Source organism: Podarcis muralis, chromosome 5 (genome assembly GCF_964188315.1).
Source record: "Podarcis muralis chromosome 5, rPodMur119.hap1.1, whole genome shotgun sequence".
Classification (NCBI taxonomy): domain Eukaryota; kingdom Metazoa; phylum Chordata; class Lepidosauria; order Squamata; family Lacertidae; genus Podarcis; species Podarcis muralis.
Window position 1 is genome coordinate 65,937,842 of NC_135659.1, and position 60,948 is coordinate 65,998,789.

Consider the following 60,948-nt stretch of genomic DNA (forward strand, 5'->3'; position numbering starts at 1 on the left):
GATAGATGATAGATAGATAGATGATAGATAGATGATAGATAGATAGATGATAGATAGATAGAGATGATAGATAGATAGATAGATAGATAGATAGATAGATGATAGAGAGATATAGATAGATGATAGATAGATAGATGATAGATAGATAGATAGATAGATAGATAGATAGATAGATAGATGATAGATAGATAGATAGATAGATAGATAGATAGATAGATAGATGATAGATAGATGATAGATAGATAGATAGATAGATAGATAGATAGATAGATAGATAGATGATAGATAGATAGATAGATGATAGATAGATAGATATAGATAGATAGATGATAGATAGATAGATAGATAGATGATAGATAGATAGATAGATAGATAGATGATAGATAGATAGATGATAGATAGATAGATAGATAGATAGATAGATAGATAGATAGATAGATAGATAGATAGATAGATGATAGAGATAGACAGATAGACAGATCCTTCCTCAGGAAAAAAGGAAATAAAACTGAGCATGGGAACATAGGAAGTTGCCTGATACTAAGGCATTGATGATTCCAGCTCAGTATCATTGACACTGGCTGACAGTAGCTCTCCAGTGTTTCAGTCTCTCCTAGCCCTACCTGGAGATACCAGATATTGAACCTGGAACTGATGCAGTGCCAGTGTAAGTTCCCACTGTGCCATTATTACCTGATCTGCCACCTACTTGTCATATCTCAACATGGCACATTACAGGCTATTATGGTCACCTAATTTGTCTTTCCCTGCTATGGAGCTGGTTCATAAACCCAGCTGTCATTGCAATGTGCACAATTGAAATAATCTGATTTAGAAAAAAAGCAAACCAAAACTCCTATTTGACTGCTGAGGCTGCTAGGAAAACAAATAGTAGCCACGGCAGTGACCGCCCCCAGAATTCAACACAATCAAGTCATCGCCCTCAGTGCTGACGGAACATGGAGAAACTCTGAAGTGACTGACCTCTTAAGAAAACAGAGCATTTATCCCTTTGAAGTTAATGAATCATGAAGGCATTTGAAAGCTAGACTTGTTTATTTACACACACTGCAGCTCATGTGGAGAAAACACGCACCCATTTGGTGCAGGCCACTAATTTGAATGAAAGATCAAATGGAGGCAAGCAGAACCGTGGGAGGCGGTTCGAAGGCGAAACGTTCTCTCCAGCGACCTCTCCCCATAGAAGCCTGGCCAGATTCTGACTCATGTCAAGCATCACTGAGCGCTGTTCTTTAGTATGGAAGCCAAACAAGTGAGAGTCTGGTTTAAAACTCAGTGGAGCCAATGGGAGACTTTCCTTTAGATCCCAAGGCTGGTATAGCATGCTGCAGAGAGTAGATTTCCAGCAGAACTCATTGTGTTGTAAATACCTGCCTTCTGAGATAAGTGAAAGTGAATCAACAAATAGAGTGCTGTCAGCTTGATCCTCTCGATTTATTCTGAGTGAGGGGGACTCCACTTACACATGGAACTTGCCTTCTGGAACATCTTTTCCATTCATATCAATGGAAGGAGACAATTCATGAACGCATTCCTCTGGACCTTCTAACAGCTCCCCACATCCATAGTGAATGAATGAATGTGCACATGTGCACATGTATATATAGGTGTTTAAGGATACAGGCCCAGAGAGAGAGAGAGAGACGGAGGGAGAGAGAGAGAGAGATATGTTCCTGCATGAAAGAGAAAATCATGTTCTCTGAATCATTCTATCAATCTCCCTAAATGGTGTGTGTGTGTTGGCTTTTGTATAAGAAAAGATGCTAATTTTCTTCATATTATTGGCATATTACTGACTCAATTTGAAGACATCAAATTTTACTGAGTTGGTCACTTTTCTGAAAAGTCCAGATAGCCTGTTTCCCAAACTACTTGTACATACACTTCGTTTTTCCAAATGGGAAAAACCATTGAACTAACCCACAGCACAGGCTGCTGTTTAAATAACAAATCTACTCAATACATGGCTGCTGTTTAAATAACACAGCGTAAAGGCATGCTGCTTACCATTTCATTTCCTGTTTTCCTTTTTTTGACCAAGGCAAAGGCTGGAGCCTTTGGCTTCTATTGGCAGAGCATCACTAATGGAAGGCAGCTTCTGCCTTTGCCTTTTACCGCAATAGGCCATGAACTCCTCTCACACACAAAAACCCAACCCTGAATGTCAACAACACAATGGATCTGGTCAAGTTTCTGGCTTTCCTGCTTGATCAGATTACAAAGGACTCTTCCGAGGTTGAAGAGCAACATATCAAGGGGTAAGACTCACTATTGCAAAAGTCCCAGGAAAAAAGACATAGCATGAAATAATCCCAGGAACTCCATGGATAGTGCTTGGAAGGCTTTCTTACTGTTGATGTAATAGCAACTTTAGCAGGTTGTGGGTGGGTGTCATATTAAAGCACACTTAGCAGGCTGATAGAGAAAAGATCCTTGTTTCAAATGACTCTGAATGCCCTGTAGGACAGAACAAGCAGTGTGGGGAGTTTTGACCCTCTCTCTTGTTAATGTGTTTTTTCCTTAAGGGCAGAAAACAGCTTACACTTTAGCTTTGGTCACCTGAGATGAGCAGCCACCTCTTCTGAGCATGAGTTCCACCATGAGGGATAAGAGAGGACACTTTTTATGTTACAAGAAGCAGATCTAATGAGCAAAATGTAAAGCACTTTCAAATTTATTCAATGAAGCACGATTTTCAAAGTCCCCCCCCCTTTTTTTTTTTTTGTGGAGAAGAGAAGATGCTTAACCATTTCCCAGGCAGCTGCTCTTCTGCTCAAAATCTCTCACACACCCCAAGGGCATCTTCCCTCTTGGGCATTCCAGATGTGCTACCTTTCCATGCACACAAGTGAGGGGAGAGCAGCTGCCTTATACTGAATCACACCATTGGTCCATCTAGTTCAAGTATTGTAGCCATTGAGTGACAGAGGTTCTGACGGGTTTCAGATAGCCCTACCTGGAGATGCCAGGGATTGAAGCTTGGACCTCTTGCTTGTAATGTTTATGCTGCACCACCAGAAATGAAAGAGCTAACTTAATGACCTACAGATGTTGTGGGACTACAACTCCCATCAGCACCAGGCAGCAAGGCCAGTGATCTAGGATGATGGGAGCTGTACATAAATTGAGACTGGAAGTCTTGTCTTCTTGTCATATTGACACTACAGACTTTATCCATGGGCTCCATGAAATTGTTTTGTGAGGATGCTGAGATTTGTCTATTAATGACCACCAGCATCCCTAGCCTCCACAGAACCAAGCAAGGATGGGTGTTGTTATAATATATAAATGGGGAATGCCCACTGTGTGGAAGTTGGCTGGGGTTACTAAGGGCTGGAAATGCTCTCCTCAAATGCTCAATAGGACTCAATTATTATATTGCCTCACAGGATCCAGGAAAAAGGCCTGGGAGTCAGATGAGAAGACCTTGTGAAGACCTCTTTCTCCTCTTCTTTTCTGTATCATTTGGGCTTTAAATCAAAGGTAGCTAACCTTTATGGGGGAGGGGTTAACAGGTGCACTCACCCTTCAGGGGCTGGATTCCAGCAGTGGGTGTGGCCACTCTGTACTCTATTGCACATGTGCGCCCACCCACAAGGAGCACATGCAGATGCACTAAATCCATGCAGATCATCTGAGGAGGAGATTATTGCCCCTCTCCCTCATCATCCAATGAAAAATCCAGTGACCAGGGAGGTGGCAATTTGCATTCTCATCAAGGTATTGGACTGGGCTTTCCATTCATAATTGTGTCTACTTTTGTTTTGTTGTTTTGTTTTTTCCTTTTCCTTTCATCACTACCACCACAATCTTGGGAGGGGTGTTGCCCCAAAAAGCTGGCATTGGGCCTGATCTGGCCAATAGGTTGGGAAGGGGGGGAAGTTATCCATTGCAGCTTTCAATTTTCTCAAAGCAATGACGACGACATATTCTAGATTGTACACAGCAGTGCTCTGCACACTGGTGGCCCAATTCCGTGTTCAATAGTGTAATAGCATAAAGACATCTGGGGGATCACTGCACATTGCTGTAGGTTAAGGCTTCAAAACAAATGCCCAGGCTCTAGTCTATAAATATCAGTCTTTCTCCCACTATCCTCTCCGCCCTGGGATTGTTTTATAAATACGTTGTAACACAATCATTCAGTTGGGTCTCAGACAAAAGAGCAGAGTCCCACAGGCTTTTGCTTTCTAGCACTGTAAATTAGAGAAGCCTAATTGGATTATAAAGCAGCGTCGGTTTCTGGTCTCAGTTTCTCTCGGGCCAAACAAAGTCGTTATTTCATCTGTTACAATTGGACTAGGAAGGAGGCTGGAGATTTGGCAAAGGGAGAAAGCAGAGATGCCAGCACTCCTGCTGATATCAGGGCTTGCAACCCTGTGAAATTAATTAGACACAAAGCAGAATGTTCCTCATAGGCACCTGCTAGAATCCAAAACACATACAGAAAAGATTGCAGGAGTTTAGCAAAAGTTTTTTGATGGCCCATGAAGGGGAAAAGGGAAGCATTACTTACCCTAAGGTGGGTTTTGGACCTTGACAGTCGCTTGTGCAACTGTTTTCGCAGTGGGTGACAATGGCATGGCATTCCGAACCCAGCCCAGGGCATTCCACAACTGACAAAGCTTTGAAGTGCCATTAGCCAAAACCCAAACACAGCCATCCTTTGAAATTTGCACTTCTCTGAATTTTGCAGCACAGTTCTCCAGCCAGCAGATATGTACAAAAATGCACACGCTGGGGTAATGTATGCATGAATATGCATCTAGTCGGGAAAATAACATTAAACTTGCATTTGATATGGGAAAATTGCTTTGTAAAAATGTGTATATTAACCTGTGATCATTACCCTTTGAAATTTGGCTCCATGAAAACGATGTCCATTTGGTTTTATATCTGGAACTGTAATTTTAATTTTAAGTCACCGAGAGAGAACCTACAGGAGAGCCTAAAAAATATTTTAAACAATTAAATGCTACAAACAATTAAATGCTACATAAAATCAGATCTTTGCTCTAATCTAGCAAGCCTCTTCTTAGGTTCTTATGCTTGGATTTTTCTATTTTTTTCTTATAAGGGTCAGTGAAAGCCATCATGTGTCTATGGAGACAATATTAGATTTGGGCATGAAAATTTCTTGATAAATATTTGCATCACATATAGCATTTCCCCTATACAGCATTATGTAGAAAAAAGCAAACCATGCCTGAGAAGTACACAGTGATGGAAAAACATAGTGCAAATGGAATGTTCTCTCTCTCTCCTCCCCCTGGACTCCTACTAAATCTGTCCTGGGGTTTCCTCCAGCCCCTCCCCCTCCCCCGAGCAGATTCGGAGATATTGCAGGGCATGGAGGAGTGGAGGGGGGAAGTCTCATTGCATTAGCGCAAGTGCAAATATTTTGTCAGATACTGCCCCATGTTTTTCAATAAAGTTGTTTCAGAATCTGGCTTCTGCATAAGAACATAAGAGCCTGTTGGATGAGGCCAAAAGCCCATCTATTCCAGCATCCTCTTCTCATAGTAGCCAACCAGATGCCTACTGGAAAACTGATGGAGATCACCCTAGAACTCACACAGCAGGACCACTCAGTGTGGCTTCAGCATGAACCATCTTTGGATGGACAAAGGTAGGGACAAAAAGAAAATGGGGACCACGTTACAAATTTATGGGAAGCCACATGAGCAGATAGGAGGCAATTTATCCTGTACTGCTATGCATTACTTTATTTTATTTGAACAAGTTACATTTATATACATTTCAAATGTATATAGTTAATATCATAGTTTCTAAGCAATGTACAATGATGCTACAAAAACTAAGTTAAAATTAACAATAACATTGGGGGGGGGTACTTAAAATGCTGGCTGAAATTATAAAAAGGTCTTCACCTGGAGTCCAACAGGGAGGGGGCCAATCTGATCTAAGCCGGGAGGCAGTTCCACAGGATGAGCAGGATGGGCCCACAATACTGAGCAAGCAGCATTCTGGGCCATGGGAACCTCTAGCAGCAACTTTCCTGGAGACCTCAGTGATCAGGTATGGGTATAAAGGATTAGGCAGTCCTTAAGGTATCCTGGACCCAAGTTGTTATGTGCCTTGAACCCTGGAGAATACAGGCAGCCAATGCAAGCTTGTCAGTACTGAAGTTGTGTGCCGGTGGTAGTCTGTCCCCACCAACAGACCAGCCCTGGCATTTGGCACAAGATAGAGTATCTGGACCAGATCCACAGGTAGCCCCAAATAAAGCACGTTGCATAATGAAATACTGAAGTTACCCATGAATGAATCACCACGGCCAGGTTTCCCTGTCCAAGAATGGCAGTAGTTGGCATATTGTCTGCAGCTGGTGGAAGGCAATCTGAGCCATTGAGACTACCTCAACCTCCAGTGACAAAGATGGATCTAGCAGCACTCCAAAACTATGAACATGATGTTTCAGAGGGAGTTTATCCACATTTAGAATAGGCTACTGGCCAATCTCTCAGACACAGGAACTACCCATACACATTGCCTCTGTCTTCCCAGGGTTCAAACTCAGTTTACTGGCCTTCATTCAATCCACAACTGCACCCAGATGATGTTGATGCAGATCATGCACAGACTCTCCTGACTCAGGTGGTCTGAAGAAATAGAGATGTGTGTCATCAGAGTACCAACGACACTTTGGCCCCAAACTAAGGATTGCTCCGAAAGGCTTCATAGAGAACTTGGTACAAAATTGTGCCTTGTGATGCACCACAGTGCAGAGACCACAAGACTGAAACACAATCTCTGAGTGGTCTTGCAGGTAGGAGTAGAACCACTGAAAAATATCACCCCTTAATACTAATTTCATGGTATTGAGAGCTGCTGAGAGATGGAGATGGAGAAGCAGAAACAGAAACAGAGCCACACTCCTCCTGTCTTGTTCTTGATAGGCTGAAACAGATCCAGATAACTGGTATTCTCCAGAAACTCCTGTAAGTGCTCCACCACCACCCTTTTCACCATGAATGTATAGCAGTGGTGAGACCTGAACAGCACAGTGGTATAACTTTGCAGGCTCAATCCCCCATGTTTCCAGATACAGTTAAGACAGTGCCTGTCTGAAACCCTGAACAGTTGCTGCCAGTCAGTGTAGATCTTACTGAAATAGATGGAGGAAAGATCTAACACAGCATGCTATGCTTATGCCCCTGAACACTTGGGGTGAACACCCTCTGTATTAAACAAGCCCTGTGCTTATGTGGCAGGGATGTGGGTAGGGGAGAAAGGAGTTATGTACTGGAAGATGTTAAGATTTCTGGCTACACCCCTGTTTGCTTGGCCTGGAGGGGGGGTGCAAGAAGATTATGGGCCAAAAGTCCAGGGTGCCCCTCAGCAGCAGTCTAAGCAAAGCAAGGGGATCAAGTTGGGGCCCCGTTCAATCCCTGATCTAAAATTATCCAGCTACACCGCTGCAAAGCCCCACGTCTAATATCAAAAGCTCCAGCCTCCCAGCCTGTTTTCTCCCTCGGGGACTTGGATCAGGAGCGCAGGCTGAATGGGCAGCGACAGGAGAGGCGCTAGGACCTCCGGGGGAGGGGAGGTGGATGCTTGCCTGCGCCTGCCTATTGCCCAGTTAGGGAGAGTTCAGCAGCGCCGTCTCTGATCTCTTCTGGCTCTGGCTCTCAGCAGCAGGTGGTGCCTGGGAGGGAAAAGGTGAGCGAGCTTTCAGCGAGCGAGGGAGGGAGAAAGGAAAGGCTGGGCGTGCGGGGGTGGGGTGGGGGGGACAGAAAGTGAGAGGAAGAGAGGAAGAGGCGTCCCAACTGCGTGGCTGTGCCTGCTCTGGCCCCAGCCTTGCCTTCGTGCCGGGGCGTTTTTGCCCAATGAGAGTCCACCGGAGGTGTCCGTCTTCCCCGCCTGCCCCCGAGCCCAGCCCTCCGGCGTGTCCTCCTCATCCCCCTTCCCAGCAGATGCCCGTCCATGGGGCTGCTTGTGAAAGGCTTCTTCCAGCCCCGACCACAACCAGCAGCGCATCTTGCCAGGGAATCGGCCGGCCAGCGGACAGCCGCCCGCGGGTGCAGGGCGTTTGACGGCGCCGCCTTCCCGAGCCGTGCCCAGAGCAGCAGCAGAAGCAGCAGCAGCAGCCGTCCAGGTCTGGGCTGCGCTGAGCGGATCGATCAGGCCCCGGTCGTCGTCAGCCTCGCTTTCTCCTTCGCGCCCGGTTGTAGAGACCCGAGGACTTGTCCTTCTCGCGACTACCTTCCCTCGGCCGGGGAATTATGCTGGGCTCCAGCCGCTGGGCTCGGATTGCCTGCGCGCCCGGGGACACTCGACGGGCGGCCGTGGTCCCCCGTGCGCCTTCGCGCCTCTGCTTGCCCTTGGTCCTGATGCTGCTGACACTCACGCCGCGGGCGGACTCCTCTTGGTGGTAAGTCGGCCCGACGCCGGGGCTCGCTCGCGCTCTCCTTCGGGGTTAGACGGCGGCTGCCGGCGAGGAAACTTGTCTCTCCCCGACGTCTAACAACGAGGCACCGCGAAGCAGCGGTGGCTGCTCAAGGTTCCGATTAGCTTGGCGGTGCGCTGCTCTGGGCAGCGCGCTGCTCGAGGCTGGAACTCTCAAAGCGTGCCACGGTGACGCAGTGCTCCTGAGCATGTGCAAAGCGCACGGTGCAAGCGCCAGCACCTGTAGGAGTTGGGGGAGAGACGGGAGAGTCGGAGGGGCTTGTTCAAACTACTTACCAGTGATGTCGTTGGGTCTTTTTAAACTCTGGACTTAATATGTATTGCTTATAGTATTTATATTCCGCTTTTCAGGCGGACTTCACAAAGAGGTTTACCTAAGGTTATTACCCAGACGGTACTAATGCGTAGAATTTCACTTATTTCAAAATGAGGTTTAATCAGTCCCAGTCCTGCTGCTTTTGAGGTCTGCTAGGTGGGTCCCTGGACTTTTACCCCGAAGTGCCCGATGGCCTGGCCCCCGTCCTTTCGACATACAAGCAGGCCAGAGGGCCACACGCCACAAGCGCCGTTGGTGATGGGGGCTCCTCGCTCCGGAGAAGCCCGCGGTGCCGAGAGGGGCAGAGCTTGGAGGGGGCGATATCGGGGTCCAGTTTCTCTCTCGAAGGGTTTCGGCTTGTCCTTGGCTCCTTCTTGGCTTGGACAAGCAGAGAGGGGAGCGCTGGTTTTTCATAAAACAACCAGGCGGGCTTGTTAGAGAAGTTGGGGTTTATTTATTGGGAGTGGGGGCGGTTGCGCTGCTCGGGAAGCCGTAGTGCGAGGCGTCAGTGGACAGAACCGAGAAGGGAGGCAGACGGGATGGCGCTGTCAGATGGGAATGCTGCTCATTGATGGGGCGATTTGATGAGGACGGGGATGGGGAAATGCCCGCTCACCGCGTAATTTTATAGAGTTCTTTGTTTTCTTAATTGTTTGATTGTAAGCCACTCTGGGAAAGGCGGAGATAAGTTTTAGGATTCGAATTTTTCTCCATCTCCTCCATAGGATAGGTGGCTGCAAAGCAGTTGCTATAAACCCCTTGCACACCTACAAATGCCCTGCTTTAAACACGCGCACGAGAGCACGATCCAGCCCAAGCTAAGCCCGCGTGCAGCTCCATCCTTACTCCGGAGTAAGTCCCACCGGGGGAGCCTTCCAGGCCGTTTCTTTCAACGGACGGATTCTGCACGTCCTCCCCTTGGGAATCAATGGGCTCCGGTTTCGATGGGCTTTGGACGCATCCTGCTCCTAGTCTCAAAAGCGACGCCGTCCATTAAATCAGAGACCACGTCGTAAACATGGGAGCCTTTTCTACGGTCTGGCTGTCAGATCCTGAGTCTGTCGTTCTAGCTTGGATCTACCTGCCTGCTCCAGCAGCTAAGGCAGATCTCTGAGGTTTCGAGAACTGCCTTGTCGGGGGGGGGGGCGTGCCGGAAAAGAGGGGTAGAGACGGAGGTCCCTTCCAGCGCGTACCTGGCGATGCAGAGGGATCGAAAGCGGGACCTTCCGCACGCAAGGCAGATGCCTTGCCACTGAGCTATTTGGCCTGCAAGTGACAGCAGTTGCGCGGGCATGGCATTATGATGGGCTGCTCTCCTATGGGTTCCTTCTCTCGATCGTCTATGGGGCCTCCTCTTTTTACCCACCTGCCTGTGGACTCAGTCAAGAGTCTCGTGGCACCATAAAGGCTCGCACCTTTTATTCCGGCGTAAGCTTGCAGGTGCTAGAAAGTCCTCTTCATCAGATGTAAAATGGAATTCACCGTTGCAGGTATAAATATACCTGGTGGGGTAGGAAGCGGAAAATGTAATGCAAGAAAGCGCAGAGAGTAACTTTGCTACAGCGAGCTAGAGTGTGTGCTCAAGAAGCGCGCGGGGGGGGGGTCATTTCCCCCAAAGAATCTTGGGGACTGTGGTTTGCTAAGGGTGCTGGAAATTTTAACAACGCGAAGGGTAAGCTACAGTTCACCGGATTCTTTAGTGGAAATAATGTGCTTTAGATGTGTGGTGTGTGCAAAAGCCTCTGAAAAAGCTGAGTTAATTGGGAAAGGAAAGCCTTAGAATCGTAGAATGGCAAGAGGGGGAAAGGGTCATTTAACCCAACCCCCTTGTCTCTCTGCCCAGACCCAAATGAGCCGAACGTGGCGTCCCAGCGCAAAGCCCACCATGTCTGATTGGCAGCGCAGCACTGCTTCATCCCGTGGGGACGACCCCAAGACAATGGGTGTTTGGATTACAGCCTTATCGATTCACCATCTCGTGCTCCTTTCCATCCCCATTTCTGGGATGTTAGCTATATACTCTAGTCATCAATCGATCTGTAAAATGTCCCTAGATATTTCCTCTCCGTCAGGCATGGGGAGCCACTGCCCTTTATTTCCTCACTGCCTGAGTTGTGTGCCTGTCTGTTTTAATTCACCCTCCTATTCATCCTTAGCTCCCTTGAACTCTCTTACTCCCCCGACGTGGTCTGCCACTGCTGTCATTTCGACTTGCCCACTCACTTGCCCAGCTTTAAAGCTCGCTCCGGGCTTGGGTTGGAGGGAGCGCTTTATTGGGCCCCGGCCACCATTGTCTTCGACGAGGAGGAGTGGGGGCGATTCCTCCAGGCGGAAGGGCACATTCCCGTCGGGCCGGGCCGGTGATGGGCAACGCGGCCCCTTTCCAAGCTGCGGGTCTGACTCCCACAACGTAAGCCAAGCCTACAGCCTGTTATTGTTAGAGCCGCTGCGGCCGGCGTAAACATGACTTGAGCCTTGTTGATGACAGAGCCGCTTTAATTTAAAACTGTTTTTATTGTTCATACTTGGGAGTTAAACAAGAGCTCCTTCTTAAATGGGAACAGCTGTCAGTCTGCTCCCAGGTGCGAAGCTGCAGAAAGCGGGTTGTTTCTGCAGTTGCGGAGACGAGGGGTCGGTTCACAAGGACCGAATCGTCGCTTGAGGACCACAGCATCAAGGGATGACTTCCGCGCGTCTGATTCCTTCTTTTCACATTCGTATCTCGCCCTTCTTTCACGGTCCTGGGGAGCCCCCATTGTTCTCAACACAGATACAGGCAACCCTCTTAATTATCTTCCACAACAACCCTGCGCGCTAGGTAGGTTAGGCCTCGACGACAGAGAGACAGTGACTGGCCCAAGATCACCCACTGAGGTCCGCAGTTGAGTCGGGATTTGAACCTAGGTCTCTCCAGAACAACACTCAAAGACCACGGGATTAAAATTATTCAATTTGCTGAGGTTTGAGCGGGTTCACACGTGCATGCTCATCACTTGAGGACTGCAGCATCAAGGGATGACTTGCGTGTTCAAAACAGGTCAGGACGCTCAACCAACCACTGCCCCTCATCCCCTCTCAAACCCCAGACTTTCTCCGTGGAACTAGATATGCACCTTCCACTGCCAGAGATCAAGGTCCGGTTCACACGTGTGTGCTCCGATGAGTGCCGCTTGAGTGTCTGGTGACAGGCACAACTTGCCAAACACGCTGCTTTTCCAGGGGTCTGGTTCATACATTCATCCACAACTCCAGAGTACAGTACCGTCAGTGATGCGCGGTCCTTTCGCCTTAAGCGGTAAAGGCAAGATGGCTCTACATTTCCCAGCGATAGCGACATGCCAAATAAATACCCTATTCAGGGGGTGGGGGAGAGAGAGAGACATTTACGATGGTTAGATGATGGGAGCCAAATAAAGACATCTGTTTGCTTCCTTGGAATCATCTGCGCTTAGCACATACTTAGCAAGGAAAACAAAATGTTGAATAAATAGGAGTGCAGATTTGAAGGCAGAACGAATATAAACACCTAACTGCAGCATATATCCGAGGTTTTATTCAGCTGGAGTCATCTGGTTATTGGTCTAACAAGGCAGTCCTATACTCAGAAGTAAATCCCACTATGTCTAATGGGGTTTTCTCCCAGGTAAGCGTGCAGAGGTTGCAGCCTTACTGGAATTGAGCTAAATGGTATATATTTATTCTCGAGAAAGCATCCATAGGACCGGGTTGCATTAGGGTGTTTCTTAATTTCAGATTTATAGGCAAGATTTTTTGTTTAATTCTTTTATGATCTAGAGACATTTTGATTTTAGAAATCCGACTCCGGATTGTATCTGCTTCTATGCGCCGTTTTTGGATTCTGAAACCCAAACGGTGTTTAAGCCAGTGCTGCAAAATTTAGGAGGGAAATCCGTAGCGTCACTCACAGGAGGGGATTTGGATGAGAGGACACTGGAATGCAGGATCGGGCCACGAGACGATTCCAAAATTCATCCTAAAGTGTGAAGGCCATACGTTTAACACAAAGAAGAAAATCGCAGCTGCAGCGCCCCAAATACTCTCTTATTCTTATTCTTATTCTGGCAATTTAAAAGACGGTTCGGAATGCACCATATTAGCCGATTCCCAAGACCCTGATAAGCAAGTGTTGGGACCGAGGCTGTAAATTTACCGAGGAGTAAGTCCCATGGAACCCAGTGGGGCTTGCTTCCGAGTAAGCAGAACTAGGTTTGCTATTCATCTTAAAAGACATCTTAGCCTTAATGTGCAACCCAAAGCGCTAGCTTCTAACTTGGCAATGCCTGTTCTGATGCGATCCTCTCAGTTTTTGCGTGGTGCGAAACCCAATAGGGAGCGTCGGCCAACCATAAGTACCAGTGACTCAGCTGATCTAGTAAGTCTAGCCCCACACCCACCCCTCGAAATAGCAGCCGCAGAGATTTCCCTCCCCTGAAGTCTTTGTGGCTACGGTGGTTTCCCCATGGGGCTATAGGTTCCCCACCCCAGAACTAAAAGCACCTTGCTAGTCTGAAGGTGATGCTCTTAGCTTGTCTTCAGAAGCAGCTATTGCTGAAACATCTGCTACAACTGGGCTGCAAAGCTACCCCTGCAGGCTAGAGGAGACTTCCTTCTAAATAGGCAATTGTAGGAAATTAGGAAGCTGCCTTCAACTATTGGTCAGTCAGACCACTGATCCTTCTAGCTCAGCAGCTCTCCAGGATTTCTGTCAAGGGCTTCTCCCAACCCCATCAAGGAGATGTCAGGAAGCAGATGTTCTACTATTGAGTTATGGCTATTCTCCCCAAAATAGGATTGCACTGTAAACATCAGTGTCCAGCTTACTTTCCCACCAATGGGTAAAGCCTCTTGGAGTAAGGACTTGGAGTAAGGACTTCTCTGCAGTTGCATTCCAGTTACTGAACTGCCTCCCCCCTAGAGGCATAGTTGAGGCAACACTGATGGGATTTCATACAGAGTAAAGTTCTCTTAAAAGCTTATGTTGCTTGCTTGAATATGTTTGGATCACTTTTAGCATTTAGTCTAGCACTTTAGCATTTGTGTATGGTTGAATTGATTAGCATTATGGTCAACATCATAATTGTATTTTATAATTGGTACTGATATTGTTTGACTCTTACATGCAAACTGCTTTGAGGTCACCTGTGAAGGAAAATGGTTTACAAATCTCTACATATATTTTATTGTGTGTATTATTGCATTTATACCCCCCCCCCCATTCCTCCAAAGAGCGCAATGGTTCTCTCCTCCTCCTCCATTATCTTCACAACAATCCTGTGAGGTCGGTTGGGCTGAGAGTTGGTGACTGGCCCCAAGCCACCCAGTGAGCTTCATGGTCAAGTGGGGATTGAATCCTGGTCTCCCAGGTCTTAGTCTGACACTCTAAACCACCACACCACACTGGCTAACAAACCAGTTCCTAGATTTCTATATCTCCCATCCACAAAATAGATACAACTGCTTGGTTACAGGTCATCAGCAGAAAACCTCATCACTTACTGCCTCATTCCACACACACACCCCAACACACACCATTCAAAGATACTGAGACAAGGCTAATCAGGTCTTTAAGAATGTAAAGCTTCAAATCTCTCAGCTCAGGTGGATATCTGTATGACTTCCCTACATAGGAAAGAACAGAGGTGGGATGGAAGCCCTCTATTCATAGCTCTTTTAGGAATTCAAGCTATAGTTCATTGAAATCAGGGTACTGAGCACCTATTGTGTTTTCATAACTTTTCTTTCTCAATTAGCAGATTCATTTTACCCCAGCCTGAACTGTTATATACCTAATGCCATTAATACATACATGGTGCTTTTACAAAGAACAAATATAACATGTTCCTGCTCCAAGGATCTTACAATCTAAAACGTGACTCATTCCTGATTTTGACTCAAGGTAAACTTTTATTAAAAAGGCAGGTTCTTTATTGTTTGTTCTTAGTGAATTCTTAGAGACAACATTTTAGTTGACATACTTGAGAAAACAAACCAATGGTTGGAAGATTTGGGAGCTCTTGATTCCAGGTACCCTGGCTGTTTTCTCTTCAGCCTTCCATCCCTTTCTAAAACTGCTTCCAAACAATATTTCATCAACAAAGTATCCTCTCTTGGGGAAATAGCTATATTGCAAGCATGTATGGAGATGCTAAACTTGGATCCAAAATCTGGAGCTGCCATTTATGAAGACTTTGACTTTAAAAAAAAAGAAAAAAAGACAATGTTTCTTATTAATTAAAACAAAACGACCAAAGCTTGCATTAAAAACAAACAAACAAACAAATTCATACATAATAAATTGGAGCATCATGAATCCAATATTTGCCTTTTCTAACCCTTCCAAAACTTTCTCACAAAATTTCACTTTTCTTTCAAGCCTCCTGGAGCTTCAACTTCAACTTGGCAGCATAAGACACATTTCACTAAATCAACAAATCAATACAAAGAGTGGAGTGAAATAATGGAGGAGGATATTTTCTGAGTTTCTCCAGCAACTGCTCCAGATAATCAGAGGTTACACACACAAACACACTCCATCCTCAAAGAGGTGGAGGAAGACCTGTCAGTTGTATCTGGTTTTTGACATTTTGCCTTTTAAGCTTCCAGCACTTTCCCTGTTTAGCTGGCTGGATTCAGTGTTTCAACCCTCATTGACGAATGCTTCTGCTGAGTGGGGCAAAGATGGTCTCCTATGTGGAGAGTGTGACTTCCACAAAACTGTTTCCTTAGCCTTTCAGACCTTTAAAAAGAAAGGCAGTATCACTGATATTGCAGCACTAAGAGTGGGTAGCATATTATCTGATCTAGACTGCCAAATTCTTGGGGAGATGGATGATCTCCAAACTTGCGCCTAGAGGAAATGCTCAGCGTTTTCTCCTGCCATTTTTTCCTGAGGCAGAATCATAGAAAGTATCGAGTCAGTTCTGCTCTCTGCTGTGCTTGAAAAGGAATTCACAACCAAATGCTTCTTCTAAACAGCAAGGAGTTATGAATTTTCAGTGATGTCAGGGACAGCACAGATTGCTTCACAAACTAGCCCCCAGGAATTCTTGGAACACCAGCATGGTGGTTTGCAAATGGATGTGTATATAAAAAACTTGTAACTCTAAATAAATGTTATTTGCAATACAACAGAAGCTCAAAACTGTGGCAGATGGGCTCCATAAGGTGGTTGCAGCAGCTTTAACTTAGGGATCCTCTCTCAGTATTGTGGTTGTGGTTGGAGAACTTCACAGCCTTCTGAATACTGTGCTTACTCAACGGGAAGAGAGTGATCTATATAGAGATGACATTTATAACGCCATACAAATACTCCTTGATCAAAGACCAGATTCTCAAATGGAATTATGTTGGTATCTCTGATATCAATACTTCCTTCTAATGGAACATGATCCCTGCTGCTACACACACTTACCTAGAAGTAGTCTCATTGAACTCAGTGATACTTACTTCAGAGCAAGTATGCATAGGATTGTGTTGTTAGGCCATAATCCTACACACACTTAACTGGAAGCAAATCCTCCTGAATTTACAGCAGAGGTGATCCACTGTGACTATAGTCCCTCTGTGAGTCCAAGCTTGGATGCAAAATCCATTTATATACACATCTCTTGGGGGGGTCCTCATGTTTTATTAATTAAAATAAACCAAAACAACAAAGGCTTGCACTGCAAAAAACAATAATACATTCCTAAATAATAAAATAAATTGGGGCATAAATAAATTCAGTCTTTGCCTTCTCCAAACCATCCAAAGCGTTCTCATAAAACTTCTCTCAGACAGCAAGTATCTGTCAAGCCTCCCAGAGCTCCAACCTTACTTTGCCAGTTAACTAACTGTTGCAGCAACACAGACAGACAGCAGGACTGGCCCAAGACATTTTTATTCCCAAGTTGGAAAATCCATAGCATGATAGTCAACGAAGTTTTACTCAGAGTGAATTCACTGAGCTTAATGAACATGATTAAGTTAGGTCCATTAATTTCAATGGGTGTACACTGAGTGAAATTAAGCTGAATACCTCTCATACAGTGTATGTAATCGATCATCATCGTGGGTTGACCAGTGCCCACCAGTACTATCTCAAAACATGAAATGTTTTCTTTTTATTGATGGTTCCTGAGATCAAAGAGCGGTTTAGTCTATATTTGGATACAACTGGACACCATTTTGGATGAAGCTGGGGGAATGAATATTTTAAAACCACTGATTTTAACTACGGATTTCAAAACTGTTCTGATTTTTTGTTTATTAGAATTCCCAGGCAACACTGAGTAAGAGGCTGCCAGTAACTGACACACTTTGAACAGCACCCAAAAAGTTGTTGCAGATACCACATTTTGCCTCACGGTAGGGCCAGCACAGCCTGCATTGTCTCACCAAAGGCAGTCTCCCAGGCTTGGAAAGCAGGCCTCAGTCCAGAGGTCTGTGGAATCTTATGCCTGAGGAATCCTCTACTTTCCCTTGTAACTACCCACTGCATGTATTTTTATTTACTCATTACAATTATATCCCAGCTTTCCTCCAAGGAGCTCAAGGTTGTATATGCATAGTTCTCAGTTTCCCCCATTTTTATCCCCACAAGAAGACTTTGAGATAGGTTAGACTGAGAGATGGTGACTGGGCCACAGTCACCCAATGAAATTCATGGCTGCTACACCACACTGATCAAAGGGGCTAATATTGAGGGAGTTGGAGGGCCAGTGTTATTATTGAAACATCAGCATATGTTCAAACCAGCCAAGAGACATGTTCAGGATCTGGCCCGAAACCTTGGCCACCAGCCTTGCTTCAGAGCTATTTGGAGCGGATTAGAGGCATGTGACTTCTAAACATAATCGGTGCAATAAACAATCTTGGTGTAAATATCTAAGTAGAGTTTACTCATTGCTGAGAAGGGGGTTAGCAGTCAGAGAGCAGGATTCCATTTTAAAGCTGGAAGTTGAGTTTAAGCGAACTGTACACAAGCACATGTGTTTGCAACACACTGACACCACACGCAAAAAGCCACACAGACACATTTCCCCGCCTCTTGTAAACTCTCGTTCACATGCACCATTAGCTAATCTGTTTAACTGAAGCTGCTGTTTCTAAAGTAGTCATACACACACACACCCCATCCAGCATCAGAACAGGTCAGACGTCCAAGTTCCCATTTTGATATCGCTTCTCCATAAACGTGGAGAGGGAGATTTTTAAATCTATTTAGTAGGTCTGCTTGCAGCAAGGAGGGAAAGAGAATGAGGACAGATCCACACTATAACATACAAAGCATATTCACCACACTTTTTAAGCACATGACTTCCCCCAAAGAATCCTGGGAACTGTAGTTTTCAGTTACCTTTTCCCCACAACCTTAACAACCTACATTTCCCAGGATTCTTTGGAGGGAAGTCATGTGCACTGAATGTGCATCAAATATATTCTGTGGATCTGCCCTCACTCTCCTCAGTGTGTGCATGAGTTTGGGCAATATTTCAGCCATAGAACCCCCTTCTACTTGATACAAAGTAAGGATGGGGAATGTTTTTCAGCCTGAAGGCCCCATTCCCTCATAGGCAACCTTCTGGATGCCACCTGTCAGTGGTGGGTGGAGCCAGAGACCTTTGTACACTAAAAGTCAGAAGCTTCTACATACACCCCCCCCACCCACATCCTCCATCCAGGCAAACAAGAAGTTCAAGGACACTTTCCAGACAAGCAAAAGCACTCAAGGAGGCCACAGAGTGGGAGTATTGAGGGGAGTGGCCTGGAACAAGTCCCAAGACCTGGGGGGGGGGGGTCACAGAGGTTCCCACCCCTTGCATATGGTGTCTGTAGAAATACACAGGACCTACTTCTTCCAGGTGCAACATCTCCAGCGAGGACAACCAGATTGTGGTTTATTTATTTCCTTCTTTCAATTAGGAGAGACTCTGTGCAAGTGAGTTTTCCTTCCTTCTCACTTCAAGCTGCAGCTTCTCTCCTTCCTTTCTGAAGGTATCGTGGTTCACAATGTCAACTTGATCCCATCTGGGTCTTCATTAACACACACACACACACACACACACACACAACTCATCAGGTTGTCTCCTTCTTTTGAGTCCATTTCCCCTAGACTCCTCCCATTCTTCTAACTCCTCCCTGCTGTTTATCCCTCTCCTGCTACCTTTCTGGATAAAAGACTGAGTTACAAACCAGGAAGACCCTGCTTCAAATAACATCTCTGCCATGAACTCACTGGGTAGTCTTAGGCAACTCTCTCTCTCTTAGATTCATTTCTCTCATGCAACTTGCAATATGGAAACAACAATACAGAGTTGCCTTGAAGAGTTGTTGTAAGGCCCTCCAGATGCTGCTGGACTACATCTTCCTTCATCCCTGGCCAGGCCTGATAGGAATTAGAGTCCAGCAACATCTGGAGAGCCAAAGGTTCCTCAGCCCAGCCTGTTATAAGGATTAGAACCAGATCACTTGCTTTGAACTCTTCACCATGTAGTACAAATGTTAAGTGTTGTTATTATTCCCTCTGATGTTCCTTCTATGTTCCCATTTTCCTTCTTTTGTCTTTTTCATTTTTGGAAGCTGTTGAAAGTGTCTTGGCCTCATTGTCTAGGTTTTGGCTTCTTCTACTTCTGTCTGCATCCTACCTCAAAAATATGTTGTCTGGGTTTGCTCAGATTCCATTCCAGAAGATGATTTGGGGAGGAAGCACAAGGATATTTGCAACCAAGAGAGGATGGGGTTGGTAGAGACCATAGCTACTCTGTGTTGCAGTGCAGATTTCCACATCCCATAGCTGTGAGGGGTTTCATAGGCCTTCATTTTCAGAACTCTGGTCTATCAGATAACTGTGTCCAGAAGGGAACTCTTGGATCCAGGGTTAATGGTTTGTGTTTCTCACTAGTATCTGACATTGCGTCAGAAGCAGGAGAGGAGTGTGACTCAGTCTCAGACTCTAAGCTCCATAACTAATGCATGTGTGAACTGGCTCATCATGTGAATAATTAGTTACATGATGCGTACAAGAGTAGCAAATTAAATGCTAACACATTGTGAAACCAGTATGCAATCTGCAATATATAAACAAGGCCAGCAATCACGATTTAAGGGTGCTAATGAAGCCACATGCAATCCAAGAGATATATCTTTACAGCAGTGTGAGAATGCTAGGCTGCAGCTTTCAGCTTGCTCACTGCTTGACCCAGCAACAAACACTGGACAGTCTGCCATGGATGAGGAAGATGACTGATGCCAACATGGATCAAATGAGTATACAAATCCAAGTTCACTTTCAGCAAATTGTCATAGTTTGGTTCATATGTTAATTCATAATATGGAGAGACAAAGACACGCTAGATGGAAATAGAAGCTAATAAATATTGAAGGGCACAATGCCCCAACATTGTGAGCTTCTACCTCAGACATCCCAAATTGATAAAAGTAAATGTTCTGCAGGGCTTGAGCTGAAAGCCACCAAACTAGTGGCAGTATTAAAATCTCCAGTGAAGCTGTCACCACGTTAAATATTTTCTCATTTGTATACTCACTTAACTGAGAGTAAGTCTTATTGAATTCAATGGTTTTAGTTCTGAGTAACATGTATACGATTGTGCTGTTATGGCTCTAGAATTCCCCACACCCCACCCCATGTATGAGAGCAGATGGGTTTGTTCTGTTCACAATTATTTCATCTAATTATATTCTCTGGTTCATGTTTCATTCATTGGAGAGTTCCCCCCTCAAAACAGAGGTTGAGAACTTTAGAAGTATGTCTTTGGCTTCTAGGGCTGCATGTAATTTGCATCTCATCATTGCTCATGCAACGAATATTAGTTTCCCTGTGTTTATATAAATGCTGTGCAGATGCCATAGTCATGTTATGTCTATTCTACAATTTCCTTTTCCCTTTCCTTTTTTTTTTTTTTTTTTTTTTTTGGAAACTATTACCGTCATATTTGATGATGTCAACTAAATCTTGAGGTACAGATTCTTGTGACTGAAATCCCATGAAAGTTCTGTTTTACTGGCCTCAATGCTTCCACACCTTTAGAGTTTTTATTCCTCTATTTGCTACCCCATTGTCAAGCCGCCTTTTGATGTCACCAGAGATAGAAGTGTGTGTGTGTGTTGTTGAAATTGCTTTCCTGCTCTATCCTACCTTTTAGTAGAAGAAATAGCTTTTGATGCAGATGTATAAAAGGCAGGTGGGGAGTCTCTCACAGATGAGGGCAACCGGGGAGAAAATAGCTAATGCCAGTGATGGAGGAGCAGTCAGGCTTAAATATGGAATTAGTACAGAAACAGAATTTTGAAGAGGGCACCAGCACAGCAATGAAAGTGAATCTTCGGTTAGCAGAGGCATTCCAAGCAACTTGACCAAAGGGGGGAAAGTGATAGCAGTAAGGGCAGCTATGTGTGGGTAGTCGTTGACTAGGACACAGATAATACAAAACTGTCAGAGGCACACAACGCCATACTTGCATGTGCAGAAAGACTTCTGTGAGTGCAATGGAGCTTCCATTCCTTCTCCTCCAACCTGTACACCTCCAAATCTACACTGGAGCATTGGAGGAAAGCTCAGAGCAGAAAGGAGGAGCATGGCAGAAGGGAGCGGGGAGCGGATTTCAGTCACTATATTGAATCTGCAAGTATATACTTGGATAAGGTAAAGGGTAAAGGGACCCCTGACCATTAGGTCCAGTCGTAACCGACTCTGGGGATGGAGAGCTCATCTCGCTTTATTGGCTGAGGGAGCTGGCATACAGCTTCCGGGTCATGTGGTCAGCATGACTAAGCCACTTCTAGCGAACCAGAGAAACGCACGGAAATGCCATTTACCTTCCCGCCAGAGCGGTACCAATTTATCTTTGATGTGCTTTCAATCTGCTAGGTTGGCAGGAGCAGGGACTGAGCAACAGGAGCTCACCCTGTCGCGGGGATTCGAACCACTGACCTGCTGATCAGCAAGTCCTAGGCTCTGTGGTTTAACCCACAGCGCCACCCGCATACAACCCAGTATTTCAGGCAAAACCTAGAATTTCTTGGGATGAATTGGATCTGCAACAAAAGTGCTGCAGTGTTGCATTCTCCCTCTTCAGGATGCCAGCCACTTCCCCTCTTATCTACCAACAACAACTTTTCCCTCCTAGTCTTTTCAGCCCCAACTATCTATCAGTCAGCATCCCATGACCACTGAGCATGCTTAGTCCTCATTGGACTTCTTTTCTAAATAGTTTTGTAGGTTTCTTTTGTAGCAGAGATATTTCCTATCACCTGGTAGCCGATCCTTTTACCTGAAGATGCCAGGGATTGAACCTGGGCCATTGTGCATGCAAAGATTGTGCTTTGTCACAGACTAAGCTAAGCAAATATCCTTTCTTGGAGCCAACTGGTCATTTAAAATTGCAAGCATTAAGAGCCTTCCGCAACTATAGTTCTTCTGCAGGCATTTGCTTTTCAGAGGAAACATAAAATAAGACAATGTGAAGGTCATTCATTTTATGACTTTGGCAAAAACTTGCTAGCATTATACAACCAATCTAAATCTATTTTCCTGCACTTTACATTCCTGGCCCCTGTGGCACCTTTCACAAATATGTGCTGCAATGGCACAGATTGGTATGTGGAGGTTTCCAAGTTGCTCCAGACTTTAAAGATAATGGGCCTCACACCCAAAGTTCATGAACTTCATGATGAGCCTGATCTCATCATGGATCGGCTGTAGAACACAGAACTCATGTTGAGTTTTGGCAGTGGAACACATGGGCTGAATTTGGAAATCACCCAAAAAAATCCTTTATTTTAATTAACCAGAGTTTGTCATGTAATTAATTATACCCAACAAACTCTGGTTAGTACTAACAGTGGTTTGTACAAAACAAGACAACTTCACAGCATAGGTCATGGGCAGGCAAACTAAGGCCAGGGGACCAGATCCGGCCCAATCGCCTTCTAAATCCGGCCTGCGGACAGTCCGGGAATCAGTGTGTTTTTGCATGAGTAGAATGTGTCCTATTTAAAATGCATCTCTGGGTTATTTGTGGGGCATAGGAATTTGTTCATTTTTTCTCTCTCTTCAAAATATAGTCCGCCCCCCCCCACAAGGTCTGAGGGACAGTGGACCGGCCCCCTGCTGAAAATGTTTGCTGACCCCTGGCATAGGTTATGAAGCTGGCTTGTTTCAATAAAAGAAGTGAAAGGGAGGCCAGAATGTCTCTAAGGATGTACACTTAATCCTTAGGTGGCTGAAAATAGGAAGCTGGTCTGAAGATAATGGCTTCTAGAAAAATTTAAACCTCAACATCTCTCCTTTGGAAATTAACAGCCTCCCATATCCACCCCAACCCCATGCACCCTGTATGTTGTTATAGAATACCCACAACATACATTTGGAGGAAATCCATTGATGGGCTGTTTTGGAGTGCTTTCAGTGGTATGAAAGAACATTGCCCAAAATATGTTTAAAATTATTATAGAATGATGACAGGGAAATAAAAATAAAGCCACCAAAATTAAGTCAGGATAAGAGGTAGCTGTGTGTGACCAGCGGTGTCAATTCAGTACTGTGACTGTACGTGAGGAAATGAGGACTATTAATCATTCCACAGCGTCAACTTATTTTAACAGGCCAGGATAACCTCATTTCCAACAGGGTTTAACGAAGTAGTAAGAGTTTATAATAATATTACTTTTTTAAGAAGAAGAAAAAATCTTGCTTTTATGCAACACTTTGCATTCCTGGTGCTCTGCAACCCATTGCAAAACTGATATCGATGGCTGAAGAGATGGTTTTTGGGGAAAAGGGGCATGCAGCCTATAGCTGGATCTGCTGCAGAGTGCAAAGTACACCCAGTCTTTCCTCTAGACAAGCCAGCACTGGCAGCTGAGTGACCCAAACAGCTGCCCAAGACTGCACCACTGTCAAGATAACACGATGCCCTTTCCAGATCAGCAGACGGGGAAACTGAGAAAAATATGTGGCCCATTGCCTAGCAATTGCTTGGGTCTTTTCCACAATTCTCCCCTGTCTGGCCAAAGAGGCCTCATGTCAACTTTGAAGTCATTGAACAAAGAGGAGGGGAAAGGCTTCAGGTTCCATGTGCAATGTGGGCACATAAAAAGTTGACACTCCCTTTGCACTTCTTGGAGAAGCCTTAGCAAGGCTAAAGGAGTGGAATAATGCCACACCGAAAAGGACCAAGCACCATACTTTTTTTTTTAGCACAGCAACATCTATTTTCTGTGACTCCCTGCCTATTTCTATCAGGCAGGCAATTTTATTGTACTGTTTTGAGTGCGTACTAAATACTATCAAAACAGATTTTGAAACTACTGATTTTATCTGTATTTTGATGTTTTTATGTTAGGTACTGTTTTTAAGGTATGCTTTACCACACTCCCTGAATGTATTTATACTATTTTACATAAAACTGCTAAATTTAAAATTATTATTAAGTGGTATATAAATCTATAAAAAATAAAATAGCATGCCCCTTTCTTTAAAGGTACAATCACTACCCTCACTTTGTATACTATTTTATACATTAACAATCCTGAGTGGATTCTGGGAAAGTCAGTTTTGGCTTGTTGCCTGAGATGTGAAAATACTGAAGGGGAGCATTGATCTCAGGTAGAGTTGAGGGACAAATTTGTTTCAGTTTGCATGGAACAGTGAATCTACCTAATTTGCATGTCCTTAAATAATACATAAACTGAAACACAGACATCCTTCGAAATTCATGCATGTCCAAATGGTGCCATGCTGTTCTACAACCAAAGAAGTGTTATAAGAATGGACATACCAAAGTGTGGATTAAAAAATGCACATATTAATGAAACGAATGTAAAAAAAAATTACGTTTTGGTTGCAAAAATGTGTATATCAGACAGAATGTGCACGTTAGGAGAAATTCACACTCAAATGCTGATGAATTTTCATGAAGCCTTTAAAAATATATAACAAAACAATATAGAAATGTGCACGACTGAACTTAAGATTGGGGGGGGGGGTGTGACAGAAACCAAAACTGTCAGACTCACCCATCACAGGAACTTGTATGACAGGTGGCTCCTGAGCTTTGCAGAATACAGTATCATGTACCATAATGCATTGTGCTTAATGAGTCAGACAACATCCCATGCTACACATCTAAAGTGTAGTCTTTAAATAACCAATTGCCAACCCATTCATACACCCACCTACCCCCCTCTCCCCACCAGCCCACCCCTTAGAAAAACATCCTGTATATCTATAACTCAGGCTTCACTCTGAAATTCTAATTCAATTGAGAAAGCTGTGATGGTATCCACTGTTGAAGGGATTACATGTTTAGCATTTCTTCCAAATGATACTGTGGGTAGTAAGCCAAACTATAGACCTGCTAAATATTACCAGCAGTCAGCCTTCAGTCCCAACACAGGCAAACAACAATACGGACATTTTTAAAGGAGTAAATTATAAAATTCTGACTTACATTTTGAAGTGGGGTAAATTATCATCTTGTTCCAGGCAATATATTGAACCAAGAAGGCACCTATAATCTTACCTGAAACAGGGTTGACACAATGTGTCATTATCGTTAGTAGAATCATGAAATCATATCCACACACACTGGTTGCCATATAGATCAGGGATGGGCGCTCCATGTGATGTTAAACTGCAAGTCTTAGTGGAAAGTCATCTGTCCCCCCTGCTCCCCAGTGTAACAGTTGGCTGGAAGAAATTGGCCACGCTGGCTGAGAATGATGGGAGCTGGACTCCAACACCATATGGAGAGACACATTCCCAACCCTGCCTCAAAGCACGCCAGTGACTCTTTTGGTTCCCAAGGCCAGGAGCAGAGGCTCCTTGTGCTTTGAGGGAAAGGATATATCCCTCTTCAACAGAAAAACATTTTAACAACTTTGCATTCCCACCGCACCCCTGGGCAAACCTTCTGTTCAATTTTCAACCCGTTGTACCGGGTGAGCTCTCTTTTCAGTTGAGAGCAGAGCAGAAAATCATCAGCTTGGCCACATGAAGAGGGTAGGATAACAGTAAGATGAGCATCTGGATTCCCCTGAGATTCTGGCTCCCCACTTCCCTCATGGGAGCATGTGCTCACCGGGAATACACGCTTGTTGGGGTTTAAAATGAAACGTATGTTGCTGAGTAAATAGACAGGGCTGCCTCTGATTGTTGTGTTTATCCAAGAAGCAATTTAGGATTCTCCTTGTTTATTGGAAGAAGAGCCAAAGGATTCTTACAACAAGGGAGGGGGGAGCACAACAACTGGGAGGCGATATGTGACAGTTTTCTTCTGTTGTCTTGAGGGCTGCGTCAAGGGCAGGCTGCATTCAGGGGCCAGGGAGAGAACGAGCACTTGGCAGTTGCAGATCTAGATCTGTGTTGATAACAGATTCACTCATGGAAAATAAAGGCAGGCGGGGGGTGGGGGAGAGAGAGCGAGAGAGAGAGAGCCGCATAATAAAATTTCACTTCTCCCAGCCCATCTAATGTGAATTCTTCTGCGAAGTGCCAAGCAGATTCAGAGTGGGAGAAAGGAAGAGGGAGGAGAGAGGAGCGACTTATTCTGAAACCTCTTAGGCTTCATCAGAAGGGGAAAGTTAGGACCAAACTAGTTGACGCATTAAAAGCATATCAGGTCTGATTTTCCTTATTTAAATAGCAGTGATGGGGAGAGATGTGCAATCAGGATTGGGACTGTGGTGTAAGGAGAGGGGTGATGGAGAGGGTTGGGGGAATATGACTGTTTTGGCTTGTCTGTTTTTCATCCTCCCATCGTTAACAAGTTTTCCATGTTTCCACACCGGTTTGCTTTTTTTAAAAAAAGAGTTCTCATGAAAATTCAAGAGCATTTTAGTGAAAATTCATCCTACTACACACATCTTTGTGTTTTGCTTAGCATACACATTTTTTCAAACCACTTTCCCCTTATATAATGCATTTCCATATGCTATTTTCAATAATATATGCATTTCTGTACATTTTGCTTGGCTTCCAAACTGCATTGCAAAGTTCAGAGAACAGCAGATTTCAAAGGGAGACCATGTTTTAGTTTGTGCATTGTTTCAGAAACTGCAAATTAGGTAGATTTGCCCTGCTTGCTCCACCACCTCTGCCAGAAGCAGAAAAGCAATGCTGCTAGTGGCGCTGATTCCAGGCCGGGTCACACCAATTTTGGGTGAGATCTTGCCCAAAATCACACATGCTGCAAGATCTCAGACTATTTTGGTGAGATCTCAGTCAAAATTGGTGCGATCTCGCTTGAAGTTGGCGCTGCCTGGCAGGGTGCACAGCAGTGGCAGCAGTGGTGGTGGCAGCAGCAGGTATGGTGGTGAGAGTGGCAGCAGTGGCAGGGCAGGGTGGCACTTCTAATATGTACTGTAACCATGGCCTTTGCCTGATTCGCAGGTTAAATGGGAGTTGTGTCAATGATGTGGTATTCGCTGGAAGTACAGTTCATGGTTTGAAATGGAGATATACTTGGAATTCAGGCCTGAAACCTTTCAGTGACTGAGTCCAGTCTAAAAATGTGAAGGCATAACAATGGAGAGGGAGAGCATTTCTGAACATTTACAGAATACGTTTTCCCTCGGCGTGCTCAAATGAGTAAGTAACCAAAGCCATCTCCCACACATCCAAACTCTCACCCATCTCATAGCCAATGTAATAAATTCATTTCTCCTTGCTGCTCCAGTAAACAGGTGTTTCAGAAAGAGGCAATAGCGAAACAAAGGAATGTGTACAACATGGGGAGAGAAACTTCTTTCAAACCACTTTCAATGTTCTTAAAAATTATTGTTTCCCTGCAAACCCTAGTTAATATGCCAGCTTAGCTCAGATAGTGAGGTTCCTCACTTGGTTGGAAGGTTCAGCTCAAGTTTTAAAAATGCTACTGCTAATTATTTTGTTTGGCTTTGAAGAGCATCACTTTTTAAAAGTACAAAGAGAATCTGCATGGGAGTGAACAAAGTGGCTGAATCTCAGCAGATTTTAATCTTATTTTAAGCAACTGGCAGGCAGACTCCACTTGGAAGTTAGCTGGTGGCCCCTTCCATTTAGTACACAAAGACCTTAATTGTTACACACAATGAAGGAGATCCTGAGAAAAATATAATTCATCTGTCACACTGTTACAATCATTGTGATTCATCTGGAGGAATAATGGTGCACGCCTGTTTTAAAATGGAATGTGCTGCCTAGAATGGGATATCCATTATGTTCTTTGGGTCTGTAGCATTCTCTGAGGCTGAAATAAGAGATGACATGTTAGAATATATGGCCGTCATGGATGTGGGTGCAGGAAGAGTCTGCAGAGTATGCAGGAGTCTCAAACATCCTCCACATCTTGGGTTCTGACATTTCACCAAAAGGCCTGCCCACAGATACATCTTAGCAACAAATGCTGGCTAAAAAGCTCATGTCAGAAGACTCGTTTTTGTACTCACCATTGAAAGATCCTGTTTACATTTTTATTAACTCAAGATGGCTTGAGTTAACTCATCAGTATATTAAGCACATCATTTTTTATAATTTTAATTGTTTTCTCTTTAACCTGCTTTTGTTAATCCTCCCCCTATTGCATCCCATAACACAAGCTCTCTTCTCACTCTGGACTATGGCACGGTTCCCCCCCCCCCAAAAAAATCCCAGTTATACCTTCTTCTTTTCCCCTTTGCATACCCCACAGGGTGTGTCTGTCCTCTTCTTTTTCTTTATACAGTCCCCCCCCCCAATCTGTTTCTTCATCCATCCATCAATCCTTACCTTCCTTCTCACTGAACACAGCACACAAGTCTTTTACTCTCCCAGCCAGGGCCAGCACCATACAATTTGGCACCTGAGGCAAACCACAAAATGGTTCCCAGCTCCCTGTCAAGGAAAAATGGGGGGTGGGGGTGGAATAAAGATTTACATTGGGATCCGCTGCCCCTGTGGATCCTGACACCTGAGGTGATTGCCTCACCTTGCTTCATAAGGGAGCTGGCCCTGCTCCCCGTAATCCACACACTGAGGGAGAGAGTGTCAGATGGGCAGGAGGACAAAGTGGTGCCAACTCCATCACAATCTTCTGAATCCATGGAGAAAGAGAAGCCATGAAGATGTGCCCACCCAGATAGCATCCTTTCATCCCCACCTTTCTTTGTAGTGGGCTTGAACCAACTTGCCCACCAAGAGATGGGAAAGGGCAAACAAACAAGAGGTGTTAGAAAGATTCCCCCAATCAGCTTACATTGCATAGGTCCCATTATAGTCCAGCTCAGGTTATTAATGGTACATGAAAAGAAAGGCCTAACTTCAGCCTGGTCAGAGGCTTTGTAAAGTTGTTGCTACTTTCCCATTTGGCACATTTCTGCACAATGCAAGCAGTTGGTGTCGGTTCCAGTTCTTTAGTGGACCTCATTTATTTATGCCTGTGCGAACTAGATACAGAGCATGCCTGCTAGCTAACATTGCATGCAAAGTAGGTCTCCGAAGTTTCTTGGCCTATCACCGCAGACAGTAATCACCTCACACAGCATGACGCTGGCGCTTTGGAAGTGGGACTATTGTTGGCAAGGTGGACCGCAGGGGGAAAAGAGCAATTAGTGACCTTCCTATGCTCTCTCCCTCTGGCTTTATCCTTAAAATAATATTTGCCTCAGTCAAGACCCTTGGCAGAAAAAGTGGACAAGAGTGTAAATCATTGGCTCCCTCTGTGAGTTGCGGACAATAACATGACTTGAAACTTTGCCTTAGGGAGGCTCTACCTGATGGCTCTGCATGAACATGTTTGGGGTCAGGAAGGAGCTTCCTCCAGAAAAGACTGGCAAACAACCATGAGTGGTGGAACTCTGCTATCTTCTAACGTCTGCTCTTGGCTCCTTCGCTTGTGTCATGGCTTTGCTAAACCCTTTTTGAATCACACTGACACTTCTTGACCCTTCATTGCCTCCCGCTTCTGCTTCGTAAGCGCTCTTTCTCCAAGCTGCTGCCCTTCAGATGCCTTGGGCTATAACCACCACCATCAATTATTTGCCCTGCCACCTAAGGTTGATGGGAGTTGGAATCCAACCACATCTGAAGGACACCAGGCAGCAGAAGGGTCCTATAAAATGAAGTGCAGCAATGGGGTGAGGTAGTGCATGGAGTATACATTCATGGGACAAGGCGCTGGAGAAGATGGTTCTCTTCTTTTGTTGTTCTTCAGGGTAACCTAACTCGACTGCATGTCTTGCCATGAGGGTAGGGTTATTGTCTTATTTGTTATTATGTCATGTATTTTTGTGTTTTTATAATGTAAACCACTGTGTGACCCTCGGATGAAGAGCAGTATATATATTTAATAAATAATAACAACAGTTATTTACAGGCATTGTACCACACTGGTGACTACCTCTGTCCTGTTCCATGCACTCTGGGCAGAGAAGACAGGAAGAATGGGCCCTAGTGTAAGAGTGGGCTATGCGTCAAATTCTCAGTTCATGCTTATGGGATATAACCAGTTCTTTCTGTAAAAGGGTGGAACAGAATTGGAATCATAGAATTGTACAGTTGGAAAGGACCATTAGGGTCATCTTCTCATGGACTTCACTCTCCTCGCCTCGCCTCGCCTCTTCAGCCTTCCACACATCCTCAAAATCTGCTCCAGAAGGACTTAGGGGACCTTCCAGAACAGATTTTGCATGCATGCTGGAGGAAGGAGGAGAAGAAGAAGATGATATTTATGTATTTATTTGATTTAAATACCACCATTTCTCCAAATATCTCAGGGCGGTGTACAACATTAAGAACATAATTTAGGAAGCATAATAATAAAAACATAATACACAGCATATTAGTGCACAGGTTAATGATAAAATAATCATAATAAGTGCCCCCTCCCATTTAATTGTGCAACTCCACTCCCTGCTAATTGCATCTGGCGTTTTCTCAGTGTGAAAATTCAACAGAGACTTTTGAAATTTCTCACAGCAAAGACAAGAGACCTCTGGCTACTAGTGATTTATTATGCATCCTTGGAAGTTCCTTCAAGGAAAGATAGTCAGCCTTGGGATCCTAACATCATTGGTCTAGAAGAACGTTTGATCAACAGCACCAGAAGAATTTACATCTTTCTTAAAACAAATACCTCTTACACAACCTTCCTATGTATCAGGGAGCCTTTCACTTCATCACTGTATGGCAATTTCCTGTATGGCAATTTCCAAACTCCTTATACACACTGTGGAGTAAATAGTCACAGAACATTTTAATAAACTTCCTGATATGCAAAAATAAAATTGAATAAAGCTACTCCTTTTTTATCTGCATGTTTTTATTTTTTGTAATAATTTTTATTAGTTTTACAATTTAATTTTACATTCACAAAATAAAATCAAAAAGTGTAGAATTCTCCAAATTCTTGGACTTCCTTCCTTCCCTCCATAGAGTCCGCTAATAACCATTTTCGACTGCATATCATATCGCCCTCTATTTGTCCATAAAACTCTATTTGTATCTATAGTTATTTTCACATTGCAAGTGTTATTTCAATCCTGCTAAATGTTTTCAACTGTTTACAGTGTTCTCTCAAGTAAATTACAATTTTCCTTGTTAAAGTTTTTATCATCCTGGTTCCTGATTTTTTCAGTCATTTTAGCCACCTCAGCATAGTCCATCAGTTTTGTTGTCCACTCTTCTCTTGCAGGTGTTTTCTCTTCCTTCCATCTTTGGACTAAGAGTATCTGGGCTGCCGTCGTCAAATTAAGCAACTCTTCCTAAAATTCCTTTTCAGGGAGAAAGTGTAGTACAACTTTAATCCATCAAATGGGAGCAGGACATAGACTGAGAAACACATGCCAGAAAAAACCCCAAATGTTGCTTGCCTATTGTGAGTGAGCTCATGGTTGAATTACTGCAATGTCAACCAGTGATTTTAACCCTGTAGTTTGGTAAATCGTAGATCTGTCTTGGTGGGGTGCTAGAACAGCATCTTTTTCAATGGCAGGGAGGGGAAAATTTATTCAACCTGTATTCCTCCATGGGCAGATTTCCAGGTGATGAGGGGCAGCAGAAAAAGTTGGTGGAGCAATGGATGTGAAGCCCACCTCTGTACAGTAAGCTACACTGCAGTCACGCAAAAGTCAGAGGGTTCTACCCAGACAGTGCTACATCAAGGCAAGCAAGAAGGCCGGTCATAGTCAAAGCCAAATCCAGCCCTCAAAGAGGGCCAGAGCAGAGCTGGTGGGTGCTGTGGCCTGAGGAGACTCCAAAGGATGAGATAGAGAAGATTGATGAGTCACATTTGTCCCAAAAACCTCAGGTCCCCACCCCTGCCTTACAATGCAATTCCATACCACAGATCGAAAATTGTAAAAGTGAGTGGACCAGTTTATTCTTTCTGCCATATCTTATCTGTGTGTCTCCCTCTCTCTGTTGCCTGTCACTTTTAACATATGGTTTCTTTTTTAGTGGCCCTTCATATATAGCCTCTATTTTCTTCAGGAAGCTTGCATGCAACAACCCATTTTATCCAAGTAACAACCCTGTAAGGTAGGCTGCCTCAATTTTCATGGCTAAGAAGGGATCTGAGCCTGTGCTTTCCTAGTCCAAAATTCTTAACCGTCTGTCTGTCTGTCTGTCTGATATTCATTTCCATTTATGAATCACTTCCCGGAATAAATTTTGAAGCATTTTCAAAATAAAAACATCAGCAATAAAAACAAGGCATATAAAAAATATGTAAAAACTATTAAAACAGTTCCACATATGAAAGCAATTCCTTTTATCCTTATTTAATTAATTGCCTTCCACACATGTCTCAAGGCAACGCACAAATGCAATAAAAAACCCCAGCCAAGAACAGTTAAAAGACAACACAGAAAATAACATCAGATATACAACCAACTGAAATCAATTCCACATATAAAAACAAATTAAAACAATTTCATATGCAAAAACAATAAATGTTATGCTATTAAGCCCAATGTAATGTGGTAGCAGTGCACAATAACTAGTCATGCAATCAAAACCACATTGATAATATTATATTTCATATTTTATTCCTTTTTATTTTAATGGATAATTGAGCAAAGATTTAATTGTGGGTAGGCTATTGAAATATCAAGTGACGGTGCCATAAATGGGAAATCATTGGACACATTTTTGCATTAGGGATCATTTGAACAATGGCATTAAAGCAGGAGGTACAACCATAAGTTTTTCACTGGCCAGTCATTAACCTTCCCATTAAAAAATGACAAGGAGTAAGATATCTAAAATCTGGTCATTATCTTGGAATTTTGCGACAACAGATTTCAGCTCAAGAGCAGGGCTTTTTTTCAGCCAGAACTGGCCAGAACTCAGTTCCTGCACCTCTCAGGTGGGCACCATTGCCATTCTAAGAGAACAAGGGGCAGGGGTGCCCACTTGAATAAAATATTGGGGAACCAGGTAAGCCCTGCCCCACATCACATGACACGGTGCACACAGACCATTTAAACGGCAATGCACATTAACATTTGAGTGCCTGGCCCCCTCAAATATTTTCTGGGGGGGCTGAAGAGCCCTCGGCCCCTAGAAGTTGGCTCCTAAGACAAGGGAGGCATTCATGTTGGAGCCAGTGGCATTGGAGCCAATGTGGTGTAGTGGTTAAGAGCAGTAGACTCGTAATCTGGGGAACCGGGTTCGCGTCTCCGCTCCTCCACATGCAGCTGCTGGGTGGCCTTGGGCCAGTCACACTTCTTTGAAGTCTCTCAGCCCCACTCACCTCACAGAGTGTTTGTTGTGGGGGAGGAAGGGAAAGGAGAATGTTAGCCGCTTTGAGACTCCTTCGGGTAGTGATAAAGCGGGATATCAAATCCAAACTCTTCCTCTTCTTCTTCTTCATGGTGAGTTCAAGCACCTCTTTGTTCTAGAAAAATAGCACTGCTAAAGAGTATTTGGGAATTATGTTATCCTCACTGAGACTGCACGATGCATCTATCTTTTTTAGTCTGATTTTACCTTTTTATAAATTCATACCTGTTTTAACTTTCATTTGAAAAAAAGTAAATGTGGGAGATGGCTGTCAAGGAAATATTTTAGCCTTGCGACTAAGGGGAGTTTGCAATTTTGAGAGAAATTGGAGCACGAACTTGGTGCTGGGAAACTGGTGAGAAAGTGGTGGTAGACAAACAGGAAGGCTACGTAAGGAATTGGGAACAGAGGAAACTAACTTACACTGAGCCAGACCATCAGGGCACCCAGCTCAGTATTGTCTATACTGAGTGGCAAAAGCTCTCCAAGGTTTCAGACCAGTTTCTCTCCCCAGCCCTAACTGGAGAGGCTGGGGATCGAACCCAGGACCCTCTGCATGAAAAGCGGGTGCTTTACCAACTGAGCCAAGTCCCTTTTGAAAGAGGGTCAGGTGGCAAATTACTGTAGTTGAAAAAGGAGGCACAGACCAGAGGCATTAGGCAGTAGGATGATAAGCAGGAACCCAAAGGGGGAATGTGGGAGAAGATGAGACAGAAAGCAACAGGAAGGGGCAAATTGCCAAGCAAAGGAAGGGCCACAAGGAATGGGGCAGGGGGAAGTAGAGTATATAAGAGATTCTCGTGGGGCCTAAGGACTGGAGGGTGAGGCTGGAAGAGCTTGGACAGGAAGGAAACTAGCTCAAAAGTGAGAAAGCCAAGGCAATGGAGAGGCCAAAAGGGGGACCGAATTTCACATATTGAGTTAAACGAACCGTGAAATTTTTGGCTGAAGATCTCTGAGCTTGTGGACAAACAGTGCGGCGCAATGGGAGCCAAGCAACTTCCCCCTTAACACTCTGGTAGAACTACCCCTGATCCTGTTTCAGGAGGGGGGGGAGCCTCCCTTCAGTGTCATGAGGATGCGCTTAATGTTGAGAGAGGGAGGGAGAGACAGTTGTTTGTAAGGGCTGTTTTTTTTAAGGCTACAGTTCAAACAGACGGGAAGTGGATTAACATCTAAATGTTACCTCGGGTTAAGAACTTAATTCGTTCTGGAGGTCCATTCTTAACCTGAAACTGTTCTTAACCTGAGATACCACTTTAGCTAATGGGGCCTACCACTGCCACCGCGCCACCGCTGTGTGATTTCTGTTCTCATCCTGAAGCAAAGTTCTTACTCGAGGTAATATTTCTGGGTTAGCAGAGTCTATAACCTGAAGCGTCTGTAACCCGAGGTACCACTGTAGTTTTCAAATGTGCGTAAGTCCAGTTTGCTATAGGCAATATGAAAAAAGCACCGGCAACAATCACACCAGTGCATAGGTGCACATTACCTCCCCTCAAAGAATATTGGGGGCTGTAGTTTGCTAAGGGTCTGGGAACTGTAGCTCTGTAAAGAACCAACTACAACTCCCAGGATTCTTTGGCAGCATGCTTTAAATGTATGGTGTTTGTGCAGAGTTTCAGCTTTCCCAGGATTTAGGGAAGCTTTGCACTACTGCTTAGAAGTTTCTGAAGCTGTTTTCTGTTCACAGCGTAGTTGTTGCTATAATATCAAGGCATGGAGTTTGTGTTCTTTAATGACAGAATTCCAGTTTATTGAATTTGAAGTGAAAAAGCTGGATAAAATTAAGAATTTGATAAGAATTGTATGGTTGTATCAGAACAGGGGTGGGGAAGCTGAGTCTCTTAAGGTGATGTTGGACTCCAGTTTTCATCATCCAATCTTCAAGGGCTATGGTCAGGGATGATGGAAGTTGTAGTCTAATACCATCTGGAGGTTCCCAGGTTCCCTCCCCCTGCCAACAATCCCTAAGTAGAATATATCTATGAGACTCTTAATCTCAGGTTCATGGGTTATAGCCCCACAATGAACAAAAACATTCCTGCATTGCAGGGTGTTGGACTAGATGACCGTCTCGGGCCCTTCCAGTGCTATGATTCTATGTCCTAAATTGTTAATAAAGCTAAGATACTGAGTGAAGAGATCTTTCATTTGCCTCTATGAAACCCATGCCCTTCCTCTGTTGCACCTGGAGCTGGAAGATTCAGTAAAGATTACTGAGAAACTCTGAAGAAGGATAATATCTGGTGGTGCTGCGGCCTTAGCTGTCCACTGCAACCTTGGCTGAACATAGGCAACCATTCACCCCAATAGGTTCGCCACACTGTGCATGCAACCACTTGCCTCTAACATCCTGCTAAGTGGTGAATATTTTACCACACATCTACACCCAGTCAGGAAGTGAGGGAGTCATAAAACTCTCTCCACCACTTGGCAGGACATCACAGACAGACAGCTCTTCAAGTGGTTACACACACAGTGTGGTGAATGGCCACTAGGCAAATGGTGGAGTGGGCTGATCATCCTAGACTTTTAATGTTCTTCAGTCTGAGGGTCAAGAAAACATTCTGCCCATATCATTCGACACCAAGCTTGGATCCGAAAACCAGCCACGGGCCTGGATAGAGTTCCTCTTCCACAGGCCACAATTGAATCCCTGTCCCCTTCCTCATCCATCCCATGCCTCCTCACACTTGACCAGGGGCTGTTTTCCAGTGCCTCATCTTCTCCCCCCCCCACCCCCACCTTTTCTGTGTGTTTTCTGGCTGCTGAAAGGTTGATGAGCCAGCTTGTGAAAATAATATGTGTTAGCCAAAACAGCCCTCCCTTGCAAAGGCTGTGGGGAGCAGTGTTTATTATCCACCACGCCAGCCCTAGATGACCTCAACTTCTCACCAGAGTTTAAACCAAATATTTTAAAAAGGACAAAAATAATGGGCCCTTGTCTTTATCCGCAGAGCTGCGAGCTATCTCCGTGACTAATACAAATGATAGCATATGGTGAGGTGGACAGTGAAATATTGCCCAGGCGTATTGCCTTTTTCGTTATTATTAAAGGGAGGGTCTTAATTCCAGTCTGGGAACTTGAAACACTGGAACCTTACCCAAACCTTTCAACTTTTCAGCCAGAAATGCAGCTTCAGAGGTATTCTCTGAATTCTCTAGCCTAAAGAGAGAGAGAGAAGGATTGCTTTCTTTCTAGAATGAATGAAATGATGCTGTTTGATGGATATGGAAAATTCCATCCTTGACTCAACTGTCTGGGTTACTTTAAGATCTGAAGGGATGCCTTCAGGGCCCTGAAAATGAAGCCTTGAGAATATTAACAACAACCAATGTGATTTGTTCATCTAAGGCAGGAATCCTATCCATTATATCTTGGATCTAAGTCCTATTGAACTTAGTGGGACTAAGATTGGAGTAAACACACAGAGAGTTCTGCTGAGGATCAGATGCAGCATGCCTGACTGTATTTGTTCATGATAGAATTAATGCAGTGGGTGAAATTGTACCCAGGGAGACCTTGGTTCAAATTTCACCCGTCGCAAAATGACAGGTTGACCCTAAGAAACTCATTTTTCTCCAATGAGTCCAGCCTCCTATCTAGAAATGGAAATATAGAATATATGAAATATATGTTTGCACCCTGATCTCTAAATGGTGGAAGGTTTCGGGGTTCTGGCCATGTATCTTAAGTTTGGTTTCCTTGGAGTGGATTTCACTGGAAGCTTATGGCACTTTTGTGATATAAGGCTTTATTTACACAAATACACCGGCTGAGCATAAGAGGGAAATTTCATAGCATGAACATTCTAGCAGGTCCTGCTTCCCCACTGGTTTTCTAGGGGTTGCCCCTAATGCCACAGCTCTGTCACAGAAAGCAAGCCATGCCTCTGCAGTTCTCAGACTCAGTTCCAAGACCGCCCATCTATAGCTGTTTTTCACAGAGACAGATAGGTAGCCGTGTTGGTCTGCCATAGTCAAAACAAAAAAAAATTCCTTCCAGTAGCACCTTAAAGACCAACTAAGTTAGTTCTTGGTATGAGCTTTCGTGTGCATGCACACTTCTTCAGATACTTCTTCAGATTGGTATCTGAAGAAGTGTGCATGCACACGAAAGCTCATACCAAGAACTAACTTAGTTGGTCTTTAAGGTGCTACTGGAAGGAATTTTTTTTTTTCACAGAGAGACATCTTGATGACGTCACCTCAAGCCAAGGGAGAAGAAAGGTATGCCCCTTTGCAGAGGGGTCTCAAGTTTCTGTGGCAACACATCACCCGTACTTGGCTATTTCTTCAGTTCAGCCTCCTTAGGGAATCACGCTAAGCTTGTCCACCCTGTTTGACCTAGTTGCCAGTCTCATTTGACAAGCACAGTCACAGGGTTCATAGCGGTGACCCCCTCAAACCCACTTAGTTCATCCTCAGACAATACTATCCTAGTCTTTCAGGGCTGCTTGTAAGGATTGCTGAAAAACAGTAGGAAAGGTGTCCTCAGCACTATATAAATTATACCGTATTGGCCTGAATATAAGCCACACTTCCCCCCCCCCAAAAAAATTCGGGCTGTGAAAAGTTAAAGTGTGACTTATATTTGTGAGCCTTATGGCTCTCCCCCCCCCCCCAGGAAGCAGCCCGCCCTCCACTCCCAAGCCTCCCCTAACCGCCTAAGGAAGGGGGAAGGGGGGAGGCCTCCAGCAAAGCTGTGCAACTCCCCTCCCCCCCCCAAGCAGCCCGGGAACGCGGGGCAATGGCGTGCAGCCCACCCACTGCTCCCAAGCCTCCTTCAGCGCCGGCTTGGGGAGGTAGTGCTGGGAGTGCCAGAAGGCAGTAGTACCAGGAGGCCGGCATGCAGCGCACTCAAAAGTGAGCGCCAGTGCCAACTTGGGGAACAGGGCCCTGAGCGCTGGTGCCAGCTGCCCCCATCCCCTGTTCAGGGCAGTAGTGCCAGGACCCACAAATAAGCCTTGAATTTTAAAGGTGCGGCTTATTTGTGGGTGTGTCTTATATTCAGGCCAATACTGTAATAATTGTCACCATCTATAAAATTCTGACTAGGCAAGTGTAATTGAGTAGTACAATAATAATCTGCAATGAGTCTCGTGATAGTTGGTGTTTCGCTCTCTGGAATCGTACAATAACTCTCTTTTTTTTAATAGCCTTTTGCCTTCAGGCTCCAGCTAAAAACAAGTTCTTGTACAAGAAAGTGCTTTAAAGTGTTTTGTTTTGGTATGAATGGTTCATGGGTTTGGAATTCCTCAAGCTGGCACCAGCACTGCACTTGCAGAATGTACCAGGAATCCTCAAACACCAAATGACATCTTTGAAATATACACCTTGCTGCTCTGCCTTTTAGTGCTGCTGCGAAATCTTGCTCTTCAACTTGCCTGGCTCCTAACACCATTCATTCAGCAAAATGTTGCAGGTTCTTTTGAGCCAGGGCACTGGCTTGGGATAATTTTGTTAGACCCAAAGGAGCACCCTGATGGCTCAGCAATGCCCTGTCCCCATATTGACTGCACACACACACACACACACACATACACACACCGCCGGGTCTGTCTGGAGTATTAGTGTAAGACCGGCATGTTGGCAACTCAAATCCAAGTTGGAACATGGTGCAGTTTTTACTCCTACAAAATTCTCTTCCCTCAGGGAGAAAAACTTGTACAGAAGGATTAAATAATAATAATAAAAGTCTGCCTTGTTCTATCAGCTTCAGACGCAGCCAAAAAGGGGGGCGGTTGGAATATGGCTAACATCAGGTTATCATGAATTAGATATTCTCGGAGATGTATTTTTTTATTTTAAAAAAATCCAGACTGTCAATGCTGGATTTCAGAACAGTAAGCTCATATAAAAGGTCCCAAAATGGCAGAGGCATGGAGCGGGGGGTGGGGGGTGTGGAATTATGCCACTGTTTATTGCTTTCATTATAAGTTTCAAACATAGGAATAGATAAGAGTGCTCAGAACAATAGCAATTGGCACATTTGGGCGGGGGGGGGGGGCTGCATTTTCCCAATGAGAAAATATTGCAGTTGGAGAGATAGAAAAATGCTACTGCCCTACAGCAGAACTACTTCCCCCAAACAAACAAATAATCGCTGTGCATTTAGAGTGCCCTGAAATTGCCAGAAAGCCCACCCCAAAGGCATGGAAAAAACCACACACCTTTATTCGGTGTGCATCTGTAATTTGCACCGGGTCAGTATTTCCTAACCAGTCTCTATTCATCCCGATCATTAGACATAGGCCAAGGGTGAAGAACCTGTGGTCCTTCAGATGTTCTGCTTCCAACATCCTTGTCTATTGGCCATGCTGACTGGCCTTGGTGTCAGGTTTTTTCAGTGCGGGAAACATATCCTCCAAATAAATAAGTAAACCTAACTAACATCAGAAAACAGGTCTATTGTTGCGGGTAGATGTGGTAATTTAATGAAGCCTGGAGAGGCCAGATCTATCTACTCTCTGTTGTTTCTCAATGGGTAGAGTGGCTGTCCATCTGCAGGTGGACCTGGCATGAAGACAATGTCTTCCCTTCAGTTCTCCCCCTGGATCCTTTTACCTCCATTTACACCAGCCCTTAATTAATTGCTTTGCTGCCATAATTGGCTGCACAGCCCCCAGCCCACTGCACTTCCCTTAAAAAGGTAACACCCAGAATAACAATAGACTATCTTTCAAGATTGTCATACGTTACTCTACAACCGGCAGAGTTGGAGTAGGACCGGGGAGACAAGCGTTCAAATCCCTGCTCAGTTATGCAGCTCATCTTGGGCTAGTCACTGTCTCTTAGCTTAACCTACCTCACAGGGTTGTTGTGAATATAAAATGGGGACAAGGAAAATCATGTGTGCCACACTGAGCTTTGTTGAAGAATTGTGGGATATAGATTAAAATAAAAAAAAAATGATTATTTAATTAATAACTATTAATATTCACTGCTTTGTTTCTGGTGCCTGCTAAATACTTCTTTGTTTAGGCAAGCCCATCTGGATATGTATCTTTATTATCTATTGTTTATGGTGATGCACATTTTTAGCAACTGCTGGTTTTACTTAGGTTTTGACAAATATTTAAGTTAGATTGCTTTTAACGTTCAATTTTTATGAACACTTTTTACTGAATATTTTACATTCTCTCTAAATTGCATAGAGGTTATGGATGACTAAGCAGTCTATACACCCTGGGTTTTTATTTTTTTTAAAAATGAAAATATAATAATTTATAACATATATTTTATTCTTAGTATATTTTAATTTCTTTTATATATAGAATCCATTTGTTTAAATGGGATATCAATAATTAGAAACAAATACATAAATTAACAGTGTGAAGCAGTCCTAAGTAAGCGCTTGTGCCAAAGTCAGGAAATAGGAAACTGCCACTTGGAGGAAATGTGCCATTGACCCAGCTGCCCCCCTTCATTCTAATCCACCAGTAGCTGCTAGACTTTGAACCAGTTGGCAGTTGTGTCCTGCTCTTTTTACAGGGTCACTTTCTCTCTCCCTGCAGGTACATTGGGGCCCTGGGGGCAAGGGTGATCTGCGATAACATCCCCGGACTGGTCAACAAGCAGCGGCAGCTGTGCCAGAGTTACCCAGACATTATGCAGTCCGTTGGGGAGGGAGCAAAAGAGTGGATCCGGGAATGCCAGCACCAATTCCGTCACCACCGCTGGAACTGCAGCACTTTGGACAGAGACCACACAGTCTTTGGCAGGGTCATGCTACGAAGTAAGTCCCCAGAGCAGCTCGCCTTTTTGCAGAGAGCCCCACTGAATGGTGCAGCATAGGAATCTTTGACCTGCGATTTTGATGTTCTTGTTTGAAAAAAGTCAATGTTGCCTGTCTCTTTGTGCTTTATTAATTAATTACTGATTTATCATTCCTATGAGGCATCTCAAACCGACTTCCTGCATGTTGGTGGCATCCGCCTGTCTCGAGAGACAATGGAGGCTGCCTCCAGGGTAGGGCTGCCATATTTCAGAAAGCAAAAATCCAAACACAAAGATTGTTGTGCTTCTTTTGCAAAATCTCATAAAAATAAAGTTTTGTAGCTACTTTTTCAGAACCTGCCAAAATCGGCATCTCCAACATGGGTTGCCGTACGTCTGGATTTTCCTGGACGTTTCAGCAATTTCTGCCCAGATGCTGTTCCCGATGACTGAATCCTGGATATGTCCAGGAAATTCTGGACGTATGGCAACCCTACTCCAGGGGTGAAGCCAAACTGCTGCATTAGCAGCACTTATCTCCCCAGGCCGCAAGCTTGGGCAGTGTGTATGGAGGTCCTGGTCTGCTTAGATGACAAGACTCCCCTCTTGGCTTCGCTGATGTGGTCCAAAGGAAAGGAGAACAACATGTTTGGCACCAGCTTGGCTGCAGGGGTTGCTGGAAGGAGGCATACAAGGCACCATCAAACTGTTTTAGGGACTCCACTCTGAATTTGTGTAGGGTTTGCTCCTTAGCCTTTTAAAAGAGTATTAGACAAATTCCTGAAGGATAAGGCTATCAGGTCTACTAGCTATGATGGCTATGGTATATCTCCACTTTTGAAGGGAGTATGCCTCTGAATACTAGTTTCTGGTGAACACAAGTATGGAGGGAAAGTGGCAGGCATAATGCTGATTACCTTAATCATCTGCCTGCCTGCCAAGTGATCACATAATGATTTCACCTCTGTCATTTAATAAGAGATCTGCAACAAGCTGTTTATTGTCTAGGTGGGTTCACTGTGAAATAATTTTATTGAAAATCTTGAACGCTGTGGCTTTAGCACCTTTCCAGGCTTCAGGAAACAGAAGCAAATAAAATGGACCACTTACTTATTATTTTGAATTTAAGATTTATGGAAGCAGGTACAACTTTACAAGGACTTGAGGTTGGCAATATCCTTAGTATAATTTCACAGCTTATGTGCGCCAATTCAGAAAGAAAGAGCCCCACATGGAAGTAGCCCTTATGAACATGAGAACATAAGAAGATCCTTCTGGATTAGGCCAATGGCCCATCAAGTCCAGCATCCTGTTCTCACAGTGGCCAACCACATGGCTGTGTGAAACTCTGCAACAGGACCCAAACTCAAGATCACTCTCCCCTCCTGTGATTTCCAGCAACTGATATTCAGAAATAATGTTGCCTCCAACTGTTATTGCATCCATCCATCATGGCCAGTAGCCTTTCTGTGTCACTCCATCTCTTGGATCATTTCAGCTGCCGTTTTCTGTACCTTTTCCAACTCAACAATATCCTTTTTGAGGTGTGGCGACATGCACACATACATGCAAATGTGTACAGAGATAACAGGGTGGAGAGGCAGAGGGAGAGAGTTTGGCAGTTTCTTAGAACTGGAACTCTCAGATCCGGCTTCATACCTGACTGGGACAGACTCACATTTACGAGACAAGTCTGCAGGCATAGCATTTAGCTTTGTCCAGGAAGGAAGAATCTTTTGCTAATCGCTGTGGACAGAGCAAGGCCTAAATTACCCTGCATGATGTCTTGGCTTCCCCTGTATACTAAGCAAACAGTAATAGGATATGTCACTGTGCTGGGAAGTAGCCACTTCAGAATAGGAGAGAACACCTCTGGAAGCATAAGCTTGAAAGTAAACTGTAACAGGATATATAAATATTTGGCTAGCGGGAGCTGGCTGGGAATCAGCTGCTGGGGCAAAGTTTGTAGTCACCCTGCATAGTGCAAAAGGCCAAGCCACAGCTTTGACCTTCCTCTCAAAGAGGGACTGTGGTCAGGGAGTAAAACGCACCCCTGTGGAAGGCCTCACACATCAGTGTCTAAAAGCTCCAGTGTGCCCTGCCCTGGCTGTGCCGATAGATGCGTTTCAGCCCTGCCCCAAATGTTACAAACACTTGCTTTAAATGATACACAGGGAAGCATGCAGGGGCAGAAATTCAGTGTTTAGTGTGTATAGAAGTGGTTTTGTGCACTACCTCAATGTTCTTCTCAGTCTGCATACAAGTATAGGAAAGTGCATAGACACCTTTTTGTCCTTGATTTTTACAAAGAAAATAGTGCAGGGACAGGATTCACATCTCTATAATGCCTTTTATCATAATGTTGTGCAATGTGAGACTGAGATAGGCTAACACCAAATCAATAAGTTTGCCTACCAGATAAGCATCTCAGCCTACTTACATCTAGTGCGCGAAGTGTTAATATTTGGCAGGAGCCTGCCTTCTCTTTGCAAATTTGATTGTAGTCAGGTAGTCCATTAACAAAACAGTTTTGTATCTGTAGTAGTCTATTTTGCTTCCACGTTTGAGCTGATCTTTCTTTCTGCTTGGCAGATTGAATATAGTATAGTTGTTTTCCCACTCCCTTTAACATTGTGGTACAAGATGTTATGGGATATGCCATACATCTCACATAGTCCCTAGCAGGGAATCTTTTTAATGATAGGCACGCTGCTTTAGCACAAGTTATGCATGTGAATATGTTTAATGGAACCTTGTCTTAAGTTAAATCAATAAAAGCCAAGAACTGTCCAGCTGATCTTACCTTCGGTCCCTGTTTCTAGAAAGCAGACCTGCCATTTGCCTCTCCAGCTTCTGCTGAAGGATGCTAGATTGCACCACTGGCTTTGAAGCTGTTATCCGAAGGCTGCGTCTGAGGAACGCAACAGTGTGGTTTTGATTTGCAGCTGTTTTTATGGCCATTATAAAAACAGATGCGAACTCAAAGCAGAACTATAAAATACCAAGCAGCATCCTGCACTGCGTGGGGACTTGCCAGGCGATTTACAGCTTCTGGAAGGAGCGGTACTATATATGCATTTATCCAAAAAAAGACAACAGCCACCCAGATATGATGGGAGGATCGTGCTGTTCAGACTCAGGGGGTACAAGGAGAGAGGTGTGGAACCAGAAAGGATAATTTCTACAGATGCATGCAAACATGTGAACAAAGAAGTCCCAAGATATTCGAACCTTGGCGCATTGTGGAGATGAAGGCAGGCAAACAGAGGATCAGACAGACTCTCCAAAGAAAATTAAAAACAATATTGAAATTCCTCATCTTCTGTCAGCAGACCTTTCTTCATTAGGGCCCTACACCCTTGTCTTCCAGGCTGCTTCTCAAAGACATTTTACCTCCAAGAAGTCCATTTTCATGGCATCCTCTTCAGCAGGACCTTCACTGTTGCTTGATCATTGAATTTACCCAACTCCAGTCCCTGCTCAAAACCAGAAAATAATCTAAGGATCTGAGATGCCTGACTTTGTATGCCTTGTTTTGTGTATCATGAACATAGTGAATCCATGGCTCATCAAGGTAGCAAGTGAGCCTTACCTTTGTGTCTTTGTGTCCTTTGTGTCTCATCAACTTGTGTTGCACCCCCCAGAATATCTCCTCTACAATGGTTAACATAGTTTCATTGTTATGCTTGCTAGGCTTCGGGTGCCAATCAAATAGCCGATGAAATAAGCATCTGATATTTTACTGTTATCACATATTGCCAACTATCCCATGAAGTCCAAAATGTTCTTCTGTAGGTAATGGCATGTACTTTTTATTGGATCACACTGACCACAAACATCCCCTTCCTGATAGCTTCCATAATCTCCCCTGTTATATCCCTACCCCAAATGAGAGTCAGTGTGGTGTAGTGGTTAAGAGTGGTGGACTCGTAATCTGGTGAACTGGGTTCACGTCTCCGCTCCTCCACATGCAGCTGCTGGGTGACCTTTGGCTAGTCACACTTCTTTGAAGTCTCTCAGCCCCACTCACCTCACAGAGTGTTTGCTGTGGGGGAGGAAGGGAAAGGAGAATGTTAGCCGCTTTGAGACTCCTTAAGGAGGTGAAAGGCAGGATATCAAATCCAAACTCTTCTTCTTCTACCCCAAAAGAAGCAGCTGGGACTGTTCTGTGCTAAAGGATAAACTAAAACCCTTGTATACAGCAGCTTCTCCTACAGGTGATTTGCTCTTCAAAGAAGAACTAGTAGAGCTGAAAAAAGGGGGGAAAACATCCATAGAAAGAGTGGCACAGCTCACAAAAGCCCCAGAGTCTCACAGTTATTACCATAACTGAATTTAAAGGCTGGCTTTTGTCTTTCATGGTTACTACTATGGATGCTTTATTTGCTTAATTTCATTTTAAATAACAATAATGCATGTAATTACCAATAGATCAATGATGTTTTGGCTGCTCAAATGGTCAGCACTGCTCCCCATGCAACAGACCTCTAGTAGTTCCATAAACCTTATGGCTTGGAATGTATAGTAAAAAGCCCAGACTCTCCTTATAATAAGTAGACTGTTCTCTATGATTTAATGCTTTACTTCAATTATGAAATATTTGCATACTCTCTCTAAATTGCTAAATATGTACAGATGTGAAAAATAAGAAGGGAGAAAAAATGTTGAAGAGATAGCTGTGATTAGTGAAGATTGCTAAATATCATGAATGCACATAGACTAGATTAAAATTAGATTACAAAATCAGTTCAGAATGGAGAAAGAGAAGGCAAGGGGTTCTGAATATATACACTTGAACTTCACATTGAAAGTTAGTTCCAGCGGTTTTTCTTATAAGAGAACAATGGCAAATGTAGTAATCCAATTTGTAAGATTTCTTAAGGAAAAAAACCTGGAAGTAATGATCTCATTGTGCTCGGTTGACTGCACTATTCTAAGTGTATTTTAAAAAGAAAAGAAAGGGTATATCAAAGACTTTGATCTTAAGTAAAAGTACTTGGAAATTGATCTGAATCAGTGTTGATATTGTAATTTATATACCACCTTTTATCCAAAGATCTTCGGGCAGTGTACAAAACCACTTAGCTTCTGACTCCTGGCTCACTATTCTTGTTTCTTGTTTCCCACCCATTTGGCAGGTAGCAGGGAAGCTGCCTTCGTCTATGCAATCTCCTCCGCTGGAGTTGTATACGCCATCACCAGGGCTTGCAGCCAAGGTGAGCTCAAGGCCTGCAGTTGTGATCCCCACAAGCGGGGCCGCTCTAAAGACGAAAGAGGGGAGTTCGACTGGGGGGGCTGCAGTGACAACATCAACTATGGGATCAAATTTGCAAAGGACTTTGTGGATGCCAAAGAGAAAACAGTGAAGGATGCCCGGGCCCTGATGAATCTGCACAACAACCGCTGTGGCAGAACGGTTAGTAGCATGAATTCTTAGCAGCTTGGAAGTGGCTGATATGAGTCGTCCTGTATGGTTCAATTCAGTTGTGGTTGGTGGGGGGGGGCAAGAGATGGGGCGGGGTTGCTTATCTGCCTTTCTAACACTGAGCATTGCTGCCAGTTCCTGACAGCCGGAGGGCAAGCCGAAGGGGAGCTCAGCATGGTTTGGGTGCAGCGGCAAGAGCATAAGATTGGTTCTACCACCTCAGGCACATGGTTCTGAACATCGCACAACTCACCCTCTCAGGAACTGGCAGCAAGATGTAGTGATGGGAACCCTACCCTGCCTGTGTCACCCCACTGATTGTGCCAGCTAATAATTTTTAATAAAACCACCCAGAGCCCTTTCTGTGCTACAGATCTCAGCCCATGGAAAACACTGACATCTCAGATTTAATCGTCGGAGAGAGAGACCTGGAGTTTTGTTAGTGGGGCTCTAGTCCTTTGGACAAGAACAAGGCCTCATTCAACAGGAACTCCCTTCCCCTCATTTAGACCAGGCTTCCTAATCAAAATAAGGCAATGGATGGGAGTCTGTGGCCCTCCAGATGTTGTGAGACTAGCTGCCATCATTCCTGGCCATTGACTTTGCTGGCTATGGCTGATGAGAACTGCAGTCCAATAACATCTGGAGGGCCACAGGTGCTCCATCCCTGGCCTAAGAAGAGTTTAAACCAGGGGTGGTTAACCTGTTGTTGGACTTCTATCCATTCCAGCCAGTTGGCAAAAGGTAGGGAAGGGAAAATCATGCCATACTCAGCCACAGACCCAAGGAGAGATTTGGCATTGCACTGTGTCAAACATTCTGCCAGTGCAAGCATTTCAGCTTGCCTGACAAAATGACCCCCCCTCTCCTCCCCCATTGTGATGCTGTTCTGGGGGATTCTACACACACGCACACACCAATTTCAGGGGGCATGCAGAGGAAGGGGAGAAGCCCTGTTGCACAAGTGGCAGTCCTTGCATTGGCTTCCACTGATTGCTTTCATTAGTTGAATCCCTTCCATGCCTGCATATGAATACAATCAATTTCTGTTCTGTCAAGCTGGCATTCTTTTTAGCCAGAAAGGCGTGCCTCTGTAGCATCATTACAGAAAATTTGCCTCCATTCATGCAGTGATAGTTATCCATTTCAGCACAAGCATTTTCAATCAGGTCATTAAAGGTTCCTTAGATTTGCTTCCAGTTGGGATGAATCTTGGCTCTAATGGACTAGTCCAAGGATTTTGACAAAAGAAGAGCTGCAGGTATTGTTCATAGGGCTGGTGGGTCTTTTCTATAACTAGTGAAAATGCCCTAAATGGAAACATAGGATAGGTAAGCAAGGCAAAAGTGGCTGAGGCAGCGATAACCAACACAGGAGCATTATTAAAGCAGTTTTTGTCTGTAATGGGAACATATAGGGTCATTTATAGGGTTGATACTGTCTCTTCTGTTCCAGGCTGTGAAGCGTTTCCTGAAACTCGAATGCAAATGCCATGGTGTCAGCGGCTCCTGCACTTTAAGGACTTGCTGGCTGGCAATGTCGGACTTCCGCAAAACAGGAGACTACCTCCGGAAGAAGTATAACGGTGCCATCCAAGTAACTATGAACCAGGATGGCACTGGGTTCACTGTGGCCAATAAAAACTTCCGCAAACCCACCAAAACGGACCTTGTATATTTTGAGAATTCACCCGATTACTGTGTGATGGACAAGTCTGCAGGTAAATGGCTCCTTTGACCAAACAGCAGGCTTTCTGTGCCCTTACTCGCTAGCTGTCCTTCTCTCATGGGGACCAGCAATTTTATTCTAATCATAAATGCCCAGGACATCTTCAACATTGGGGTGAACAGCATGCTCCCCCATATTTCATGACAGCAGGCTAGTTTTGGGAGTGTACAGGGTTATGGGTGAATAGCACACACAGCCGAATGGCAGGGAGGGGTTCAGGAGGACTATCTGGGTGTCTCTTGTCAGTGCCCCCTCATGGCCTGCAGCATCTGCCACTTGGGACAGCTGCCTCACTCTGCCTAATGTTAAAGCTGGCCCTGATGCATTTCCTGCCTTGCCCAAGCCAGTTTATTGTTGTTGTAGCACATTATTAAGACTGGGCATATATTCATTCCCAGGAATATAGGAAACTGTCTTATGCTAAGCCAAACCATTGGATCTAGCTAGCCCAGTATTGTCTACAATGACTGGGAGTGGCTCTCCAGAGTTTCAGACAGGGGGCTTTCCTAGCCCCACCCACAGATGTCAGGGACTGAAGCAGAGTCCTTCTGCATGCAATGCAGATGCTCTGGCACTGAGCTATAGCCCTTCCCTATCAGTCAAGGGCAACCTATACAAGCCAAAGGCATTTTTCGGATGCTTTAGGTTGCACTGCTTCAGATAAGTGCTTGTAGAATTTGCTGCCATGTACACTGTGGAAAGGAACCCATAACTCAAGTTGACATAAGCCGAGTGTATAAGGTTTCCAGATTTTCGCTCTTCATCAGCAAACCTAATGCAAAATCCAATGAAAGTATTCTTCTGTTTTTACAGGTTCGTTAGGGACAGCCGGACGAGTGTGCAACAAGGTCTCGCGTGGGACCGATGGATGCGAGGTCATGTGCTGCGGCCGAGGCTATGACACCACCCGCGTGCGGCGAGTCACCAAATGCGAGTGCAAATTCCACTGGTGCTGCGCTGTCCGCTGCAAGGAGTGCGAGGACACCGTGGACGTTCACACGTGCAAAGCACCCAAGAGGGCAGAGTGGGTGGACCAAACCTGAGACAGTGTGAACCAGAGGGGGGAAAGCAAAACTGGCACAGTGCCCCAGGGCTTGGGCATTCTGGGAATTGTAGTTCAACTGCATGGCTTTTATTTAATTAATTCTGCAAAGCACTACAGAGAAGACTACATTTCCCATGGGGATAGCGAGCTCTTCTGCTCACCCAGTAGAACTCACTCCTCTAACTTTAAAAAGGAATTTTCAAATGACAGGGAACTGTGAAGCTTCCTTTGCCTGGCGATATTGTCCAAAGAACAAATGAATAAAAAGAGGGAAGAATGCAGCTGCGTAGGAGCACAAGAGACGGAGGAGCAGGTTACAATTAGCTGGAGAACCTTGCCTCTCTCCAGGGAATGTTCAGCAGTATATTATAAAATGTTGCCTAACCTGCAGAAATCCCTCCATCTACCCTGGAAGAAAGTACTCTATTTCCCAAAAGAAGATGGCTGTATAGTCCTAAGGAACTACATGTTCTGCTATGGATCTCCACTCATACAGAGGCCACCATGCCTGCACTATGGACATTAGCTGAACAACAGCAACATTGTGTAAAGGGACTTCGTTACCTTTTCCTTTCTAATGGAAAGCAAACTGTGGAGTTACAAAGTTGGCAGCCGAAAGAAAACCAGTATCTACATGCAGAGGGGGAAAAGTATGAAAGTTGAGAGTACATGTGTATGTCTGGACGCGCTGGTAGGTTCTAAAGGAAACTAATATAAAGGTGACTTTTTGGTACAAATGCACTTGTACATCATGTAGACTGCTTTAAATACTTTAAATCAAAATCCCATATAAACCTGTATCAGAAAACGGTGTTCTTTGCTTTGTGGCTTTCTACAATCGTGGCTAGCAAGGTGAGTAATGGGCAGGTTCTTGCCCTATGTTATTGCTGCACTCCACAACTGTGACACTTCTAGACTATAAGGTCAAAGCAAAGTTGTTGAGGCTAAAGGCAGCATAACAGTGCTATCAGATCACCAAGCTAACACTTCTCTTTTGTCTCTGCATCTCTGAAAACTTTCATCACCACCCCCCACAATCCTTGCATATTCTGTCAGTCTACGTTCCCTGGCCACACTGTTGAATGTTTATCTTCTACCATAGCCTCATGTGCAACTGTTGGAGGTGCTTCAGTTTGGGCCTCTGCTGAGATTACAAAAAGGCAGCCATTGTTGTATCAGTTTCCCACTCCTTCCAGGGTGGGACAGGCAAACACAAATCTCTTATGTTGTGATTCTTGCCTTGTGGGGGTTAAACCAGATGACCCTTTGGGTCCCTTCCAAGGAGTACTTGGGTCATGGTCTCATGGAGTCACATGCAGCTCCTAAGCCATAGCTTTGATCAGCTGAAATCTAGTGCAGGGTTTGACCCCCATCTTGTGAATCAAGTCATTAAGCCAAGCTCTGGAAATGAATCCTTTAGGATGCAGAGTTACTGTTTGGCCCCTTGCACCAGTAGAGACCTGCAAGTATTAAAACGGTCCTATAAGGATCATTTTCAAAACCACGATTATAAAAGCTGTTTGGCAATACAAACCCAAGTGTCAGTCTTTTGTGCGACATCATTTCACAGTTTCACGGCGACTGTGTGGGCTTTGTCTCTGGAACATAACTCCTTAGGATGAAGCCAGGACTGTTAAGCTTGTTTAGGTTCACAGTGTTGTTATAGCTTTTGCGAGCTCAGCAGAAGCCAATGAATCAGTCTAAAGCCACATGGCACACCCACGCCACAGGGGATGAACCAGTTTTGTTGAATAAATGCAAATACCCAACTATGGGAGCTTCGCATCTGCAATCAGCATATTGTCCTCACTGTTATGCAATAGCTGCATTGCACGTGTCTGCCCAGACAGGCCACAGCAGTGTCAAAACCATATTAACTTACTGAACCTGTATACATCTCCTTAAACACAAATCTCACCTTGTTTGGTGGGACTTACTCCCAAGTAAATGTTCAGAAGTTTACAACTTAACTTAAAAAAACAAACAAACCAACAAAACCCCTGTTAATAACCTCTACAGAACTTTTGAAGGTACAAAGTGCCTGATAATCCTACACAGTCCATGTCCAAACCAAATATTTCACCTAATGCATATTACCTTTTAGGAAGTCTCAGGTCCAATGTCCAGCATATCTAGATAGAGTTAGGAAAGACCCAAGCTGAATCTCCGGAAAGCCATGGGCCAGTCATTGGGTGTTGACATTGCTGAGCTAGGCAGATCAATAATTTGACTCTGCATATGTCAGCTTCCTGTGTACCAGCTCCCTTTCTCTCTCTGATGCAGGATCAGGGATGGAGACCATGGCAACTGGACCTGCAGATTTCAGACAACATAGTAGCCTTTGCCTAGGCACAAAGACCAAAGATGTGTTGAGAGAATATTAATGTATGGCTGGGAAACGTTTGTGGGGGTTTTTAACCCAAGGGCCACATTCCCTTCTTGGAAACCTTCTGAGGGCCATATGCCAGCAATTGGCAGGACCAGAGGCAAGAGTGGGTGGAGCATGAATATCACTTTTGTATGGTAGACTAGTTTCTACACATATCCACACGCCCGTCTCTGTCTTCTATCCATGCAAGCAAGAAACATTATTAGAGTTTATGGAGATTTTTCCAGTCTACAGAAATTCTCAAGGACCATACCGGGCTGGAAAGAAGGTGTGGCTGTCAAGAGTCCCACAGAGACCTGGAGGTTCTCCATTCCTATCTTAATGGAAAATATAAGCATTGCTAGCTTAGACAGTGGTGTACCTAATAATTTTATTGGGGGTCAGCAGCAAGATCCCATTTCATCCCTGGCTTTTTACAAATTCAAAAGGTGTTTTCCAGTGTTCAGATATATGTTCCAATATATATGATGAATAATTGACACTGCAGAAAATTACTAGCCTTCACCTTTCAGGGTGCTGTTGCTGCAGAACATCTAAGTTCTCATTGCTCAAATAGAAAAAGAAACAGATTTGATAAGCTCGTGCCAACTAATAGTGAATGAATTGCAATGCTACATAAAGCAGTCTTCCTAAATTGCATTCACACCTTTAAGGAAGTATTTTAATGGTTAAGCAAAACTGGATCATCATTAGATCATCCCTTATCAAACGTTATGCTGAAAGTCTCCCAAGGCTATTGTGTGCCTGAAAGGGGTATGTTCATAAGAATAGAATAAGTCCAAGAAATATTGAGAACAAATGATACCTAGCTTTCCCATTGTCTGGTTGGGGAGAGAACACAAACCTGGGAACATGGTCCTCTGCTGCCATGGCAACAAGCAGCTCACCTTTGAAACTTTCCCCACCTTCACAAGAAGGTCACATCTCCTATTCTTTCTGGTGTGGCATTGACACAGTTTGCTGCTGGCCTACAGAAGCTTTGATGAGAGCTATACACTCAGTACCAGGCAATATGAACAGCAGGGAGCTCAACTTAAGGAAAGAAAGAGGAAGAACATTATGAAAGCATGAGCAATGTCAAATTTTGCATTACAAATCCAAACGTTTTCCTCATTTGTTTCAACAAAATAAGCAATATATACCTTTTAAAAATCCCCCACCTGTTTTCACCGTTGTTTTAATTGGATTCTATTATTTGCATTCCAATTTGACACTTGAAAGACTTCTAAAACCCTTGTTTCACCCAACCAGTTTATCTTCTCATTGGCCTGCTTACCAATAGACATACACATACATTTTCTCAGTATTCCTTACTCCAGCTCTACAAGGTAGGTCAGTATTATCATCTCTATAGCACAGCTGAAGGACTAACGCTGGAACACAGTAGCTTGCTTAAAACCACTTAGTGCAGGCATGGCCAAACCTGGCTCTCCAGCTGTTTTAGGACTACAATTCCCATCATCCCTGACCACTGGTCCTGTTAGCTAGGGATGATGGGAGTTGTAGTCCCAAAACAGCTGGAGGGCCAAGTTTGGCCATGCCTGACTTAGTGCAATGGTGAGGAACCTGTGGCCCTCCAGATGTTGCTGCACTACATTTCCCATCATCCCTGAAAGTCGGCCACACTAGCTGGAGCTTATGGGAGTTAGACTTCAATAACATCTAGATGGCCACAGGTTTCCCACCACTGACTCAACAAGTTCAAGGCAGTGGTAAAATTCAAAGCATTAGCTTCCTGTTTCACAGTCTTTAAAAATGTCTTTTTATTATAAAGAAAAAGAATACAAAGTATGCTTTCCGTTGCAATTGCAGGCTATGTTTCCATTGCAATTACATTTTTAAAAAAAATCAAAAATAAGCTTGAACTGGTATTACAAAACTGAAAAGCAGTTATAAATATTTATGTCAATGTTATATTTAAGCAGAGAAATTAATAAATCGGCGCCACAATAAACTTTCCCCCTGTCTTTTGTTTTCTCTCTCAGTGTCACAGTTTATGTAACTTGGCATTTAGGCAGGGGGCCAAATTTTAGTAATCAACTCTTTCATAGAATATATTTTATGCACTTCATCCTTTTTCTGCAGTTACAATTTTAGCAGTCATCAGCAAACCAGAAGTCAGGCAAACCATAACCATTAGGATTCCCCTCTCATATTTCTAACTATCTTACATAACAAACAGCATCAGTTCAGAGCCTATGAAATGTTGCTCACATTGTTTCTTTTAGAATGTTATCTCAATATGCCTGCATCTTAGAGCACTTCCACCACCTACGAATGAAGTATGTACAAGAGCAGTTGCATCTCAAACTCCTCATGTATTAGATTAATTTAGGGAGAAATAAGATACCAAACACATAGAATCTTCTTTCATGGGAATATAAAACAAAGGAGAATTGCTTTTGGTAAGGGTTTTGGGTGGAATTGAACATAGTATTATTACAAATTTTCCATCTGCACAAGCGTATCATCTTGCTAGATGGAACAACCCCCCCCCCATGCAGTGTCTCTCAACTTGCCCCCAGAGCCAATTTGGGGTGGGCACATGGGGGAGGGGGGAGCAGCATTGCACAATTGGACGTTTCCGCTCATAAGACTTGTTAGCTGAAACCCGCCCTTTGTATCAGTCTGCATCACCTATTGCAATTTCAAGCATTTTCTCCCAATCTTGTTTTTAATTACCTCTTACATCACAGTCAGGGGTACCCCAGAGGTAATCTGTGACCCTCCAGATAGTAAATGTCTGCAACTATTATCATTCCTGGGCATTGGCTTAGTTGACTGTGGCTGACGAGACACAACCACCATCAGTCCCAGCCAGCATGGTCAATAATTGGGGGTTATGGGAGTTGCTACAATGGAACAGTTTCTCAAAATCAGTTATGTTACTACTCAGTGTACTGGCTCTTCCTGTTCTGATCACCTAATCATTCCAAATTGAAAACAGTGAAAGCCGATTCAGATCCTCCTTCAGCCACCATTCCTTGATATCTCACAATCCCATTTTTAATCTATTTGGAAGACTTGGCTACAATTTTAAATTGTGAACGGTTTATTGAAGTTTTGCTTTGCAATATTTCACTTGCAGTCCATTTGGACATGGGACTTCTGATAGCCTTGAATTTTTTACATTCTACAGGAAATTTCTGACATCCACATTTGGAATGATATTGCTTCTTACATTTGTTCATCAGATGTGTATCCATTTATGGGGGTGGGGAGGCAAAACTCAGCACACTCACAGCTCCAAGAGTGATCATTCAGTCTAACTGATTTCTGTGAAGGTCTAATTCATTCAATACTTTGGAATTAAAAATGGTTCTTATGTATTAAAGGGTTTAAAGTTATCTCTTGTGCTAGTTATTGCTTGCTCTTATTTTGTCTTTTATTCAGCAAAGCTGATAACTGAATAAAAGAATGCCAGGACAAAAAATGCTTTTCTGGCACCCCACACAATCTGTCAATCTACTTCAGATGAGTACTTAAAAAGAAGTATTTCTGCGGTTTCTGCATAACCTCATGTCCCTAATCGCATGTGTAGATCTCTCAACCAATATCAACATGCGGTACTTTGTATAAAGAGGCTGATGCAGACCAATCTATGCATGCAGGTGCATGATCAGAAATTTCTCTTGGCAATCAAGATCCACTTGAGAGATATGTTGTCACTTATTGCTCACCTTTACCAGGATTATAGCAATCCTAGAATAACTTTCAACAGAGCAAGAATAATTTCTAGGTGAAGGTTTACATTCCATCACTACTTTGAATTTTGTTATTATATGACTCAGAGAAATGGATTCTCTTACGATTCCATGTGAAGCAACATCTATTGCCTGGGTATTGGTTAGAATACCTTGCGGGATGTTTTCGTTCCCGTCTCTAGTCATAATGTGCTTTTGCCCTTAATGTCATGTGCTTCAACAGGATTTGGAAGAGCATCCTGTGCAGCTTCTCTATTCCTATTCAGTACCACTTTGGCTTATGTTCAACAGAGATTTTGATGGGAAACACCCAATTTATACCGGAGTCCATACTTAAGATTCATTAGAAATTTAATTGCTCCTTTTTCATAAAGTTATGCTGGAGAGAAATCTTAACTCAGCTCAGAAATCCAGGGGATCCAAATTCTGGTTCATCAAAAAGTCATTGTTTCAAATCTTGTCATATAGAATTTCTGATTCTAATTGAGACCGGAGCCGAAAATACAAGAACAATCATATTGTGGCAAGTGCCCTACTAAAGGTTACTGAAAATGTGTGGGAAGAGCTGGTCTGCATCAGCTCCCTCTTATGCTCTAAGATTTCACAGGAGTGCTACTGGTCACAGCAAGGAGTCATTGTTGTAAAATAAGCTCTGCACTGATGGCTGGTTCTGCACCAGACTTGGACTTTGTCAGGTCATCCATCCCATCACCAGTGACACTTGTATGCTCTCATGGCCTTCTTGGGATCTTCCTTCCCCATCCTGTTTGCTGCTGCATTAGCAAAATGAGTTGCCAAAGTCAGGCATGTCTGTGGTCACAGTGCAATTTCTAGAACAGTTGACAGATTTCAATGCAAATTCACACTAGTTGGTCCCAGTTGATCCACACTGCATTTTCATATGCTGCTTTTGAACAAAACCCAAATATTAAATACTTTATTTTCAACCATAGACAGCCGTGCTATTGCTTAGTCAAGTCTCACTGCCAAGGAGGACAACAGTCAGACCACAATATCCAAAGGGAAGATGCAAAGAACTGATAAGTATTTGTGGACTTTAAACTCAGTACACTGCCATTCTGCTTACGTTTTCCATCCGTGATCTGGGAACAGGGACTGCCCTTAAAATATAGGCCACCTGACAAGCCTACTGCCCTCCACGACCGTGGAAATTACTAAATTATATATACAAACATTTTTAAAATTACAATTCTGAAATATATTTCAGTGAACAAGAAAGTCGCTGGATCAAATGCCATGAACACACAATATCTACTGAAGCTACTCTTTTAGCCTCAACCTGCTCATCTGTAATATGGGTATAACATGAACTTTACAGGCTTGCTATACAGACCAAGATAGTGTATGGGTAGTTTCTCTAACATACGGAAAGTGTAATATGAATGCCAAGGATTCCACTATTGTGGTATTAAGATTTTGCAGCAGCTCCAAAAACCCGGTCAAGTTTGTATTTAAATCTTGGCCAGCTGCAGGCTGGTGCCTTCAGTTCAGACCGTCCAAATCCCTCCAGCATCTACAGATTACGTGGCTTGTACTCAGGTTTGCTTCTCCCCTCTCCAAATGGCATTACTAGAATTTCTGAAGGTGAAAGGGGAGACGAGAAGTTGAACTCAGCCCAGAGCCTTTCAAGCTTGCCCTAACAGACATGTTCATCAGCACCAAGATCTAATCTGCCGGGAAGAGCTCCCTTCATTTATCTTCATTATTGCCTCACCTGCCATCAATTTAAGACTTAAACCTTCACAACAAAACAAGCCTCCCCCCCCCCCCTTCCCGGAGGGTAATGCTCGCTCAGTGGTCTGGAAAGGACCTCAGTGCTAAAAAAGAAAGAAAAAGTGCTGAGGGGCAACAGCCGTGGATGAACACTTATTCGTCCTTGCAAAACTGCTTAGGAGCTCCCCTCTGGCAGGAATACCAGTGCTGAGGAGGCTTCCAGACCTACTTGATGAGTGACAGAGAATTTGGGGAAGTGGGGTGGGGTGGGGTTTTAAGATGCCTTGCTTCATAAACAGTCCTGGACTACTTCTGAGCCTCTGTGTGTGTGTGTTCAGTAAGCAGCAGAGGTAGTTAAGAGTGCCTAAGGCCTCATCCAATACAGCCTGTCTCTGCAAAGATGTGAGGGAGGGCAATAGTTCTCTCCAGCAGCTGTGTATTTTGGTAATTTCAGGAGCATTAACACTGAAGGAGGACTCATTCAGGGACAATGTGGTCCTCAAAGCCCATCATGCAAAAAGATGCAATGCTGGTAATAAGTTGGCTGAGAAAGTGGGGAAAATAAGGTTGCTGTCCCTTAATGCTTCCAGTGATGGCAGCAGTTAAAGCGTTTTTAAAAAGCAGACGGTAAGGTGAAGAGATAAGGTGAAGATTTTGTTATCATGGAGCAACCATGAAAACAGAGTCATAGTCAGAGTCTTCACACATAAGTGATTTTTGGTACAATAAATATGCAGTTGTTTGTCGCAATGAATCCTGAAGTCCTCCAAAACACTTCATGCTTCTGTTGCAAGGGAAAGAAAATTGCATTTTCCAAACAAAACTAGGAAAATGCAATTATCCAACCCCCGCCCCGCCCCCGCTCATACTGTGATTGTAAATGATGTGTGGAATGCAGTTGCCAAGTGAGTCACAGGCATTTGATTAAGTCCACTTTTTATGGCTGCTGAGCACTTCCCCAAAGCAACAGAAAGTGGTAATCCAATTTAGAAGTAGCAACCTTCAGGAAGGGGAAGGGCCATCACTTTGTGATAGAGCCCACAATTTGCATATGGAAAACTCTGTGCTCAAGTTCTCAAAATTTCCAGGAAAGAATCACAGGGAGCAGCCCAAGGAATGTCCTTGTTGGCCAATCAGTGTTGAATTGTGCTCATGTGTGCCATAGAATTTCCTTAATCAGGTGGGTGGGAAGAGTGGTTTCTATAGGGAAATTACACAGCAGGGGAATAGTTAAACTCACCATTGCCCTAATATACAGTCCTGATCAGTTGTCCCTCCCCAGCCAGCTGATTTTTACAAATAATAATGATGATGAACAGGGCTTTCTTTCAGCCAGAACTCACTTCCAGCACCTCTCTGGTGGGCACAATTGCCATTCTGAGAGGAAGAGGACGGTGTTCATGGTGAGTTCCAGCACTTCTTTTTCTAGAAAAATAGCACTGATAATGAGATAGGAAATCCAATCACAGATCTTCAACATCCTGCCAAGTTGGGCTCTCAGAAAACTGAAAGTAGACAGGCTAATGGTCTCCCCACATAAGGCAGGTTTGTATATTCAAATGCTAACTTTGTCCAATAAATTTGCTTCTACTATTGTAAGGGGGAGGCAGAAGGGACAAATTAGCCATCCCTTTTAAAAGGACTCCCTTAATTGGTAAATCTAATAACATTCAGAACTCCGTACGTGCTCTCTTACATAATGTATCTGCTGTACTCAATTTTCCACTGAACGTGCACATTTCTCTTTTAAAAAGCAGATGTTTTCTATCTAGTGGAGCTTTTAAAAGGGGATGAGCCTTGTCAGGGATTCTGTTCCACTCACAAACCCTTCCTAAGTGATGTGTATTGTGTCTAGAAGAATCTCCACAGAAGATCATGTTCTAATAATCTTTAAATCTGCCATGTATGATATAGAAGGCTAGCGGGAGAGTTAATCGGTTTAAGAATGGATCACAGAGAACTGGGATGGAACAGTTGCAGTGAATTACACCAATTCCATCTGAAACAGAACGTGTGGGATACAAGTCAGGAAGGTGCAGATGCAGTCTTTCAGAGCAGAAGATGAGTGAAGCCAAACGTGGGCCACAGCATGGGCACCTCTTGATAAAGTTGCCAGCTTCTTTATAAACATGTGCAGCTGTTTAAAGCACAGGGCCCGACAGACAAAAATTAGACGCTGAATTAGAAGCAGAAGCTTTCCTCACTGTTGCTTCTCTGCATGCTAGGAAAAGCTTATTGATTTGATTTTCTGCAGAGTAGTAGTAAGCCTAAACATAAATTATGGCTCCAATCCCACTGTTGTCATGGGCAGCTAGTCTCATAAACAACTATTGAGTCCAGTGGTAGACAAACATGTAAATATGTATCCAATGATTCATCAGACCAGCGCATTAAGTCTCAGATGAACAGTATGATGAAGATGGGGATTATTTCATTAGTCTATATCTCCATTAGCAATTTATGTTGCTGGATATCTTCCTTGCTGGATAAGGATATTAGATTATGCTCCTTGCAAAACCATTGGTGTGTCCTTCATTCCTGTTGTACTTTTGCTGTGTCCAGTTCTGGACACCACCATTTAAGAAGTATATTGGCAAGCTGGAGCGTGTGCAGAGGAGTGTGACTGAGATGATCAACAGTCTGGAATCCAAGCCTTATGAGGAACGGTTGAAGGAATTAGGTATGTTTACTTAGCCTGGTAATGAGATTGAGAGGAGATATGATAGTCATCTTCGATTATAAAGGGATGCCACATGCAGGATGGAGCAAGCTTGTTTTCTCCTGCTGCAGAGGCTAGGGCCCAAGCCAATGAGTCCAAGTTACAAGAAAGGAGAGTCCAACTAAACATCAGTAAGAACTTTCTGACAGTAATAGCTGTTTGACAATGAAAGAAACTCCCAAAAGAGGTTGTGGCCTCTCCTTCCTTGGAGGTTTTTAAGCAGAAGCTGGATGGCCATTTGTCATGGATGCTTTAGCTGAGATTCCAGCATTGCAGGAGGTTGGACTATATGACCCCGGTATCCCTTCCAACTCTAGTTTTATGAACTGTGACAATCATTTAGTCCTATCTTTCTAATCTCCCTTTCATTCTGCAGGAGCTAACAGGGAAGAAGAGAAATGAAGCCATTTCATGTTACAGAGGGGGGGAAAGGACTTTCTGACTGGTTCAGTAAATGGAGATGATCAACTCTTCTCCTGTGCCATAAATTTAGCAAGGAAGTGTTACCCGCCTGTTAAATCTGTGCCAGCAAAAAAGTTTAACCTACAAAAATTCTCTGTGCTAGACTGCTTGCAGAAGTACAGGATCAATTGGAAGAGAGGGATGAGAAATTCTCAGCAAAGTTTAAAGGCTCACACCTGGATATATTCATGATTAAAATTACAAAAGGAGGAGGGGAATAAAATCCACGTTAAGAACATTTGATGCTGCTAATTTTTATTTCTCGTAGTAATTTACTATAGCAATGACAAACTGCCATGCTTTTTTAGTTTTAAAACAGGAAGTTGTTTAGTGCCTTTGGCATCATGCAGTCCATTTAACTGTTTACAACCATTCAACTGGGGAATTAGTGAGCTGTCAACATACAGTGTTTGAGGAATAGTCAGAATTAGAAACTACAAAAAAAGTTGCAGCATGGAGGGCTCTTGTCCATGGCTCTGACCAGCCATGCCTT

The 60,948-nt window shown here is 44.0% G+C and overlaps 1 protein-coding gene across 1 annotated transcript; it reads left to right on the forward strand.

Moving 5' to 3' along the window:
* The first annotated feature begins 7,641 nt into the window (after positions 1–7,641).
* Positions 7,642–53,795, forward strand: WNT2B (Wnt family member 2B). Its single transcript, XM_028734499.2, has 5 exons — positions 7,642–8,416; positions 41,048–41,268; positions 46,388–46,665; positions 48,130–48,394; positions 49,216–53,795. The coding sequence occupies exons 1-5, from the start codon at positions 8,268–8,270 to the stop codon at positions 49,443–49,445; spliced, it is 1,143 nt and encodes a 380-aa protein (XP_028590332.1). The 5' UTR covers positions 7,642–8,267; the 3' UTR covers positions 49,446–53,795.
* Positions 53,796–60,948: the final 7,153 nt, after the last annotated feature.

Bases quoted from the DNA above. Each gene is read 5' to 3' on its own strand.
- WNT2B (XM_028734499.2), top strand. From the start codon at position 8,268: ATGCTGGGCTCCAGCCGCTGGGCTCGGATTGCCTGCGCGCCCGGGGAC. The intron at 8,417-41,047 runs GTAAGTCGGCCC...CTCTCCCTGCAG, and splicing joins CGGGCGGACTCCTCTTGGTG to GTACATTGGGGCCCTGGGGG. The intron at 46,666-48,129 runs GTTAGTAGCATG...CTTCTGTTCCAG, and splicing joins ACAACCGCTGTGGCAGAACG to GCTGTGAAGCGTTTCCTGAA.